Source organism: Dipodomys ordii, unplaced genomic scaffold (assembly GCF_000151885.1).
Source record: "Dipodomys ordii isolate 6190 unplaced genomic scaffold, Dord_2.0 Scaffold212, whole genome shotgun sequence".
Classification (NCBI taxonomy): domain Eukaryota; kingdom Metazoa; phylum Chordata; class Mammalia; order Rodentia; family Heteromyidae; genus Dipodomys; species Dipodomys ordii.
Window position 1 is genome coordinate 228319 of NW_012267428.1, and position 56449 is coordinate 284767.

The 56449-nt window shown below is 39.0% G+C and overlaps 1 protein-coding gene across 1 annotated transcript; it reads right to left on the minus strand.

Annotated features, from left to right (window-relative positions):
• Positions 1–14686: 14686 nt before the first annotated feature.
• On the minus strand, positions 14687–42709 carry Suclg1 (succinate-CoA ligase, alpha subunit). The gene is made up of 9 exons (XM_013035460.1): positions 42589–42709; positions 35600–35703; positions 32859–32975; positions 29203–29415; positions 29030–29087; positions 25522–25605; positions 22656–22807; positions 16327–16515; positions 14687–14921 (listed from the first exon to the last, which is right to left on the minus strand). Exons 1-9 carry the CDS (start codon positions 42683–42685, stop codon positions 14895–14897), a joined length of 1041 nt encoding a protein of 346 aa, XP_012890914.1. The 5' UTR covers positions 42686–42709; the 3' UTR covers positions 14687–14894.
• Positions 42710–56449: the final 13740 nt, after the last annotated feature.

The window sequence follows — 56449 nt, forward strand, 5'->3', positions numbered from 1 at the left end:
GCTTCTCCTCCGCCATCTTGTCGCCTCCCAAAATTCTCTTAATAGAGGCCCAGAAGCACAAAATCAAAGAAAGGTTGGACCAATGGGATTGCATGAAACTGCAGAGTTACTGCAATGCAAAGGACATAGCTAGCAAGATCAACAGAAAGCCCATGGACTGGGAGATCTTTACTAGCCACACAACGGACAAGGGTATCATATTTAAAATACACTTGGAACTCAAAAAACTAAATCCTCCAACAACACATCCTCAAAGAAACATCTGCCTGATTAACAAATGAGCTAAAGACTTAAAGAGAGACTTCTCTGAAGAGGAAATAAGAATGGCCAATAGACACATGAAGAAATGCTCAACTTCTCTAGCCATAAAAGAAATGCAAATCAAGACAACATTGAGATTCCACCTCACCCCAGTTAGAATGGCTATAATCAAGAAATCTAATAGCAACAGATGCTGGAGGGGATGTGGCCAAAAGGGAACCCTATGGCATTGTTGGTGGGAGTGTAAACTTGTTCAACCACTTTGGAAAGCAGTATGGAGGTTCCTCAAAAGTGTTTTACACATAAAGCTCCCTCATGACCCAGCAATCCCACTTTTGGGCATTTACCCAAAGAATCACAAACAAGGTCATACCAAAGCTACCAGCACAACCATGTTTATCGCAACATTATTTACCATAGTTAAGATATGGAATCGGAACCAACCCAGATGCCACTCAGTAGATGAATAGATCAAGAAAATGTGGTGTATGTATATACAATGGAATTCTATGCCTCCATCAGAAAAAATGACATTACTTCTTTTCTTAGGAAATGGAAAGACTTGGAAAAAATCATATTAAGTGAAGTAAGCCAGGCCCAAAGAAACATAGATCACATGGTTTCCCTTGTTTGTAGTGACTGGTACATGTCTAGGACAAGCAGAGTAGGTCAAAAGTATGTACATACGACCATATGAGATAATGTTAAGCAAAATGTACCCCCCAAGACAGGGCACAAGAGGTTTTGGGTTTTTTTTTCTTTCTTGCTAGTGTTTTTGATGTACTTACAATATACTATGTGATTCTTTTGTTTCTTTTGTATGTTCTTCCCCCTTGGTATAACCCCTGTTTTCATTGGATTTGGTTCTGGTGCTCTGCACCTTGTATATATATTTTATAATTTGGGAGGGGAAGGGATAGTGCACAATGCTTAAATGAGGATGCAGGCTGACCCATTGTGACAACGAGATGTATAGGACACTATATTGAAAGTGAACTTTACAATGTCAGGGGAAGGGAGGAGAGGTGTTGGGGGGAGGGAAGTGATGGTAGAGAGAAAATAAAGGAGGAGGTAACAATGCTCACTATGAAATGTACTCACTACCCTACTCATGTAACTGTAACCCCTCTGTACAACATTTTTACAATAAAAAAGACTAATTAATTTAAGTTCTTGAACTGAAGTTATTATTGAACAATAGCTAAGGTCAATATCATAGTGAGTCAAGAACAAAATCAGGAAAGGCTAGTCCAAGGAGCCACTCTTAAACTGGTCTCAATTCCATAATTAACAGAAGAAGAAGGATAATTGAATAGAGATAAAGAGACAGCCCAACGAACCCAAGAGAGACTGAAAAACTCATTTTAGTTTTAGTGTTCAAGTGACCAAGACATACATACACCCTTCAAACTGCAAATCAAAAGGCAGCCTTCCTAACACTTCATACAATTTTATAACACTTTAACTTTCCTGTTCCCTAAAAACATTTGATTCCTCTTACTAGGACATTAGAGATAATAAGTAGATAATCACTGAATGTAAACATCAAAAGATAAATACCAAGTGAAGAGTGAAATTAGAAAAATGTTGGTTTTACAGAATCAGGAGAAATGAGTTCAAATCCTGTCTGGCTCTGCTGGCTTTTCATGCAATTAACAATCTCCATTATCTCCAATGTCTCCATTTTCTTATCTCTAAATGAGAATAATAGCCTCTGCCTCATTTGGCTCCCAACAGGGGAAAAGATATTTAAAGTTAACACTTCTACTGAAATAAAGTCATGGGCCATCCACATATCAAGTATTCAGTAAATGCCTCTGGGCTTGATGTTAATAACCAGGAAAGGTTGGTCCAAGGATGTCACTCTTGAGCTGCTAGAAGTTACTGGTAGAAGTTGCAAAAGGCAATGAGAATGGGTTACTTTTCACCTATTCTTTCATCTAAGAAATACATTTCACTAATGCTTCAGCTATCCCCAAAGACAGAATAATACTAGGAAAATAGTTTTCCAAATGTGATTCCCAAAGAAGCAGCACCAGTATCACCTAGAGGCTTGTTAAAAATGCAAACCAGAACACTGCTGTAATCCTAGCTACTCAGGAGGCTGAGGTCTGAGGATCCTGGTTCAAAGCCAGCCCAGGCAGGAAAGTCCATGAGACTCTTATCTCCAATTTAAAAAAAAACACCAGAAAACCAGAAGTGCCGCTGTGGCTCAAGTGGTAGAGCACTCACCTTGAGCTGAAGAGCTGAGGGACAGCAACCAGGCCTCACAACCAACAACAACCAAAAAAAACCCACAACAATGCAAACCAGCACTAGTGTATTAGTTATCTATTGCCATGTAAAAAATCAGTTTCAGTGGGCATATGACTATTTAAAATGATGTTTATCGAAATGAACTCCAAGAAATGGAAACAAGAGGTTTTGTGTTGTTTTGCTTTTTAGGTTTGTTTTTGGGGGGGGCCTCCTTTGTCACTGTTGTTTTTTTATTTCTGTGTCTTTTGTCTTGTATGTAAGTTTATCTGCTTGGGGAGGGTAAAGAAGCACAGAAATGGAGGGACAGGGGCTGGGAAGGTGGCTCCACGGTAGAGCGCTTGCCTTGCATGCTCGAGGCCCTGGGTTCGATTCTTCAGCACCACATAAGCAAAAAGAAAAGCCGGAAGTGGCGCTGTGGCTCAAGTGGTAGAGCGCTAGCCTTGAACTGAAGAGCTGAGGGACAGCGCCCAGGCCCAGAGTTCAGACCCTACGACTGGACCCAAAAAAAAAAAAGAAAGAAAGAAAAAAGAAATGGAGGGACAAAGAAAAGGGGAACAACTGCAGCAGTGATACTCACTATACACTATGTTGAAAACAGGCTATACAACTTTTGGGGGGGAATGGGAGGGAAAATCTGGCAGAAAAATAAGGGAAGAGGCAATACTATTCAAGAAGAAATGTACTTATTACCTGACTTATGTAACTATAACCCCTCTATATATCACTTTTACAATAAAAATAAGAAATAAATTAATTTTTAAAAATTACTTTCAGAATTTAGTGGCTTCTATTTTTTTTTATATCTTAATCCCTGTGGGTGAGTAATCTAAGGGATGGGATAGAACTAAAATGATCTCAAATTATCTCAAGCTTATCTCAAAGTCCAGTCTGGGGAAAATGTGCTTCCAGGGTCATTGACATAGCCACTGACAGACATATCCAAGCTGGCTTTAGGCCAGGGCTATCAGCTTCTTGATGAGGGCACCTCTCTGTAGAGCAGCTCAGGACAGGCAGCTGGCTTCCTTTAAATAGAGTGGCAGACTTTTCTTTAAAAAAATTATTGTACAGGTGATTACAGAAGGGTTACAGCTACATAAGTCAGATATGGAGTACATTTTCTTTTTAGCAGTGTCATCCCTTTAGTCTTTTCTTAAAAGTATCTCTCAACCACATTTGCCACTTAAGACACAGTCCACATTCAAGGAAAGAGGAGCACACAAAGATTTGAACACTAAGAAATGGGATCATCTGAATCAGAAACTGAGTCATACTGAATCAGAAACTCTACCAGGGGGCCCAGACAGCTATTGTAACAAAGTCTCCAAATGGTTGCCACATGCTACACTCAATCTTAACCAAAAGGCCAAGAAGCAATGCTTGATGGACAATAAAGGGTAAAATCTACTGGTCTACAATAAGCACAAGACTGTGCTTTATAGAAGCTGCCCTTAGAAGTTTTAATTCCATACATCCTCTCCCATCCTCTGTACCCAGAAACCTTCCATCTGCCTCCATGATCTCATTAGGACCCACAGGAGGTGCTGGGGATGGAAACACTAATAAAATGATTATCCCTACAATCTAGCCATGTAGAGTGCTCAGAGAACTTACACGTAATTTTAGCATTGCAACAGGAACTATTTGTTGAGTATTTCCTTTATACCTGGTACTCGGAAGAAGTATTTTACAGAAAGTTTCCATTTATTTTGTTTTTTGATTAATTTACTTTATTGTTATTATAAACGTGAGTACAGAGGGATTGTAATTATGAGTCAGGTAATGAGTACATTTCCGTTTGTATAGTGTCTTCTGTTCCCTCATTCTCTCCCCGTTCCCATTTAATCCTTACAAAACAGTACCATTATTCTCATTAGACAAATGACAATGTTGAGGCTTAGGTTGTTGAGTGGCTTATGCAGAATCATACACATTTTGAAGAAAACCAAGGCCTTCTGATTGCAAATTGAATGAATGTAGGATTCTAACCCTAGACCTAAAGGTCTAAAGCTATAAAAATGGGACTGTTACGATGTTTCCCTCTCAACAATCCTGACACTCCAAATAATCAAGTTTCAAATCACTTTGGCTTCACCAGTTGCAGCCCTCATAAATCCTACCTAGCCAGCTGACAAGAGCAGGAGTACAGGGACTCAAATGAGAAACTCTGGTTCTCATATCTGTTTCCTTTCAGAAGTTTTCCAGGCCACAGAGACTTACTTTATAGGGTTATTTCTTCCACTTCTGTGAAGGGCAAAATATGGATCCTAGAGTAAAAGAAAAATGTTTCTACTGGAGTTGATCATAGAAGAGATTCCTCAAACTCTTCTCCAGAAAAATGTTGCAGCCTAGTGCATGCCTCCGGGGAGGTGCTGTTCAGCCCTGCCTGCACCTTACAATCACCTAGGAGTACTGGAAACATCTCAGCTCTGATGGAACTGTTCCTGCGAATGGTCCAGGCATTGCTGCTCTGATAAAGCTTCCTCAGACAGTCTCCTTTTTTGGTCTGAGTTGAGGATCCCCATTCCAATGTTCCAGACACTCTTCAGATCTTTCATCAAAAGGAATACAAACACAAATTTGCCTTCTCCTCCAACAAGGACAAGCAAGCAGAAACTAGGAACATAATGGGCTCAGAGATTCTTTTCCCAGATCAGCTACTCAAGCAGAAAACAAACCACTCATACCAATTGCAATGGTTTTTGTGTGGTCAATCTCCACACTGGGTGTTCATGTGTTAGATACTTGGTCCTCAATATAACAATGTCAAGATAGGGGCTGGAAAGGTGGCTCAATGGTAGAGTGCTTGCCTTGCATGCATGAGGCCCTGGGTTCGATTCCCCAGCACCACATAAGAAAAAAGAAAAAAGCCAGAAGTGGCGCTGTGGCTCAAGTGGTAAAGCGCTAGCCTTGAGCTGAAGAGCTGAGGGACAGCGCCCAGGACCAGAGTTGAGGCCCCACGACCGGACCAAAAAAAAAAACAATGTCAAGATGGTAGGACTTTTATGAGATGGAATATTATGGAGGATACTACCCTAAGAGGGATTAAGGTCATTTTCATAGGACCTTTAATTAATTCTCTGAGTAAGCCTGATTCCTGAATCCCTTAATGACTGTGATCTTTTTCTTATGCATGTTTTCACCTTTGTGATGTCATGAGGTCTTCAAGGTACTAAGTTGATATAGTAATCAGGCTTTGAAACCTCCAGAAGTATAAGCTTTCTCAGCCTTGAGTATTTCATTATGGTAGGAAAAAAAGAACTTGTATATCAACACAGGCCCTCAGAGTAGAAAGTAGGCAAAAAAAATCACAGAATTTCATTGCATATATTGCATGAATATACAATAACATAAATACCATAAAAAACCATATAGTGAAAATAAAGTCATCACACAACATGATTTTCATTGTGTCTTAGAAGCACCTGTTCATTAATTCATTAAATTGTCAATGTCTTGAGGTACATTGTACAACTACTTAAGGATAATTTTTAAAATTAAGTTCAATGTCCCCACACTATTCCAGGTATTAAATCTACAATGGAAAAGGTAGGTGATAAAATAGAGCCTAACACTCTTTAGGTGAGATAAATTTTTAAACAGAAAATGTGAACAGTTCAACAAAATAAACACCAGGAAGCATGTTTGTGAAAGGTGTGGAGTAAGATCAAGGGGAGGGTCTAAATGAGTGAAGAGAGGAAAGGAGAAGAATGTCACCATAAAATTCAATGCATGTCTTACAGAAAGAAGGCAAGTTAGGGAAGAGGTGGGTTGGGAGGGATGGGAGAGGATGTTGAAAGGAATGACATTGATCGAGATGCATTGTATTCACAAACTGCTTTACTGAATGGCAAATGCTTTGTGCAATTACTTTAAAATAATAAAAGCATATTTTAAAGAAAAGATAACAAAGAGGAAGGAAGGAAGGAAGGAAGGAAGGAAGGAAGGAAGGAAGGAAGGAAGGAAGGAAGAAGGAAGGAAGGAAGGAAGGAAGGAAGGAGGGAGAGAAGGAGGGAGGAGAAAAAAAAGAAAAGAAAATGTGTATGATAACTTCTAGGATAGAAAGGAGTAGGCAACTACTCTGAAAAAGAATTAACAGGGGCAGAGAGAGGTTCAAATAAAGCTAAACCTAAAGAACAGCTAAGAAGGAGCTCCTCAGGCTAATAGTGCATATGTTTTCAGGGGTGGTTAGAATAACACGTAAGGTATCTTGGAGGTAGGAAAGAGGTTGGTGTTATAGAAACTGAAGGAAAGGAAGTGGGCTGCTATGAGTAAGATGAGATAAGGAGAAAGAGAGGGGAGAGCTAAAGGAACCTAGGAAGTACACAGATGAGGTCTTTGAACTGAGGCTTGAAATACATGTCAATCACAAGTCTCATGGAAATCAAAACGGGTGGTTCAAGTTTTCAGGGGCCTGAGAGTTGTAAGGAAAAGAATACAAGATGGACAGTATGAAATTTCCAGGGCACTTTGGAAGAACTTCAGAAAGTCAAGGGCAAACAAATGACTTTGAGGCTTAAGCTGGTTGACTTTGTGATACATTGGCCTAGATTCCTCTATTCCAATCTTGTTTTTCCTTTTGCCTATATGCCCACAGCAATTGCTTCTATGAAGCTGCCTAGTTAAAGTTTACATCTTCTAAACACAGGCCAACTCAGACCAGTGTCCAAAAGAAAGCAATAGTGTAAGGAGTCAGGATTCATTTGATCATTTAACATATACATATATTTGTTAGACTAAGCTAACAAATTGAACATTACAGAACACTTGGTAGGTATGGCATGATCTGAGGGCATGACATCCATTCTATACCAGGTACTCTCTTGGGACACAGCTGCTAGACAGATATGTATACTGGTCTTATACATTGAGCATTTTATATCTCTGCATCATGACTTTTAGTAAGAGAAGGCTTTAGGACTCCTCTGATGGTAAGGCCAATGTTCTGATTATTATACCCCAAAGTATGATCCTATAAAAGCAGGGTTATCTCAAAAGAATTTCTCAGATAGACATCCTTGTAAAGAAAATGAGGGAGCATGATCATTAGTATTCTGCTGCTTTGATGCAACTTTGGTAGAAGATAGATAGATAGATAGATAGATAGATAGATAGATAGATAGATAGATAGATAGATAGATAGATAGATAGATAGATAGACAGATAGATAGATAGATACATACATACATACATACATACATGCATGCATGCATACATACATACATACATACATACATACATACATACATAATCAATGTATACAGTATGTGCCAGGCGTCAAGTCTTCACACTGAGTTTATTCCAGTGTAGTTAAGATGTTTTAGGTATGCTTATCAACTAGTACTTGGCTTGATTTTTTGTAGGTGGGGATGGAGCCTACTGAGGGAAAAAGGAAGGAGCAAGAAATTTTCAGGTGGATGTTTCCAAACCTGATGTTGGCCTTTTCTAGCAGAGAAGACTGAGAACAGAATGTGGTTATGGCAATGAAGGCTGAATTCCCAGAAGCTAATTCTGAGTAATGACTCAGACAAGAGGTGAAAGGTAAGGTCAGTCTTCGTTTTCTAAAACAAAAAAAAAACTTTTGAAGGGTACACAGTCTCAGTAATTGTCATTAGTTACTAGGCAAAAGTAGCATGTAGACTAATGTGAGTTCAGGTTCAAAGTTCAACAGACTGTCCAAGGTTGTCTCTGTATTGAGGATGGACTGATAGAGTTTGTAAGGTTATGTACTCTGGACACATAATTTGGATCAATTAAAATGTGCTGTTTTGCTCCCTTTCTTTTTCCCTGGAGTATAGCAATATCTTAGCTGTTCAGTGACCTCCAAGTTTCTAGATTGGAATAGCATATTGTATTTTTACCAGAGTAGTTTTAATCACCATTGTCCTTGCTGACTGAATTACATTCAATACACCCAGAATTCCTGGTGATTCCTTCCAGTATGAATTAATTTTATGGAATATAAATATCTGGTACAAGACAAATGTCTTTAATAAAATATTCTGTATGATCTTTTAGAGATAATGACAAAATGTTTTGGTATATGACTCTAGGTGACCAGGGACCCTATATCTTTACAGATAAAATAAGGAAATTTGCTTATATTAGGGTCATAAAGAATCTAGAAAAACATACTTTAGAGACATCATCAAAATGAAGAATGCAAAATGATTTTGCTGGGGTTTGACTTTTTATTTCTGAACTTTGTGCATAAAACAATTCCTTTGAGTCATGTAGAGTTGGGTCTAAAATGTACCAATTTCCTTTCATATTTATAGAGCATCAAGCAGGTATAGGCCATGACTCCAGGAGACACATAGAGATACAAAATGCAAGCTGAGCCCTTCAGGACTGAATGATCTGCTTGGATAAGGGTGGATACAGGAAAGATAAATGACAGGACTGGTTGAACACCAAGAGGAACACAGTTTGGGCCATAGAAGATCAAACATCAAGCATTTTCTCAAATAGCACTTGAACAGAGGTTTATGAAGAATGAATGGAAAAGAAGAAGTAAGTATTCAGGTTGAAGTACAGAAGCAACAGACTTCCAAGAAGTTATATTTTAAGTAGGTGGAGCAGTCAAAGTAAATGCATGTGGTTAATTTCATGGCATGGCCAATGATAGCAGCAGTTTGGGATGCTGCTTGAAGATGACTCTCTCAGGAGGGACATTTACCCAAATTCAGCACCTTATCACCCTCAACTAATCTCTGGAAATCTGTCACCTGAAGGTGATTTGCTGAAGGGGGCCACACAACCCTGGATCATTGTTTAAATGTCCCCTGCTGCCTGGAATTTCCACAGCACCGATGTGATTGCATTATAGAATTCTCTCAACCCCTGGTGTCAAATTAAAGTTCTCAAATATTGAGACATCATTAGTTGAGCTTCTAAGAAGATGCCTTCCTTGCTATACGAGAATACTAATGAACTAAAAACTTATTACAGCTAGAACACCCTTATTTGAATAAAAGCTATGAGTTCTGACCTTCACATTGTCAGTTCAATTTCCCCTTGGTTTTCAGCATACCTAACCAGGCTTTTGATCATGAGCAACTTCAAATCTCGGTCCAAATCAGACAGAGCTGACATCAGAGACACCCAGTATTGTAGAGCTTTGGAATGTGGGAGTCAGTACAACTGAGATGCAACTTCAGTTCCTTTTCCAGTGGCCTTTCAATGGTCTGTGGTCAGCTCACCCGTGAGAAAGTTGAGTTCTGAGTCATAAAAGCAAAAGCAAGGTCCTGGCTTCTGCCAAGCCTTCATCTCCTGACCAGACAACACACTGACTATGCATCCTCTCAGAGAAAATCTGTTCCACTTCTACAATAGGTACAGTTCCAACATGCATAGCTCACAGCCACTTTCTGTGGCCCACAAGCTCCCTGAGAATTCTAATTGTCCTAAGCTCCTCCCCTTCACCTCTGAACTACTTCACTGTGACTGGCTCAGGAACCCTGCTGTCCATGCCCCTTGCCAAGCAAGGCACAGGCCTGAGAGCCCGGAGAGGTGACCTTAAATTTCAATTTTGCTGCCAAACTACGTGTGGATTTTAGCCCTCACCTCCTTGAACCTTAGCTGAAACATGAAAGCTTTCCAGATCTGCTCTGTGACAGCCCCTCTGTGTAATCCAGGATACAAGGGACAAAAACCATGGAAACCATGTGTACAGAACTATGTCCTTGGCCAGTGTCTTCCAACAACAGGCCTCAGGTACAAGTCCCAATCTGCCTCTGCACTCTGAGAGAAATATTCTTTGCCGAACCTCAGGAGGTTTATTTTGCAAAGCCACTGAGAACAGCCTGCAGTCAAAGGCTTTAAAACTGCCAGCACCACCAGGACTCCAAGATGCTAAGAGCATGAATCTCAAATTCTCCAAAGCCATTTCATTGGTCCAGCCTCCTAAGCCTGGCCACTCAGCCCCAGGCCCGTCCCTCTTGAGCCCCCAGGATGCTGCTCTGCAGCTACCTTCCCACCACCTTGACTCCCTCGAACAGTCCTACCTTCATTTGTCTCATGGGACACTTGACAAGTAAGCTTACTGCCTTGAAACAGCCCAATGCAAATGCCCTTTTATCTCTCACCACCTCCAAGAAAACATCAAAAATCAATTCCCTGGCACCATACTCTTTAGTACAGGGTATAATGCAAAATGATACCAGGCACTACCCTGAAAACATAAATATTACTCCAAAAATGCCCTGAGCTTACTTCCTGTGGAAATACCAAGTCAAACAGGATGTAGTCCCACTCACAACTCTACTAAATGGCTAAAATTCTAAAGACCAAAATCACTAAATGTTGGCAACTACAGTATTGGCAAAGAAGCCACACAAAAAAAGGCAACATCTGATTCCTTTCATAATAAAGTTAAATGAAACTAAACTGAGTAAGAATATAGATTATCTATGGGAGGGAACAATTGGGTAGAATAGGAAAAACCTTTCTGGGATAATGGAAATATTCTATATTATAAAAAGGGTATGGGGGCTGGGAAGGTGGCTCAGTGGTAGAGCGCTTGCCTTACATGCCTGAGGCCCTGAGTTCGATTCCTCAGCACCACATAAGCAAAAAAAGAAAAAAGCCAGAAGTGGCACTGTGGCTCAAGTGGTAGAGCACTAGCCTTGAGCTGAAGAGCTGAGGGACAGCGCCCAGGCCCAGAGTTCAGGCCCCACGACCAGACCCCCCCCCCAAAAAAAAGGATGTGGGTTCATCTTTTTATCAAATTCATTGATCAAATCCATTAATCAAATGAGAATTCTGCATTTCAACGAATGTAAATTGTACCTCAAGGAACCAACACTAATAAATCACTAATGGTGGTGGACTGTAGGTACAGATTTTACAATAATGGAGACATGTTGGTACTTTTCAAAGGTGGGTCATAGGTACACAGGAGTATACTATACTATCTCATCTATTTGAATGTTTTTGTAGTTTTAAAAATGTACTGGGCCAGTAAGTGCAATGGACATAGTAAAACTAGAATAAAATGTTCTGCCTGGTATTTGAGCAGTTCAGAGGTGATGGTGGTCACGGGAGGCAAATGAGGTAACAGATAATTGGGAAAAGTGGAGCTGTCAAAGATCTTGGGAGATTGTAGCCACAGTACATGGAAAAAGAAGAATGAATGTGAAAGATGGGGAAATGGGAGGGATAAGAAGTTAAAAAGGGCCAGCACAATTATGTTTATTGCAGCATTATTTACTATAGCTAAGATATGGAACCAACCCAGATGCCCTCAGTAGACGAATGGATCAAGAAAATGTGGTATATATACACAATGGAATTCTATGCCTCCATCAGAAAGAATGACATTGCCCCATTTGTTAGGAAATGGAAAGGCTTGGAAAAAATTATGTTAAGTGAAGCCATGCCCAAAGAAACAAAGGTCCCATGGTTTCCCTTATTTGCAATATCTAGTATATGTCTGAGTCAAGCAGAAAAGGTCAGATAAGGTAATGTTAGGGAAATGAACCTAAGATATGTATTCAAATGTTTTTTTCTTTCATGCGATTGTTTCTAACGCATTTATAAGATTATTTCTTTGTTGCTTTGTATGTCCCTCCCCCACAGTATAACCCCTGCTTTCACTGTATTTGATGTGGGTATAATTTGTGGAGGGGAAGGGGAAAAACAAGTCGTTTAAATAGGGATACAGGTGGACCTGTTGCAACAATGAGAAGTACAAGTCCTATGTCAAAAACGAACTTTACAACTTTGGGGGGGGGAGAGAGGGGAGAGGATTGGGTGGGGGGGCAGGGGGAGGATGGGAAGGGATGGGAAGGGGAAACAAAGGAGGAGGCTACAGTGCTTGATAAGAAATGTACTCATTATCTTGCCCATGTAATTGTAACCCCTCTGTACAGTATTTTCACAATAAAAAAATAAAAATAAAGAAGTTAAAAAGGGGCACTTGAGATCTTTGGAGCAGGGGTGAAGAAAGAGATGTTGTTTTGAGAGAATGCTCAAGGAACAAGGCTGATTGCTAAACCAGGTTTAGAAAAACTTGATGTAGAAGTAAATTCTGAAATATTTCTTCCTTTAAGCTCATGCTAGAGTGAAATGCTTATGTCTCTTAAGTTCAGGTTGAAAGCCAACGTTACTGTATTTGGAGGTGGGACCTCTAGGAGGTAATTGTCAAAAGGGAGAGCCCTTACTAAAGGGATTAGTGGCATTGTAAGAGGTAACCATGAGCAAATACAAGATGGCATTTGTAAACCAAGGTTGGGGCCAACCCTACATTACCTTGATCTTGAACTTTCCAGCCTCTAAAACTATGAAAAACAAATGTTTGTTTTCTAAGCCACCGAGTTTGTGGTATTTTGTGGTAGCAGTGTCTCTCATTTGAACTGTGTCCCAATTGCAAAGCCCCAATGAGTTAGACAAAAGCACAATGGCTTGAGTTGGACCTTGAGTTGGAGACGCTAGTTAGAAAGAGATGAAGTGGGGAAAAAAAATAAAAATAAAAAATTTTAATTAAAAAAATAATGAAATGCTGAAACAAGGATACAGGGTGACCCATTGTTAACAATGAGATGTACAAATACTATGTTGAAAATGAACTTTACAACTTTGGCTGGGGGTCGGGGGAGAGGGGGGAAGGATGGTAGAGGAAAAACAAAGGAGGGGTAACAATGCTCAATAGGAAATGTACTCATTACCTTACTCATGTAACTATAGCCCCTCTGTATTTTATCTTTACAATAAAAAAATTTTTTAATAAAAAGAAAGAGATGAAGTGTCTTCCCCCACTGGCCAGTAATATCACAGCAGTTGACAAGTTTCAGGGCTTATGGTATATGCCAAGCCCCATCACAGCCAGCCATGCATATATTCAACACAGGATGTTGGATAAGCATCATTATCCCTGTTTTCAAGAAACAGCTACAGAATCCACAGAACTCAAAGCTGATTGCTGAGTCCCTAAGCCCAACCAGACTCCAAATCCTGACACCTGTTCCTTGTGCCCCTACCAAGTAGCCCAGACAATCACACCGGCCCTCAGAATGTTTCCTCATAAAAAACATTCCCCATACCATTTACTCCTCCCAGTGACATGATGTCTGCCCCTCTCCTCAAATTGAGCACTCCCCTCCCTACCTTTGCAAAACCTATTCCTGTCACCTAGGTACCCATCCTTCCTTTTGCATGGTTGATGCCTTCGCAGCCCTCAAATCCTCACCCCAGCTACAAAGAATCCCCTGCCAGACTTTCTTCAAGAGCTTCTCCCTAGGATTATTTGCACATGTCTGTTTTCTTCAGAGTACTTACACAATTTGAGGATATTTTGTCTCCCTCTGCAGAATAAGTTCCTTTGGACAGGCACTATGGCCTGTCTTAATGTAGTGACAACTAACCATTGGAACTGTTTCTCCTCAGCAAGCTCTCTTTTAAACACAAAGCAGGATGGCTAACAGTAGTCCTATTTTCTTGCAGTAAATACCTGAAAGTTTAAGCTAGAATATAGGCTGTGGAAGGGGAAGGAGATGAAGGAGGGGACAGCCTACAGAGCCTCAGGAAATCATAGCACCAGTGAAGACCCTCCATTTCTCAATGAGGCAAAAGCTTCCCAGTCAGGCAGACACTGAAACACAATTGAGCTATTTGTAATCATCATGATGATGGGGATGGTGGAGAGGATGGGAAAACAGCCAATAAAAACAATTGCTTACTACATGCCAAGGACTGTATATACTTCTAACTCTCTGAACTACGCCCCTCTCCCCCCACACATACACACACACACGAGGTAACTATGATTTAAAGAGACTCACAGTCTTTTGGGGGGGGGAGGGAGGTTCGGTCATGGGGCCTGATCTCTGGCCTGGATGCTGTCTCTCAGCTCTTCAGCTCAAGGCTAGCGCTCTACCACTTGAGCCACAGCACCACTTCTGGCTTTTTTTTTCTTTTTGCTTATGTGGTGCTTATGTGTATGCCTCAGGCATACAAGGCAGGAGCTCTACCGCTGAGCCACCTTCCCAGCCCCGAGACTCACAGTCTTATCAAAGGCAAATGTTATACTCACTTCTGACAGCCTCATTCTGGCAAAAGTTTATTTCGATGTTCTCCACAGAAAGCACACACACACAAATATACACAATCCCTCCATTTCTCTACATTCCTTATCATCTGACACATGGCAATAATAATAAGCCTCCAAAACACATTCAAATCAAATAATAAATTTATTGACCATCTCTGTTAGACAATAGATGAAAATAGCTCAATTTCTAGATCGTTTGGCTTCTCGTTGTACTGAAAGATCAGTGTTGGGCACAGGGGCTGACAATCAGTAGACAACAGAAACAAACTGCTTCTGGTATACAAGTCTATCATTTATTCCACAGTTTTAAGGAACTTTTTTTGTTGTTCTTTCAGATCATCTTCCTCTTTTCAAATTCCTACAGAAACAGAAGTGAGGGAGAAGATGGGATAAAGTGATGAGAGATCCAAAATTATAGTCACAGTCAAAATAATTATCTTTAGAATCTTTTAATCCAAATTATAGAATAAAATGTAGCAGGATGAGGGTACTTGAACACAAAATAACAGCTTTCAAATTTCTCTGTCAGCTCAAATCTAGATATAAAGCTTCAACATTGTTTCCTAAACCCAGAAGCCCAGAGGGAAGATGTAATACTGATGTTTTCACTGGAATATTAGTATCAGGAATTGGTGAGCCTCCCTGTGTCCAGGTCCATGATACCATGGCACATGACAGGTCTTTCAATAAGGCAGTAGAAACAGTCTGCCTATGTTCTCAGAAGATAAAACTAAACATAAACTCAGCGTTTTGCAACAAATGAATACCTTAAACAAAGTCTCGTTGAAGGAAACAATACTGGAAGTTCTATTTCTCCAGACTGTCAGAATCAGAACAGACAAAATGCGTAGAAGCTTGCTGCCACTTACTGGGGCAAAGTGGTAACACACATTGCCATCTGAATGTAAGCAGCTGCTTTCCCCTTTTCCCCTCCTTTCAAATGAAATTCTTCCTCACACCCTTTACTAACCCCCTAGACTTTTTTTGAACACTACAGTCCAGAGTGGCACATTACAAAACACAGAATATGCAAAAATTCACTAAGGCAAGGTGTTCATTGCAAAAAAAGACCACACAAAAATCAGGATTCTGAATTCCCCTCTGAGAAAATTAATTTGTGCATATTTTCAATACATGACTAACCAATTAAGATTAAAAGGAGGAAGACATAGACAGGCTAATAATTACTGAAGAGATTGTAAAAGACAATGGATCATTTAGACTATCTTAAACTACAATATTGTAAGAAAGCAAACTGAAAGCAACCATAGTATCACAACACAGCCTGGGCCAGAAAAACCCAAGGCTGACTCCCTGTCCTTATTTATACCTCTCTCTACTCCAACTACCTCTTCACATACTTTTGTTTGTTGTACTGAGTCTCCAACACCTCCACCTAGAAATAGAAACTTCTTGAGTCATGCCAAGAACTCTATACACAAGCCCTCCATATCCCAAAATGGAGATCATGGAACTTAAGTCCTCCAAAGTGTTTTCTCCTCCTAAACCTAGAAGCTGTAAAGGAGGCTTTAAGTAATATTGATGTATTGCTGGTGTACTTACAGAGCAACTCTATGTTTAAATTAGAAAGCTTTTATTTAGAAAGTCTTTCATTGAGGGCATTAGAACATTAATGAAGTGCTCTAAGATTTACTATGCTATGTACAGAGAATGCATAAAATGAACTCAAGCCCAGAAGCAAAGGCCTGGTTTCCAGGTCTCCACTGTGGCTACCTCAAAAGGGTCTCACTTGTCTTGCTTACCTTGTAGATGGTGGTTCCCAGCTGTGCAGGAGACATGCTGACTACAACTCCCGCTTGCTGAAGGGCAGAGATCTTTGCCTTAGCTCCACCTTTTCCTCCAGCAATGATTGCCCCCGCATGGCCCATTCTTCTGCCAGGAGGAGCAGTTAAACCAGCAATGAAGGACACTACAGGCTTGGCATTTGGGCCCTGGAGAGAAAGTGATATTTTAAACTATCTAAAAAAGAAGCCAGTCAAACCCAAAATCAAAATGAGCTTACTAAGAAAAATAATTGATTGTACTTGTTGGTAATGATAAATTTGAGCTTTCAGGTAAATATTGAAATTTTAGAAAACTTACATTCGACACTGTAAGTTTAACAACTTCTCTGCACCTACGCTCTTCTAGTAAGATTTGTGTGACACTGATAAACAGGTGATATGCTGACATTTAACGATCTACTGTGTCCGCATTAGCAAGATGTTCGTAACTCAATGAACTGGTATTTTTGAACTTACCAAAGCATGTTAAAAAAAAAACTGTGGATGAGATGGCTTTCCCCTGCCCAAATCAATCGCCATTCACTAGCATACTTGGGCATTTGAGGTCTTGTGAGTTATCTATGCTATGTAGATTATAACCAAAGGTTTTCACTGTACTAGAAATTAACACTAAGAAATTCTATAAATCTTCATTATTTCACTTAAAAAGTAAATTTCTAAATGGCATTTTTAAAACATTGTAGTGTGCTGGGCACCAGTGGCTCATGCCTGTAATCCTAGCTACTCAGAAGGCTGAGATCTGAGGATTGCAGTTCAAAGCCAGCCTGGGCAGGAAAGTCTGTGAGACTGTTATCTCCAATAAACCATGAGAAGACTGGAAGTGGCACTGTGGTTCAAATGGTAGAGCGCTAGCCTTGAACTGAAGAGCTGAGGGACAAGTGCCCAGGCTCAGCGTTCAAGCCCCACAACTGAAAAAAAAAAAATTATAGTGAGGGAAGTGGCATTTTATAGCTAATTTTTTCCAATTCTGTTTATCTTAATACATGATGTTTTTATATTTAAAATGTTGCTATGTTTTAGATGAAATATATGAAGAAAATCCAGCCTCATACAGACATTAGTTGGAAAGGGAGAAGCATTTTAACTGCCTTATATTTAACTGTTAACATTCTTCTTTGATACTAAGCAAACCTCTTCACATAGTAATTTCTCAAAGGTTAAAGGCAATGTAGGAATCTGAAGCCTAACAATGAATTTGTCCTTTTTCATTTTAAAATCCATTAATCCTTTTACACTTTGAGTGGCTCTACCAAGAATTTGCAACATTCATTGGTAAGTTTGAAAATACCAGTTTATGTTGTGTTCCAAACATCTTCTAAATGCGACACAGTTGATCATTCAATACAAATGTATCACCTATTTATCAGTATCACACAAATCTCATTAGAAAAGCTTAAATGCATAGAAGTTAAGTTTATGGTGGCAGACAGAAATTTTGCAAAATTTTAATATTCTCTTGAAAGCTGAAATTTATCATTAGCAACAAGTACTATCAGTTGTGTTTTTCTGGTATGAAAACTCACTTTGATCATTTTTGAAAAGAGGTATTCCAAATACACAAGTGTGTCTGCCACTCATTCTCCCAAGTACACTGGTGTTCTGTGGAAGCAGTCGCTTCCAGTCACAGCTCCAGTACAATGGTTTACTCCCAAGCTTACCACAAAATGCTGACTCAAAGGCCAAGATTTAATAAAACTGACCAATTTTATTGCTTCATTAGGAACATCCTTAAGTGAAACTGACTTTGTTTTATCTCAAGTAGCCAGCAGTGAAGGAAAACTGGTACCACGCTGCTACCCTGACTCCTGGGAGGTACTGCATGGTCTAGCATGGCTTGCTCTAGGCTTGGCTCCCACTGCTCATCCCTCTTCTTTATCTTCTGGGAACCCAGACTTCTCTACCTCTGTGCTTTTGCTCACAATATTCTCCATTCCACCTGGATATCTAGAAAGTTATTTCTTAACTCCAAAGACCTGCTTACATCTTGTTAGGGGTCAAACCCAAGGCACTGATCACATATCACATCCTCTATAAACCTTCCTGTTGTCTTCCTCATGCTCTCTATACATGTCCTCAGACCTGATAACTTCTCCAGTGGCCCTACTCTGCCTCTGCCATGTTTCTACTCATATATACATTAAACTGGATGTAAGCCTATTCCAGTGTGTTCTCCCAGGAAACAATGAGCTCCCTGAACACAGGGATTAGTGCTCACCAGTTTCTCTTTGTCCAAAACTTACTACAGTGCCTGTGGTATAGAAAGAAAAGGACTCCATCAAGTCATTTATTCTTAGTGGACAGCTGATCTTGCATTAGTTGTTTCTTTTTTGGAACTAGCATAAATTAGCTATGCAAGGCTATACAACTATAGCCATATAAGCTAGACAACTGTCCTCTCACTCGTGCTCTCTGAAAAAAATGAGAATCTCATATTTGAGTGATATTAATTTCTACTTTATCCCTTTCCTACAATGCCTCCAAAGTTGTGAAGGAAAAGATAATGATATGCTTAGAATGTCAAATAAATTTATATTCTGCCCACTGCCAAAGAAAGATCACTAGAGATTTTTTGTTGTTGTTGTTGGTTTGGGGTCTTGAAATCAGGGCTTGGGCACTACTTTTGACCTTTTTTGCCCAAATGTAGTACTCTACCACTTTGAGCCACATTGCCACTTCTGTCACTACAGATTTTCAAGGTGTAGAAAAACACCTTGGGGAAAGTTAAATCTGCAAAAAGACATGGTATGGTGAGAAAGGTGAAAGTCTGAGAACTAAAAGACCAGTTAGGACAGCATCAGGGTGACCTGAGCCCAAGCCCAGGACTGCTGACTCTGTCTTTCTCCTGTGGTCTGACTGCTCATCTTTCCACAGTGTGATGAAGTCAGCACTGTACTGGAATCTGTCTGACAAGCCCCTGACCTTCCCAAGCCTCACTTTCAAAGAAGGACAAACACATTTTACTCAAAGGCTGGAGATAAAGATTAAGCAACACAATTTTTACAAATAATTAATGTGCTCTTATAATGACAATAGTATCTACAGATAACATCTGATGAGATTGTTCTGTGCCAGGTATTATGTTAAGGGTTTCTGTAACACAAGATCAGAGGTTAAGAATTCAGAGGAGATAGGCACTAGCAGCTCATGTCTATAATTATAGTTACTCAGGAGGCTGAGATCTGAGGATCACAGTTCACAGCCAGCCCAGGCAAGGAAGTCCGTGACACTCTTTTCTTTAACCATCAAAAAGCCAGAAGTGGACTTGTGGCTTAAGTGGTTGAGTGCTAGCCTTGAGCAAAATGCTCAGGGACAGCACCCAGGCCCTGAGTTCAAGCCCCAAGATTAGCACCAAAAATGAGTTAATTCACAGAATATGTTAGAAAAACCCTTGATAACACCTTACTGTTGATCAGCCAAGGGTTGAAGAAGGGAAAGAGAAACAAGAGAAGTTTTGGCTAAAGGTAAAAGAGAATAAATATGGTCAAAATAGATTGCTGGCAATATACAGTTGAAATCTGTTGAAATTGTATTAGTAAGTGATGGAGACTGACTGGAACACACTGTATAAATTCAAGGGACTATCACAATTAAATCCCCTTGTATAGCTAATTAATGTTAATTTCAAAAAACAAGCAACAAGAGTCATTGTTCATTAATTAAGAGTAAATAGACTAATTTATTTATTTTTGTGGTGTTAGGGATCAAACCCAGGACACTGCCCATACTAGGTCAAGTGATCTAGCACTAAGCTACAGACCCTAAAAATTAATGATGAATAGGAATTATACATGTTTAGTATTCCCACCATTCTCTAATATTCAAGGGATTTAGAGTTGGACCTAAGTACATCTTAATATTCACCTTAATGCTTTAGTGTTGTATTACCTAAATCTTTTTTTTTCTTCCTAAATCTTTGTAATTCAAAATAAACCTGTTTTTAATCTAAAATTTAAGCTTTATAACTTTTTTGAATTCAAGAGAACCTAGTAATATTCTCCTCTAATTTCCTAACAAATCCACTAAATTCTTCCATTTGTTGGGCATTAATTGGTGTCTACTGTGCCAGGAGACTGGTCTGGGCACCAAGAATATTTATAGTCCAGACTGCAAGTTAGACATGACTACATCTGCAGAAGGTACAAACACAGGCAAGTGAGAATGCACACTGGCAAATCAATAAGACGTGGATCTGAGAAGATGGTTAAGGTAGTATGTGAGGGACTGGAATACCCTGCTCAATATGGCCTTTAACTCAAAACATAATGGGAAATACTGTCTGTCTTCAAAGGACAAAAACCAGTAACACAGGCTCAGAAAGAAAGATGGGTCTATGGCCTTAAAGAGAAAGAGAGTAGAAGGACACTACTGAGATGGCGAGAGTGGGGTGAGATGAGAACTGAAACCAAAGCAGAGGGAGTAATTACAGATGAGGCTCTGGGTCCAGACAACCACTGAAGTCTCATGGAGACAATTTAGTGAGTGGAAGCAAGATGAGAAATAGAAGTTTCTGTGGTTCCTGCCATGGAAACTATAAAGTATGATGTTGATTACACAAGATAATAATTCACACTTAAGGAATAAACACATGAACAAAGGCCGTGATGGCATGGTGAAGAGGTCCATATCATATAAGACCAGATACTTAGGGCAGAGACAGAAGAACTGCAGTTCAACACCAATTAAAAAAAAAAAAAAAGGAGTGAAACCCTGTGTCAACAAACAAACTGGACAGTGACACAGATGCAAAACCCCCTTATAAAGAGGATCTCAAGCCAAGGCCAGCTCTGGGCAAAAATTCTGAGACTTTATCCAAAAAATAAACCAAAAAGCACTAAAGGAAAAGAAGGTATGTGGCTTAAGTGGAATGCTTGCTTACAAGCATGAGCCCCTGAGTTTAAACCCCAGTACCACAAATTAATGAAAATAAAATGAAACAGTAAATAAAAAATAAAAGGAAGAAGGAAACTAGGAGAAAAAGTAGAGGTACAAACTGGAGACTTCAGAAAAAACAATGTTGGGAGAGTAGGGAAATTTGGCAGCACAAAGAGTTAAAACAGAAGATTTACTGTGTGCCTGGCATCACCACCTTGTTATATGTTACTGTGTCACTGAAGCTTCACAACTCTTACCACTACCCACTACCCGCCGCCCAGGAGGCATGTATCCCTAATGTATCCCTACTTTGCAATGAGGAAAATGAGGCAGCCAAGTTCAGAAGTTCTCAAGGTTATTGAGCTTCTAAGTGGCAGAAGAAGAGACAGCTGAGGGCTAGAAAATTAATGACAGGTAAGGAAAGAAACCAGAAACATCCTACAAACAAGTCTAGGCTTAGGTTCAATCCATCACCACAGGACAAAATCAAGTATAGTTACAACAGCTCTTGAAAGTTCCTTAAAGCATAAGTAATTGAGCACTGCTTGTGCACACCAGCCTGAAGGTGATTATGACTACCCTTCTGACTTCCAGTATTTATTGTGTGGCTGTGGCATTTCATTTATTGGCTTCCCAATTCCTTTTCACAAGCATGAAGAAAAAGTACATCCACGGCTTTCCTGGCCTTCTAAAGACTTTTTTTTTTAACTCCCTTGTTGATACCAGAGGGAATCTGGGAAGTCATCTGCATGCTTTTCCCAAATGCTTGCACACAATAGTGGCCACAGCAGTCACTGAATAAGGCTGGATGGCTACAAACTGTTTCAGGCAGGTAGGCTGCAAGCTGCTTCAGGCATTACTTTACTTCCTCTCCCCTCCACCTCCCACTTCACCCCAGGAAAGCTTACTCCCTTCTGCTATTAGGGCACAACATTACACTCGTTCCCACATCTAACTGTAAGGCAGAGGCAGCAAGAAAGCGCTCCCACAAAACATGTGGAGTATAGCTTTTCAACCTGCTAATGTATGAAGACTGAATGGCCAGAAAAGGGTATAAAGGCTAGGATGTTTAGAAAGCCAGCCTTGGGAAAGACAAAGAACACTATGCCAGACAACCTGGAAATAACATCAGCCACAGGTGTAAATGCACAGCCACTGCTCAAGTAGGGCTTCAGGAGTCCCAAGAGTATCTGATAAATGGATCCTTCATTCACTACCACTGTGAGGTAATGCCCCAGGTGCAGGGTTCAGAGTAGAGAAACAGACAACAGGCTCTGAGAACAGGAGAGGATAACCAACTCAGAAAAAGTCTTTAACTGTTCAGTACAGAAGGCCCAATTCAAAAATTAGAAATCAGTTCTAGGCATCTGGTATTAATCAAGAGCAAGGAGTTACTTTCCCAAAGGCACACTTACTGAGTTATTCTTCTTCAGATACTCTGCAGCACTTTCTTCTGCAGCCCCACCAATTTCACCAATCAGTATGATGCCGTGTGTGTCTGGGTCATTCAGAAAGACCTCAAGGCAGTCGATAAAATCTGTTCCATTAAAAGGATCACCTCCAATGCCTGAGAAAGTGGAAGAACAACAACGTATGTTGAAAATTCAAAGATGAATCATGGAATTTAGGTCAGAAGATATTTTTCTAAATGTTTTTCTATGTGGTCTGCCCTTTCTTCCTAAGCTTTTTAACATATCACTCCTGTATTTAACATTTCAAAATGTTACCATACATTTGTCACTATATAAAATAATCTACTTTTCTCCTTATCACAGTATGAATGTAAATGGTAGTTGGTTCCTGACTGGATAAAAACAATCCTCTTTTTCTTATAGCTCCTTTGCACAAGCTTCTTCCTCCCATAAACTTATTCCTGATTAACTCTTTAGAAATGACCACTTTAAGAAAATGTTTGTATTGTAAGTTAATAGTACCCTAAAGAAAACAATTCGACATTTAGCAAATTTCTTTGTAAAAAGAAACAACCTCATAAAGCATGTTAAAAAGAAACCATTTACAAATTTTAAGATACAAATCTAGGCATGGTGACACACTCCAGGAATCTCAGCTATTCAGGAGGCAAACAGAGGAAGCCCAGGAGCACCCCCTCCCCTCCATTTCAACTAACAAGCTGGATGTGATTATGCAAACCTGTAATACCAGCTGCTACACAAGCAGCCTAGGTCTAAGGCTGGCCAAGTGCAAAAACACATTATACACTACCTGAAAAATAACTAAAGCAAAAGTGCTGCCTGTATGGCTTAAGTGGTATACAGCCAGCACTCATTACTATGAGTGCAAACTTCATTATTGCCAAAAACAAATAATAGAAGATATGTGTCAGTAAGTGACAGGGGAGCAGGTATCCTGGCCCTCTTGCTTCAGATATAGTGATAAGGAATCTGCACAAAGGGACAGGGCTGACATAATACTAAAGAACGTTCCCTACAGACTGGCTGAAATTTTCTTTATTTTTAATTTCAAATTTGAAGGCAAGTCTGATCTCTTACTTTTCAATGCATCCGCAGAAAATGAAGTTGAAGAAGAGAAACAGTGCCAACCAAGGATCAAAGTCTGTGCTCTATTCAATACATATTAAACCTGCCTAACCTCTTGGTAAGTGGGCATTACTATTCTCCATCTACAAATCAAAAACTGAAGCAGGGGAAAATGGAATCAGCAAATCTGCTTCTTCCTTTGTCCATCCCACTAAACTGTCCTATGTATGCCTAAATTATGCTGCACAAGTAAACAGGCTCAATTAATGTTTCTGGCACAAAATTTATGGGTTTTCAGTATTTTCAAAACATTCCAAGGCTATATTCTATAAACTTTTGTTGTTAAAAATGTTATTTTTTTTCCAGGTACGAATGGCTATTTGGGAAAGGATCTTGGCTTGAGACCTGACCAGTTCTCAAGATCCCTTGTCAAGGAACAGCTGGGAGCAGTAGTGCATCACTGTCATCCCAACTACATGAGAAGCTGAGACTAGGAAGATTAAGGTTTTAAGCTAGCCTGGGCAAAAAAGTTTGTGAGACCCCAACTAAACTGGAAAAGCTGGACAGAGTAGCATGTGCCTATCATACAATATATACAGGAAGTATAAACAGAGGATTATAATGCAAGCTAGTCAATGCAAAAAACAAAATCTCATCTCAAGAATAACCAGAGCAAAAAGGGCTGAAAGCCTGGTTCAAGTGGCAAACTGCCAACCTGACAAATGCTGACTCCTAAATTCATACCTCAGTACCACCAAAAAGGAAAAAGAAATTCTATAATTTTAGGATTTAAAGAAATACTTGTAAAATACTTCTATTTTATAAATGTACCTAATTTAGAAATGTGTCTAACTTTTTTGGAGGGGGAAGAAGAAAAATTATTTCGAACTGTAACAAGTTGTAGGAAACTTTATTTTTTATTCACTCATTCATGCATTCATTCATTTTGCCAGTACTGGCATTTGAACTTAAAGCTTCACTCTTACTCAACTGGCATTCTGCCACTTGAACCACTTCCAGCCTGGCTTTTTACTGGTTACTTTGGAGCCAGAAGGCTATACGGACTTTTTCTGCCCAGACTGGCTTCAACTTGTGATTCTCCAGATTTCAGATTCCTAAATGGCTAGGATTACAGGCAAGAGCCCAGCTCCAAACTCAACTTGGAAGATTTACTTCTTAAAGTAAAAAGCAACATGGTATAGAAGCAAGAGAATTCCTAGGGAACTTAGCTTTCCTCACCCTTGATTTTGTGCTCAAAACAAAACAAGTTGTCAGTTCAGAAGTACCTAAAAGTGTTGCCTTAAAAATGAGACAATGAGAGTCTTTAACTCTCATTTCCCACAAAGGGAACAAGAAATGTTTCCCATTTTTCTTTTTTTCCTACTTTAACTTTGTTATACTTATATAAAATTAAAAAAAGAAAGTTAATGGCAAAGAATTCAGTAATTATGTAACACATTAACATAATGTCGGGAATAACAAAAGACCTAATATAAGGAAGTTCTTCATAGCAAGCAAAACAAGCAACGTTTTCAGGCACAAAGGCTGTCCAGCCACACATCCCTTAATGTTTGGTCTCAACCTAAAAATCAAATCTTCGACCATGAATCTAGAAAAAATATAGGACTTCACACATAAACATAATAAATTCAAGACCACACAATTTTTTAATAAAATGGTATCAAAACCTTTTACAAATAACTAAATCAATGTAATAACTATTATACTCCTTCAATAAAGATATTATACTCCAATTAAAGAGTTTTAGAAAAAAATCCCTCACCAATACATAAAGATTGTCCCAATCCAACTTGTGTTGTTTGGTGTACAGCTTCGTAAGTCAAGGTACCCGATCTGGACACAATGCCTTAAAAAGAGAATTCAAAGTATTAAGTTGTGTTCATATGACAGATGATGGTAAACTAAATTATAAAAATTTGCCATAATGAGTACATACAAGGTAAACATTTTTAACTAAAGCAAGAGTTTAAGATAGGTAAAGAAAAAAGTAATTAAGGTTATTTTATGAATATACAAGAAATGCAGGAAAACTCTATATTCCCTCTTCTTTATGGAGGGGACAATATCAATACGAATTTGGTAGATACAATCCTGCTTAAAGTGGACTGACTTTAGTACTCAATCACAAGCCATCAACTACAGAATTACTCAGCAATGCTATCTACCTTCTTCATAGTTACATTTCCAAGAACTGCCAAACAACAAACAGTCTTTAAAATCACTGAAAGAAGAGTGGGAAAGAAGAAAAGTCAATGTCCTGCTGGATTCGTCAAATATTCTACCTAATTCCTTTTATATCACGACTCTGTGGTAAATATCTGATTTTCACATCTGGAAAAGGCATGAAAAGGGAAAGGAGAAACAGGTGGAATGGCAGCTAGATATCTTGTCTTATAGTTCACCATGACTGAGAGGAGCTTCTGGAAAGGTAATCTATCCCATGTCGCAATCTATGCAATACATTTGAACAAAGGATACATATTGGGAGACCATACATGGTAGTACATGCCTATAATCCAAGCTACTCCAAGATTGTAGTTTGAGGCTAGCCTGGACAAAAAGTTATCAAGACCCTGCCTCAAGCAAGCCAGGTACAATACACACCTGTAATTACACTACGTGGGAGGTAGAGACAGGAGAATTATGGTCTAAGGAAAAAACACACAACCTTATCTGGAAAATAATGAAAGCAAAAATAGATAGAGGAATGACTCAAGTGATAGAGTGCTTGCCTAGCAAACACCAAGTACTGAATTAAAAACACTGGTACTACTCCCATAAACAAAAATACATAATCCTAATTTGACATGGTTAAGAAGTACAAATAAATTATTTCAGCAGGTAGATTAAATAAAACATATTAAATAAAAACACTTGAAAAATAAAGCACCTAACCCTATCACTAACCCTAACTCTGCCCAGAGCCCTACAGAAAAACCTAACTCTAACCCAACCTCTGCTTCCTCCCTATCCATAACACCACACTTAACTCTAACCACAGTAATACCTCTAATCCTAACCCTACCTGATATCCCTACTTTTAACCCTATCCTACCTCTAATCCTAACTCTAACCCTAAACTTTATGCTACCCTTAATCCTAAGTCTTTCCCTAACCTTAAACCTAACCTTACACCAAGTCTTATCCCAACACTTAAACCCCAACCCTACCCCCTCCCTAACCCTATCACCAATCCTACCCCTTAAACCTATCCATCCCCCTCTCCTAACATCATTCACACAGCAAAGGTCATTGACATCTTCCCACAAGATTATGTACTCTGAAATATGAAATGACTTAGTCAACACTAATTTACCACTAGCTGTAACTCTATACTCACCCTATCCCTACCTCAACTCTAATCTTAACCCTAAGCCTAAACACATACACACAAATAATAATAAAAGCAAAATATGGAAGTAATACTTCACAAAAGAAAGTATATGATCTACAAACACATGATAAAGTGCTCTACATCATTAACCATCAAAGACACTCAAATTAAAATGAAATGAGGTACTACTTAACTCCTAATAAAATGATGAAATTTTAAAAGTTTAAAAACTAAGTGTTTGTAGAGGTGTGGAGCTGGAACTCTCATACATTGATGGTGAAGATGCAAAGTGACAGTCACTTCAAATAACTATTAGGCATTTCTTTAAAAAGTTTAATAGCTGGGTGTGGTGGTGTATGCCTGAAATCCCAACTAACCAGAGGTAGAAATGATTGAGATTTTAAAGCCAAACTGAGCAAAAAAGTTAGCCAGACCTTATTTAACCAACAAGCCAGGCATGATGGTACAGATCTGTTATCTCAGCAATGTAGAAGACCTAGGTGGATGGATAACAAACTCTAGCCCTGTGCAAAAATGCAAGAAGCTATTAAATAATTCTAATAATAACTAAAGCACTTGGGCACCAGTGGCTCACACTCATAATCCTAGCTACTCAAGGGGCTGATCTTTGAAGATTGCTGTTTGGAGCCAGCCTAGACAGACATATCCAAAAGATTCTTTTGTCCCATTAACCAGCAAAATGGTGGAACTGTGTAATCCTAGCTACTCAGGATTCTGGTTTAAAGCCAGCCAAGCCAGAGAAGGACTGTCCATGAAACCCTTATTTCCTATTAACCACCAAAAAAAGCTGGAGGTGGACCTGTGGCTCAAGTGGGAAAGTACTAACCCTGAGCCCAAAAGTTGAGGGACAGCACCCAGGTCCTGAATTCAAGCCCCAGGACTAGAGCACATGCGCAAGCATATGCATGCATACACACACACACACACACACACACAATCACACACACACACACAGAGTTGGAACTGGAGGCCTTTCTTTCTCAGGCCCTGAGCAAAAAGGCCACGTGAGAGTATGAAGCCCTGAGTTCAAATCCCAATAACAAAACTAAACTAAGCTAAAACTAAAGCCAAAAAGAACTAGGGTCTTCATTGGAGGGGAGGACTGGGGGGAGACTAAAAGGAAGGGGATGGATGAATACAAAGAGGAACAGTGGGCAAATAGCCATAATACTCAATGTACAACACTTCAAAATGGAACTTGGAAATTGAGGAGATGGATAAGGATGGGACAAATGGGCGTGGTGAAGCTGACCCAGATGTATCATACACATAAGTGAAAACATTAAACTGAAACCCTTCTGAACAACAATTTAAAGATAACAAAAGGAGAAAAAAAATAGGACTGGTGCAGTAGCTCGAGTGATACCAGAGTCTGCTTAACAAACACAAGGCCCCAAGTTCAGATCCCAGTACTGCCAAAAAAAAAAAAAAAAAAATGTTGACCATATTCATATACTAGCAATTCCATTCCTGGTATTTTGTCCAAGAGAAATAAAAATGTGCCCATTACAAAGTCTATACATAGATGTTCATCTAAACCTTGTTTTTAAGAAATAACCCAATATGAGAAAATGAAAAAAGGAACTGTAATAAAGCTGTAGAATAGACTACTACTCAGCAATAACATAATAAAATGACTGTTACAGGCAATCATGAATGCTGAGCAAGAAACATGTCTTTATGCAGGCCCTTCCTGGCCTCCCCCAAACCCAGTCTTCATTGGTTCTCTAGCATTGCAATTGCTTCTCAAATATACCCATTATATTTGAGATATAGAACTGATTCCCTCTAAAACTTTCCTGGTAAATTCTACTAAAATTAAAATAAATTTGATTTGCATAGTCATAAATTCTCTTTGTGAATCTGAAGTTTGGGAGAATTTTTAAATCTGGAAGAAAGTAACAAACTTGCTCACCAATTCTTCCTTTCTTATGAATATGGCCAGGCATGATGCCAATTTTGCATTCTCCAGGCTGAAAGAAAAATGATAAACTCCTAAGTCACATACACAAACATATTGGGACAGACTCAGAGCTACTGCACTTTGCAAAAGGCTAAATCTGGCATCTTTTTACTTTGTGAACTCACATTGATGACTCCAGGGCAGTTTGGGCCAATCAGCCTCGTCTTTCCCTGGCGTGTCAGTTTGTACTTGACCCGCACCATGTCCTGCTGTGGGATACCTTCAGTAATGCACACCACCAATGGCATTTCTGCCTCAATAGCTTCATCAATGGCGGCAGCAGCAAAAGGAGGAGGGACATAAATGACAGACGCTGTGGCACCTGTCTGCTCTTTGGCCTGAAAAATTAACCATAAAGCACTTTGTTTGGTTAAGTCATAAACATTGTAAAATAAATTCAATACCATGATTTCAGTAATGTGTAGGGGAAAGGGACATCACAGGAGACATAAGAGGTCTTCATTCTTCCCACTGTCTAGCTCACCAGTCACCAGCCAGTTCTCTACATCAGTTGATTGCACTATAAGTTGAAAAGTTCTGTGACATCTCATTTCCTCAAATAACAGCACATTAGTAACCCTGAAGCACTGCCTCTGTACCTCCTACAAGACCTAATGAGCCTTCAAGTGCTTATAGCTTAGCTCTCAAACATCTTCTTAAAAATATATACCATTTCGCAAATAGCACCAAGAGACTTTGCTCATCTTTCCTCTTCTCTTTATTTCAAGACAGTATCTTTGTTCATCCAGGATATTCATGAATTCACAGTGTAATAACCAGCAGGGCCCACCTGCCTCAGTCTCCTCAGTGCTGGGATTTCAGATCTGCTTCATCACATCTGACAAAATGGAGTTTTCTTATCTGATTTTTCTTACTTTGAATGCATATTCATTAGAAATGAACAAATCAAGAAAAGAGGCACATGCCTGAGTGACCTTAAAATAAGAATGTTTTAATGCTCTCACCTTTACAACACAAAGCAGTTGGAGAGCATCAACTTAACCACTGCTCTCTCTGTGAACCTGAGCTTGGTCTAAACACTTGGCCTTTACACATGCGCTACGTCTATCAACATAAATACATCTTTCTACCCATTTCTCTGCGTGGTCATGTCTCTTCTAAGATAATGGATAGAGTACTGTGATCTCTGACCTTCCAAGAGCAGTAACATCCATTCTGTAACACCCTGAAAATCTTCCCTGAATGATTTCCACATTCTGAGAGATTGACAACTCTCTCCACTACATTTCTAATACAAGACTCAGTTAAGGCTTCACCACAGTCCTAAATCTAAATATCCCCATTTTACAAATCAAGATGTCAAGACACACTAAATAATTGCACAAGGTCACCCAGCTGGGACTTCAGTATACATGATTCCAAAATGTTCACTCATTTCCATTACAGCACATTCCCTCCCCATAGATTAAGATATGAAAATATTCTAGAAGGCTGTGCCATGGAATTTTACAGTTGATATAAATACTGAGCTCAGAATATACAGGTACAAGAAAAAGGGACAAAAATAAAAGACTATCTTTGAAAATCTGAATTTACAGCCCACATTCTCAGATGCTGAGGACTACCTCTACTATAATGCCATCTTGACAATGACAGATGAGCAAAGGAAAAGGATACAGACAGATGATCCACAAATGATGTTGAGGTCAGAAATAATTTTTCAAAAACTGTTCACAATGATGATAGGAAAGTACGAACAAAAGAAACAAATTGAGGTTGGTCCTGGGCATGCAACATTTTATTGAAAAATATATCTTGTAGTTTTCACCTCGTAAGGCTACAAACACTGCCAGAAGCTATACCGTGACAAGCACTATGTGCTGAGAAGTCATACTGAATGAAAGGGATCATTCCTACTCATCCAAAAAGTTCTTGTGTAAGAACTGAATAAGTAAGAAAGAAACAGAACATATCAAAGAACTTACAAAATATTCAAATGCCATAGCTATCTGTACCACTATAAATAATAAATGAATCACTTATAAAAAGAAAAGTCAACCACTTATGACAAAAGTCTACCTAGAGGGATTCTACAAAAAAAAATCTATATTTTCAGATCATAAAGGGATGTATAATAGAGTTCAAATAGTGGGAAAAAACTTTTAAAAATAATGGAAAAATATAAAACCTATGATCGGTAACCTTTTTTTTTTCCTTTTTGGATCACAATTGCATATAGCATACTTTAAGTTTAAAATAAAAAACTAAACTTGAAGGACATTTAGCTTTTTTTCCTGCCTTTTAGGATTAAGAATACAAATTAACCTCAATTATGGTATAGTTCAAAACAGATTAGGTCTGTAAGTTTATTCGTTAAAAATATTAATACTTTAATATATATCTTTAAAAAATAAAAGTTTAAAAACTAATTAAATATACCTTTAAAGTATGCTTAAGAAATTGAGAATGGCATTCACTAGACACTATGATGAAAATGAACTATGCAATTTGTGAGTGGGGTGGGAGGGAAAAACTGGGCGAGAGTGAAGGAAGGGGTGTCCAAAAAGAAATGCACTCATTACCTGTCTTATCTAACTGTAACCCTTCTATACATCACCTTCACAGTAACAATAAAAGTGTTTTGTTTAATTTAAAATAAAATCTATCTTTAAAATATGCTTAAGATGGGAGAGCTAAATACAGGATTTCTCAATATAGTGACCATGAGTACGGAGCTTATTCCCTATTTTTATTAAATAACCTGAAAAGCTGCACTATTGGTTCTTTAAATTGTGTGTGTGTGTGGTTTTTGTTTTTTGGTTGTTTTTTTTTTTTTTTTGGGGGGGGGGGTTTGGGAAGGGTGTCAGTCCTGGAGCTTGAACTCAGGGTCTGAGAGCTGTTCCTGAGTTTTTTTACTGAAGGCTAGCACTCTACCACTTGAGCCACAACTCCACTTTTTTGTTTGGGTGGTTAATTGGAGATAAGAGTTTTATGGACTTTTCTGCCCAGTCTGTCTTTGAAACACAATTCTCAAATCTCAGCCTCCCAAGTAGCCAGGATTACAGGCCAAGCCACCAGTGTCCAGCTAAAAATGTTATTTTATGTAAATCCTAGAGAAGGAAAAAAATATACACTGAGCTTAAATTAGCTTTACAAATATAGAGGCAAACCTAAGACACGGAATTTTACTTTACTTACCTTACAGCATCTGAATTTTACAATCAGTACATATTAGTTTTATAAATTAAAGACCCAAAATTTGGTTTTTAAATGCTGATGATTTCAAGAACAGCAGCACTCATTTTGTGATTATATTCTAAGAAATCAGCAATTTGAAGAAAGTAGATCCAGGGACTGGTCAAGTTGACTCTGTAATTTAGCTTGCATAAAATTGCACCACTCATCACCTGCATATAGTATTGTCCTTGGCTAGAAAACAAGGCTGATAAGAACATCTGGCCCTTAGAGCTGTGCTCAAGCCTGTGCATGAAGCACCTAGCATAGCACCTACCCTCATCCATACTCAAAGTACGTGTGAGGTGTAGGTACTGGCAACTGTACTTCTGGCATAGTAGTCGCCATTCTGGGTGGAAGGTAAGCCAGCTAGATGCCAGGCCATAGTGCTTCTTCCCTTAATAGATGAGTCCTATCTGCCAATAAAAATGGCACAGTAGTTCTTACCACAATTCAAATTTCTCTAGGTTACTGTATTCAAAACCTAAATGACCCTCCCAAAAGGGATATAATTAAGATCTGTACCCAAAGAATGCTTGCTCTTCCCCTCCTTCTCTGATGGTCAAATCCAGGTGCCATTAATTACCTCCTTCACAGTATTAAAGACTGGCAAGCCCAGATGCATCTTGCCTCCCTTCCCTGGAGTGGTTCCTCCAACGAGTTTGGTACCATATTCCAACGCCTGCTGGCTATGAAAAGTGCCCTAAGGAATAAAAAGCACTTGTTAAAAAAGTTATACAATCTACAATGACCTAAAAATGCTAAGACAATTATTTAGGGAACTTGGCCCTAAGCATGCTAAGTGACTAGTTTAAGAAACAAAGTTAGAAAGAACTACAGGTCTGTTCTCTTAAAATGATGCTTTTCAAAGACTTGTTGGTCTGCAAAGATAAAATAAAAGGAAAGAGGGAGGGGAAAAAAGGAGGAAGGGAAGGAATAGAAGATCTGAAAAATCTAATTTAAAAAAGAAAAAATATTTGTAAACAGTAATGTAGTACTGCTGTAACTTTTGCTGTCCTTTACAAAAGTACTAATCAGCATTACACGAGAAATTAAAAGCAAATACCCAAACCAATATTTCATTCCAGACTTTGACAAGCATTACTATAGACTACACTGTCAAGTAAATTCAAATGAACCACATTTTTAATCCCAATGTGGAGCTAAACAGGAGTAGCATTTATTTCTGTTATTTTTCTAATTATCAGCCAGCACATAGTTAAGAATAATTTTAATAGCTTACAAAAGCTACGAAAAGAAATAACTAATTGGAAATTGCTGGAATCATCTACTCAAAAATACAAACATTCTTCATTCATAATGTAGAAAAATGTATGCATTATGGAAAAAAAAGATATAAGCAGCAGTGTCTTGAAGAGGTTAAGTTCTAAATTTCACACCTTAACTTATAATAAGGGAATTTTAGTCAAATCTAACTGAGGCATTTAAGGCTCTCAATTACTTAAAAAGTAAAACAAAAAAAGTGAGTGCAAAACAATTTAGTTGCAGTAACTAAAAGACCACTAACTTTGAAATCACCCTTTAATTGAAGTATTTAAGCAAATATTTCACCCAATGATTCCAAATAGTACATACACTAAGGGACAATGATTCTTATGAAAAAGTCATAAAATTTTATAGGACCATATGAAGCTTAGCAAATAGAAAACTTGTTGAAAACAAAACCCTGCCTATATACAATTCCATAGCACACATGTAAGACACACATTACATAAATAAAAAATAGTTGTTTTCAAATGAGACACAAAGACCTCCTTCTGTTCACTGAGAACCATATCTTACAACTTTTAAAAATTGTGTTAATCAAGAATTTGATCATATGCTAAGAATATTAATATATATTAATGAGTTGAATATAATTTAAATTGGAAAGGAGGTGGTAGAATACTTTCAATATTAGAGGAGCATCTACTTTTATTAGAATGTGTACATGCCAAAATATCTTCATGTAGAAATATTATAAAATGCCTGCCAAATTAGGTAGCACCATTAAGATCAAGGGTTTGTAAAAAATGGTCAGTAATCTGTCCTATCATCTGATAGTGTAAATTAGGTTTTGCTGAAACACAACTCTGCCTATATAGAAGTCCATAGTACAAATGCTGTACAATACACATCATATAAATTAAATTTGTTTTTAAATGAGACACACAGATCTCAGACATAAATTCGAAAAACAAAGAAAAAAAAGGCCCTGCTCTACTCTCTAGAATCTCCTCTTTATTGAGTACCACAATCTTACAGCATTTTTTGAATTAAGGAAAAAATGCTGAAATTTTATGTTTATGTCTCAGAAAGAGAACCAAGGTGCACATATTTTTCATCTGCAAGAATACTGCCAACAAAAGGAATTCTTAATGAGTATAATAATCAGAAAAAAGAAAAGGGAAGGATTATGTTTCATTTTACTGCATAGATATATTTATACTGATGCAAAATCTGAAGTGAATGAGTTCCAATTAAAATAAGGCAAGTCTGTCTTTTGATCTGTCTATTTGTCCCAGGGAGTATGAGATGGGAAAGAGAAGTTCCCAATGCTGGTTCCTCTACCCATTTCAATTCCCATGAGCCTCTCTGGTTCTGTGCATACTGGATGTGGATTCAATAGTTAACAATGAGTATTCTTTTGTATGAGATTTAGATGTAAATAATATCTTTCATCTATTGCTCAAAGAAACAGTGATCTGTCCCAACATTCAAGGAAAGCCACTAGTGTTGTGCTTGCTAAAAGACTGAACATGGGACTGGGAACTTGGCTCAGTGGTAGAGTGTTTGCCTCACCATGCATGAGGCCCCGGGTTCTATTCCTCAGCACCACATAAGCAGAAAAAAAAAAGCCAGAATTGCCCTGTGGCTCAAGTGGTAGAGTGCTAGCCTTGAGCTGAAGAGCTGAGGGACAGCGGCCAGGCCCAGAGTTCAGGCCCCACAACCAACACAAAAAAAAAAAAAGACTGAGCATGGATCTCAAACACAGTACACTCCTATGCATTTTCAAGGTAAGTTTAAAGACAATTTTCATTTCACAGACTAACTCTAGCACCATCTAACCTCTTCTTGAGAGGCAGTACCACTACTGTACAGCATATTTTCCTGTATCAATAATGTATTACTACCTTAGTGATATTAAGAGTAGAAAATAAGCCAGGTGCCAGTAGTTCACACTCAAGAGACTGAGATCTGAGATCTCACAGTTCAAATCTAGCCCATACAGGAAAGTCCATGAGACTCTTAGCTCTGATTAAGCACTATGTATGTGTGTGTATATATATATAGTCTACGTTTAAACAAAAATCTAAATATACATACCTGCTTACCAGTGAAACCCTGACAAATAACCTTTGTATTTTTATCAACATGGAGATATTTCCGGGAAGTTGTATAGGAACAATGCCGAATTCCATTCTGTTGCACTATGAGGAAAGAAAATATGACACATAATTTTCCAAACTTTTAACCATGAATTCAACTTGACAACAAAAAATATCCTCTAGTACAAGAGCTATACTGTGATAATGGCAAATTTAAATGAGACACACAGACCACAAAATTAATTAGAAATACAAAAAGATCTCTGCTCTCTCCTCCAATATTTTCTCTATTGAGACTCCTAACTTGCAGCTTTTTCTACACTAAAAAAGAAAGCTGAAGTTATGATTTTCAGTCTTCAGAAAGGAAATGGGTTCAAAACTGAATGGCTCAAATTAAGCCCAGGGCACTGAAAATTTAGTATAATCTCTACTAATAATATATACAAAATTGCCAAAGGCGTTTCCCAGTTGACCAAACTTTTTAAAGCCTAGTACCTGTAAACAGGTGAGCAAAGAGACCTACATTGTCAGGGATAAGAGTAAGATCTACCTGCAACTAACTCCTCACAGTGATTTAAATATAGTCCAAAATTACTTAGTTGACTCATTTTGGTATAACTCATATCAATAAGAAATAGGGAAAATAAAGTGTCTAGGAAAATAGATGACAGAAGGAAACCTTGCGGGAAAAAATACCTATTTTTAACAACCTACTTGATGGAAAATGAGAAATTTGGAAGTTACAAAAACCAACTGCCTATTTCAAAAATCAATAGGAAAAAAACTAAAATTATAGGCTACCTTCTGGACCTCCCCTAGTAAGTCACCAACCTACCTTCTCTATGGCCCATCCCTAGACACACAACTAATGACAAATGGCAAATCAACACATAATGAGAAGTTGAACTCACCAGTAATGAGAAAGTGAGCATTCTAAATTAAGACTGAACAAGCAAGAAGGCCTGAATGGGCCACCATGAATACCCTGATGGTGAGGACTATAGCTGCTACAACCTAGGCCACCTCCAGAGGATGTGCTGTTATCATTTCTTTTCAAGTTCTCAGAAACTGGCCAGCCTAACTTGGTACTGTATCCCAGGAGCAAATGAGAATGGTGTCTCAGAAATCAAACAGGCCTGGGCTGTTTGCTCTGTCATGTGACGTACTGCATGTCTTTTGATCTCCCTTAGCCTTAGTTTTCCCATCTGTAAATGGAATAAACAGCTGCCCACAAGGAGACTGTGGTGTTAATATGAGATGATGACTGTAGATTAGTTATCGAAGTGCCTGGTACATCTCCCAAATCCTACTTGCGCACAAAGGGAAATCTTTTGCTAAAAAGAGAAACCATATAATTCATATTTTAAAATCAAGTCCAATCAAAAAGCTATATATGTCCTCATGAACAAATACACTGATAAATTTTCAATGTGAGACATGTGTAAAGGCCTCATTATAAAGCACGTAAAAAATACCTAAGGCATAAGTGATATATTACTAACAGCTATCATTATTGATGTAGAATGAACAGACCAAACTGCTTTGAGATGCTCATGGTAGCAGGCTATCTACTAGGTCATAGGGATTCCTGAAGTCTAAACTGGATAGACTTAGACCCTATACACATGAAGCTCTCTGTAAGAGAACTACACATGAAACAGAGAAACACAAAACTAACAACGTACAAACTAGCTAGACAATCATGGATCATACATGCAATCCTAGCTACTCAAGAGGATAAGATCTGGAGGAGCTGTGGTTCAAAGCCAGCCTGAACAGAAAATCCCATTTACAAAATAACCAGCAAAGCTGGGCTGGAGACATGACTTAAGTAGTAGAGAGCCAGCTGAGCAATCAAGCAAAGCAAGTGGGAGGCCCCCTCAGTATTACAGGGAAAAGGAGTACAATTATACATCAACTAATGAATTTAACAAGTTTATACTTATTAACTATATTAGTCAATTTTTGTTGTTAGCATCGAATACCTATGGCTATCTAATTAGGAATAAAAATGGGTTGCCTGGGCACTGTCCCTCAGCTCTTCAGCTCAAGGCTAGCGCTCTACCACTTGAGCCACAGTGCCACTTCCAGCTTTTTTCTTTTTGCTTATGTGGTGCTGAGGAATCGAACCCAGAGCCTCATGCATGCAAGGCAAGTGCTCTACCACTGAGCCACGTTCCCAGCCCATGGGTTGTTTTTTCTTTTCTTCTGTTTTGGAGATACAGGGGATTGAACTCAGGGCTTCACATTTGCTACATAAGGGCTCTACCACTTGAGTAACATCCCCAGTACAAGTAAAGCTTTATTTGGTCCATAGTTTGAGGAGCTGAAAGCCTCAGATTGGACAGTCTCATCTGTTTAACTTCTGATAAGAGCCCCTTTGGCTGCACTGTGGCCTGGCAGAGAGGCAGGAAGGGAAATAAGGACCAAGTGCATGGGTGGCCTTGCTTTATAGCAATCCACTCTAATAAGAACTCACTCCTAAAGATCAACATTAATTTCTTCTAAGGATTATACCCCTACCTAATGCCTCCCACTCTTAAAAATTCCATCACTTTTACTGGGGGAAAGTAAAAGAACGGGTGATGTCCAAAAACAAATATACTCATTACCTGACGTATACAATGGTAATTCCTCTGTACAACATCTTACTAATAATAAAATTATATATTTTTAAAATCTGACCATATTTTTAATATTACCAGCACTGAGATCAAGTATCCAAGATATGAATTTTTTATTTTGTGCCAGTACTAGAGCCTGAACTCACAGCCTTGTGCTCTTGCTTGGCTTTTCTGTCTAGGGCTGGCACTCTACAACTTGAGCTATGCCAGCAATTCCCAGTTTTTTTACTCATCAATTAGAGATTAGAGCTTTGTCTAACATCCTCCCTCTTCCCCCCTGCCCCCCTGCTAACTTCCAACTAAAATCCTCAAGATTTCAGCCTCCTAAGTAGCTAGAGTCTTAGATGCACGCCACCAGTGCCCAGCAGGACATGAACTCTTGAGAGACACTCAAATATATCCAAATCACAGCATTAACCATATGTATGATGTGTATGTAATACAAAGGCTATTGTGGTCCCCATATATAGGACCTCACAAATACAATACAATAGCCTACCTAGAAGAGTTATTAAAAATCCTAAATGCCAGACTCCAGTGGCTCACACCTGTAATCCTAGCTACTCAGGAAGCTGAGATCTGAGGATCAAAGCCAGCCCAGGCAGGAAAAGTCCATGAGACTCTTACAATTAACCACCAAAAACTGGAAGTGGCACTGTGGCTCAAGTTGTAGATCACTCTCCTTGAGCTGAAGAGCTCAGGGACAATGCCCAGGCCCAGAGTTCAAGCCCCATGACTGCCAAAAAAAAAAAAAAAAATCCCAAACAACCTGCTACTCAAAAGCAAAGTTCTATGTACACTTAATATTGACATATATAATCACTTAATATTGATTTAGTTGGTTCTAAGTAACATAGTTCAACAAATCTAAATCACCAATGGTTCTTAAGAAATACTAGTAAGTACTAGTAAGAAAGAAAAATATTTTCTAAAATATATCAATTATAAGACATTCTAATTTTAGAAATGTTATGCCAAGCAATATAGTACATGCCAATAACCCCAGCTACATAGGAAGTATAGATTCAAAGATCATTTTCCAGGAAAAAAGTATGAGAGCTTATCTGAAAAATAAGAACAAAAAAGCACTGAAGGCGTAGAACATTTGCTTGAATTCAAAAGAAGGAAGGGAGGGAGGGAGGGAGGGAGGGAGGGAGGGAGGAAAGGAAGAAGGGAGGAAGGGAGGAGAGGAAGGGAGGGAGGGGAAAGAAAAGGAAAAATATACTTTAAAAAGTAGTCTTTGGCAAGGGGTGGGGAGGGAGTGTAGTCGTGGAGGTGGGAAAGCAGAGATAGTAGGGGTAAAACAAAGGAGAAGGCAACAATGCTTGCTCAATTAATTGTAATCCTTCTGTACGGTATTTTCACAATAAAAAACTTATTTTAAAAAAAAAAGTAGCCTAGCCAGGTGCTAGTGGCTCATGTCTGTAATCCAAGCTGCTCAGAAGGCTGAGATCTGAGAACTGTAGTTCAAAGCAGGCTGGGCCGAAAAATCCATGAGATTCCAATTAACCATCAGAAAACGGTAAGTGGTGCTGTGGCTTGAAAAGGTAGAGCATTAGCCTTGAGTAAAAGAGCTCAGGGACAGCACCCAGGCCCAGAGTTCAAGCCCCACAACTGACAAAAAGGAAAAAGAAAAGTAGTAAATAGTCTAAGACAGTAAAATGACTTCCTTTGCTGAAATGTAATTACTTTCTTATATTTAAGATAAATTAGTATGAATATTTTTATTTTTTAAAAAACAAGTTTGAAGTTTAAAATCAAATCACTTTGGTATATTTGAATCCATTCTACTTTGTATTTGTGAAACAAAATGGCAATAAATTCTAGAATCAATTTGTGATGCAAACAATAGCTCCTAGAATCAGAAAAATCACTGTGATCTTTTCCAAATGTTTTCTTACTTCAATAAACAGGCAATGAAAAAGGCAAGTGGCACCTTTAAGAAAGGTGGTCATCTTCTCAACAAACCACTGAGACTGCCAAACAAAAACAAAAAGCCAAACCTCAAAAAAGAAGCACAAATATATATTATATATTTTTAAAAAAAGAAGTACAAGCTGTCATGAAGTAAGTACACATTAATGGAAAGCATACTGTCAGAAGACCTGGGTTCCAGGTGTAGGATCAATTGGACCAAAAGATGCACTTTCTGGCATTAAGTACCATAATTCCTAGGTTCAAAATTATTTGCTGTTATTCCCTTTTACTCTAACAAACTGGATTTATTACAAACTTCTGATTTATGTTTCAAAAGACCTTCCACTGATTGCTTTAGGTTTCTTTTTAAAACTTCACTATTTCAACCTCAAAAATCCTTACAAAATTCTTAAATATTCTCATGGGAGAAATATTTTTCATTATCCATTTTATTTTTCCTTCTTATTTCAATTGGTCTGTTCTACTTTCGTGAGATGAGAAACTGGGGGTCTGGAGGTGGAAGGCAGTGCATGAGTTTCTAAACATTCTAAATCAGCCTCTGGAAGGTCTGGAAAGGCTCTGGAAGGCATCTATTAGTGTTTACTTTTTTTTAACTCAAATCAATATTGCAACACTTTTTAAAGTTTGCAAGGTGATGTGGCTGTTTTCCTAGGAGGGAAAGTGGAGTTAGAAATGTGGCATGCAAAGGAGGAGTTAAAGGTTTTGCAAACTTAACAGCCTTTTTACACATTAAATATTACCATCTGAAACCCAGTTCTAATATGGGAAATGTTCTGGTTTGACTCTTAGCCCTCTCAGATTCTTATTAACATGTTAATCACATCACTTAGATACTTGAAAACTAATCAGGTAGCCTCTTTAAGGCCACCAGCCCCTTAAGGGGTCCATAAAAAAATTTGAATCCTTTGGGAAAAGATGTTAAGTTTTGCTGAGAGTAAGTTAAGGAACTGCACCTTTCAAAATCTTCTTTTCTTCTCCAGAGTCTATTAAGACAGTAGAGTTATAGGCAGCTAGAATCTTTGAGAATCTTGGTCCAGCGAGACCACAGGAAAGAGGAAAGTGCACAGGTGGGCAACCCTTCCCTGTGCTTCCCAACCTCAGCTTAGCTGCTCATCTGTATCTTAACCCACATCCTATTCAGATGAAGGAAGGCTCATACTCAGTACTACCTCATTCCTGGTGCTCATACTCTACTGATGAGATTAATAACTGATTAATCCTCCTTTCTCATCCACCCCTCCTTCACCTAAAACAACCTCACTCGTCCTTTAAATTATAAAAAAAAAAATCCAAATAAACACAACCCTTTCCTATTGGCAAAATCACTGGCCAGACCTTTGTCTTCAAATGGTTTTGGTAACTAAATGTAGCTTTTCAGTGCACTCTGGTCACTACACACTTTTAGAAAGTAGCCTTCTCAAGAAAAGAACTGTCTCATCCAATATTTAATACAAGCAGAGCTTGAAGCAAAGTGGAAACAAAGAAGGGGGAATGAACCTTACTTGAATGCCTCTGCTATATGAGAAATAAACCAATTAGTATATTCTGTACAATGGGCACAGTTCATCCTGTACATCATTTCAAAGATGCATATGTTTTCACTTAACATCTTTTAAATCTTACCCACCAATCATGTGTCACAATTTTAATTAACAGTCATTTTCACTGCGGGTGGAAGGCCAAATATAGGTGCACCTTCCATGTGATGTTACCCCAGATTCATTAAAACAGTGTTATTTCGCGTGTGATTTGAAACTTTAGTTGAGAAATCAAGACTAGGGTAAAAGAACTACCAAGCTTTCAAACCCTGACGTGACTAATTCCAAAGTTTTCTCTATAAGTTACCGAACAAAGACAGAGACTTCGAACACAGCAAGGATGTTTCCAAGAGTCAGCATTGCTCAAAAACTAGTAAAATGAGGTCCTCGTGGAGATAGTACGAATAATCTGGTTAAAGTCCCAGCCAAGCAAACCTAGGTTTCCCGGTAGGAGTCTACAGAGCCACACTAACCCGAGATGGACAAACTGCCTTGGCGGGTGGCCCTACAATCCGAACAGACGGACGGACCCTCTCTGTTCAAGGAGACCCCTGCTCCTCTCCCACGCTGCGTTCAGCCCAGGCCTCTCCACCCCTGGCTCCACAGAAGGGCCCGTCTAGCTGCCAACCCCATCCCACTGCAGTCAGGTCTGGGGGGCCCCCGGCACCCCAGTCCCAGCTCAGGCACCCCGCGATGCCACCCACCAGCGGCCCGCGAATCCAGCCCAACCCTCTCCGTCCTTGGAGGGGTCCCACTGGGGTCAGGGTCCCGCGGACCCCCCGCCCCCGGCGAGGCTCCGCCCCGGCCGCGGCCTGGACCAGGACTTTGGGCCTTGCAGGCCCCGGAACCCGCGGAGACCATGAAGACAGACTCCCCGGCCGACTCACACAGAAAAGTGCGGCACAGGAGGCGGGCAGCGACCAAGCCGCTGCTGCCGGAGACCATGGTCGCGGTGGCAGCTGCAACCGCAAAGGCTGCGGTCATTCCCCCAATGACACTCGTAAGCCCCCCCCCGGGGGCCTGAGCGAGGCCGGGGCGCGAGGAGAGGGTGGCCACAGCAGTCGCCTGAACGAATTGGCCTCCGCAGAGCCTCGTCACCGAACACCGTAGGGTCGCAGGTGGAGAAGAAAAAGAATAAACCAATCTGACGAGCAGAGAATAACTCGGTTCTTCTCAGAAATGGGGGTTTTGTTCGTCTTAATGATGAGAGCAGCTTCAGGGAACCCCTGTGGAAGGCTGGTCGGAGCGTGGCATTGTGGGAAATGTAGTTTATGATCCAACTTGACCGCTTCAGTGGAAGCTCGAGGAAAAGGAAGTGAGAGGGTAGCGGGTCAAGTCCGGGGGGGGGGGGGGGGGGGAGGCTAGGGTGTGCAATCGGAGGGAGTATAACAAAGCGAGGTGAACAGCACTGCCGTGTCCTCGGCCAGTGTTCTCCCCCTGCATTTTCTTTATCTGGCATAGGGAATAATACTTCTCATGACCATCGTCCTGAAGACCAGGTAGCTTTTGCTTAAGCTCCCAGCAGTGGCCCAGCAAGGGAAGGAGGACCTAACGCTCCCTTACTAACACTTCTTTTGGTTAAACAAAGGAAGTCGGCCTTGACTAGTACTTAAGTGTATAGGTACCTCTTCCCTACAGGTCTTAAGAACTTAAAACCGAGGTCAAATGTGACTTTTGAACTTTGTTTGGGTTCACTTCTTCTGTAAGGGCTTTAAAAAGGACTTCAAAGTCCAAACGTCAGGGGGTAAAGAAGAGAAGAAGAGATCATCTGCTTCCTTGTCAAATACTTTGTTCTAGAGATTTCTTATTATCATCAACAAAATTATAATCCTGATTTACTAAGACAGTCATTATAATTCGTATCAAGCAATGTGGTGGGTAAATGAGATCCATTTCCCACGGAGATTGCTCAATATTTCCTCTATGACCTAGATTTATTAGCCGCATGCTGGATATAACTGTAAACAAACTCCTCCCTCATTTAGTAGACCCTATCCTTTCAATAGAATTAAATATCAGAGATTTCCAAATATGTTTGGTATGAAGACATATTTTAAGTAGTAAAATTCTTCCTAAGCCTTCATTTGGTAATGATAGCACATTTCATGTCACATAATACAAATACATAATGCAAAAAATAATAATAATTACACTAAGAATATAATGAATTTGAATTTCCATAAAGACAATGATTTTAGCTTGGTTTCTGTAATGTATTCCTAGCATCTACCACAGTGTTTGTCATGAAAGAGAGAGAGAGAATGCAAGAGAGAGCTCATTATGTGTTGAACTGAATTAGTATGTAAAAGAAATAGTAGTATGTACATTATTGAACGTGTGATGAGCATCAATTCTTCCCTCCCTTATAATTGTATCGCACCTCAATTCTATAGCTCATGAGGTACAATTGCACTATACAGAACTATACTACTCTTTGTATTTAGACTGAGTTTTGAAATCAGTCAGGTTTGGGTTCAAATTCTGACTCATCTACTGGGTTTCAGGTTCCCTATCTCAGTTTAGTGTAAGCTATTTATGCATTTAGTGCATTTAAAAAACTCTTGGTACATTGTAAACACTGGATAAATGGTACTATTTAAGATAGATTTTTTTTCACATAGCAAGATATGTTTGTTTGTTTCTTAGTTTTGTTTGTGCAGGTACTGGGCCTAGGTGCTGTCCCTGAACTTTTTTGCTGAAGGCTAGTACTCTACTACTTGAGCCAAAGCTCCACTTTTGGCTTTTTAGTGGTGAACTAGAGGTAAGAATCTATGGACTTTCCTGCCTAGGCTGTCCTTGAATCTCCATTCCTAGATCTGTCTCCTGAGTAGCTGGGATTATAGGTGTGAGCTACTGGTACCCAGCAGGATGAAGTTTTAAAGGTTTACACTGATATAAATAGCCAAATATATAATAGTACATTTAACTCAGAGGTGTGCCTAAAACTAAAACTGTGGCCAACAGGTGATAACAACGTCCACTTTCTAAGGAAATCAGTTTAAGAGCTCCCTCTTTCCAGAGTTTAATAAGAAATGGCCAAACTTGTCCTTAGGTTTTAACAATGACAGCCTACCCACCAGAGATCATTGATGAGAAGACTGTTGTTCTGCATCTTCAGCTTAATGTTTTCCTTCGTTCTTTATCCGGCCTACTTGATGGGAGAGAGTTCCTTGCCAAAAGAAGACTGGCACTAAATTCCAGACTAAACCCCTACAAAGCTGCTCATGAGCCTGCCTCAGAATGCTTGGGGAAAATTGAATTTAGAAAGCAGATCTAGAGGTAGAAAGTTATGTGTATCCCCTTTCCTTACAAATTCTGAAGGCAAGAGGCTGGCTAGACCAGCTTTCATTGACAGGTAGAGGACATATAATATTCCTGGAAGTGAAGGGAAATCCAGGAAAAATTTAAAAAGCTAGGCTTCTCCCTAAGAAGATCATCTAGGGCAAGGAATCCTGTCATAAATATATGTACTTACAAGAAATTTACCAAAGAATGCATGACTCACATCAGATATTGTGTCAAATTCTTTTTACAAGGAAGTAGAAGAAGAGCTTATGAAAAATCCAAGAAGTGTCCACAAAGATCCAGCATTCCAGAAAGTATAGAGCAACAGAATAGAGTAAATATCATCATCTCAGAGATTTTATTGAAATAACACCCTCTTAGAGAAGACAAGAAGAAGGGGTCGAGTAGAGGAGTGACAGGAAGAATAAAAAAGCAGACCTTGACATTTTCTAGCCTCAGGGTATATAGTTACAGGGAAAAGAAGAGGAGCTTTAAATTGGTATAAAGTTGACTTTTTTTTTATTACATCAGATAAACCAAAAAAAGACCAAATACTAGAAAGGACAATAGCCTTGTGAGATTTTTTTCCCAGGATTTTTGGCTCTTTATGTTTATTTCACTATCAGCTAAAATTCTGTTTGAAGTCTGTTTTCTCATTTTCCTCCTTTTTTCTCTTTCTTTTCTTTCTTTTTTTTTTGGCAGTACTAGGATTTGAACTCAGAAATTCACACTTGCTAGGTAGATGCTCAACCACTTGAACATGTCCCTAGCTCTTTTTTGTGTTAGTTATATTTTGAATAGGTTCTTACATTTTTGCCCAGGACTGGCCTGTGTCTCCCAGTAGTAGCTGGAATTACCACACCCAAACAAGACCACTTTACTCTGACTAGAGTTTTATCAGAATCTCTGGAGTAATGTCAGGATTAAGTGTATATTTTTGAAAGAACATTTGGTCTTCTGGATTATTAGCATTGCCTGATAGATGTACCTTTTCATCTGACCTTCCCTTGAAGGTCAGAGCATCACTGTACCATCCCTTGCTCAGGCTTGTAAAGCCCCTTTTGGTCTGGCTCTACCTCACTACCTCTAGGCTCTTCTCAGGCATCTTAGAAACTTTCAGCCTCCCTGAGCCATACAATCATCCCTGCTTGCCCAGATATATCATTTAGCCACATCATGAACACCCCAAACCAGTCTTAGTGGTTCTCTTGACTACTTAACTCCCTTCATCTTCCCCTATGCTCTATTGGCTGTCTAGGCCCTAGCCTAAGCACCTTTATCTGTTTTTAGAGACAATAACTCACAGTTTTGTCCAAGTTTATTATTTCTTGTGCACCACTTTCTGAATTACACATTCCTTTCCTGGATCAATAGAATGAGAATGCCAATAGACTTGGGGTGGGGCAGGAGCCTGCAGGCACAGAGGTGCAAATGTTAATGATAAGAAAATTCAAAGCGGGGCTGGGAAGGTGGCTCAGTGGTAGAGCGCTTGCCTTGCATGCATGAGACCCTGGGTTCGATTCCTCAGCAAAAAGAAAAAAGCCGGAAGTGGCGCTGTGGCTCAAGTGGCAGAGTGCTAGCCTTGAGCTGAAGAGCTGAGGGACAGTGCCCAAGCCCAGAGTTCAGGCCCCACAAACGGACCCCCCCCCAAAAAAGAAAGAAAATTCAAAGAACAGAAGTCAGTATGGAAAAGGAAAGCACTTATTAATATTACAAAGTATGTTTCTGCTATTATGTCTGTGTGTGCTAAGTTTTGTAAGTATTCATCCAAGTATTCTGCCACCAAGAAGTTGAACAAAAAGAATCATCTCTAGATCTTTCTGCAAATGAGTGATACAAGCACACTTGAGAAACCTACTGTAGCCAAGGGAGGCTGATGAACTGGCCTGAACCCTTAGGCCCTACTTGTATATTACTAATCACTTCATTAAAAAATTGATAGACCAGGGAGCTTGTTCCCTTATTATCAAAGATGATATGACCTAAACCCATACAAAACTTCAGCATTTGGAAAATGAAAAAAAGATGAGTCAGAAATATTGAAGATTATTTTCATCTGAAGCACAACCTCAAAGAGAGACAGAATAAATTACAGCGAGATTCTAAAAACTCACCAGATAATACACTGGCTGATTTGAGAGAGACAAACTCTTTCCCTCTGCTTGACAAAGACCCCTACCTTGATTGTCTTTCTTTAAAAATGATAAGGAACTTTCTGAAGCTTATGGTGACCTCTTCAATGCCAATAGTAGTTTATTGAAAGACATATCTGAGTGAGAGGTTTTGACTGTGTTGGACCTTAAAGTAATAATAAAGAGCCTTGACTTCTCCTCTAGAAGAAATAGATTCCAAATATAATTTCTCATCCTCATATTTGAGCTTGATCCAGCTTTGCTTGCCCTCCCCTGGGAAGTAAACTAAATATCTTAAGCAAGAGAACCCTGGAGGCCAAGTATGTTGAAGGGTAGGAAATAGAGAAAGATAGGCCAGGATTGATCTAGCTGTCACAGGTACAATGATGGTCTTGAACGAAGCATTTAAAATTGTCCAGAGTTGGGCCAAGATGACTGGGCTCCTACACCTGCATATGGACCATTAACAAATGTGAATGTTACCAGGAAGAGACATGATCTATGTTCTAGAAATGCCTAAAAGTGAGCAGACAGCTGAAGACTATCTCCCAGTCATTCTTCCAGTAGGAAAGAGCACCTGGGTGCACATAAAAGAACATAGCAGATATTCCTTCCAGAAGGAAGTCTGATGAAAAGTCCTTCCTCAATAAAACATAAAGAAGAAATTTGTCTTGAATATGCTTTCTTTTACCATTCAATGACTTCTCTTTCCTCTGAAGATGAATCCTTTTCTCTCAATAGTTAATGTTAGGCCAGGTGTCAGTGGCTCATGTCTGTAATCCTAGCTACTCAGGAGGCTGAGATCTAAGGATCGTGGTGCAAAGCCAGCCCCGGGCAGGAAACTTATCTCCAATAAAGCACTCCAAAAACTGGAAGTGGTGCTGTGGCTCAAGTAGTAGAGCACTTGCCTTGAGCTGAAGAGCTTAGGGACAGTGCCCAGGCCCAGAGTTCAAGCCCCACAACCGACAAAAAAAAAAAAGTTAATGTCATAGTGCCCACCACTGGGGCAGCCATCATACTACCTCTAAGAACTTCTGTAAACTTGTGCCCTATTTCTCAGAGAAATCCTGGTTCATAGGGATTAAATATACCAAGGATTTTGGTTTAGTTTAAATTTTTGGTCTAAATTTAAATTTATTCCCTCCAAAACTATGTTTCCATTTTAACAAAGATTGATAGTATCTCCATACAAATCAATGATTCATGTTCAAAATTCTAGGAAGATACCAGAAGACAGCATGAATTCTTGAGTCCTTAGAATATAGATGAAGATATTGTGACTTACTCTGTAGCCTCAAGAAAGGGGAAACAAATGGGGAGGGATGTAAAAGAGTTCAATGAGGCAGTATTAAAAAGAAAAATAAGCTTTAGAAAGGAGATGAGAGCATTCTTGGGAAGCTGAGAAAGAACTCCAGGATGGAAAAGAAGGACTCCTGTTCCTAAAGAACAAAAGATGCCACAGAAAACATCTCTAAAGGATACCAAGTTGTGGAGGTTCTGGCTCAGGCTACATCACTCATCTTGTTCAGTATTTTTATGGCTTAGATTATGAAAGCTGCTTTTCTCATTGTGGTATTGAGAGTGTTGGGCTTTGCCAAATGTTTATTACTTAACAGAAATTGATGCGTCTTCTTAGACTCAAAAGAAAGCATACCCTTTCACTGTCATTTTTGGAACATTGTCAGATAACCTCACCAAAGAGTTATTTCATATGATAAATCTGTTTGGTTTGGTTTCATAGTTAATACATGTTACCATTTGGATCTAGAATGGTCACTAAAATTCCATGTGTTAAAGCCTTCAGCTTGATGCTATCTGAACCTTTAAGAGATAGACCTATGGAAAGAAAGAGAGAGAATGACAAAAGTGAGACTCCAAAACAAGTCAGGTAAACTCAAGCCCTAGATACACACACACAAAGTGCCAGTCATTGTGTTATATACCCATAATTCCAGCTATGTAGGAGGCAGAGGTAGAAGAAACAGCCCAAGGCTAGACAAGACAAAATCATGCGACTTTATATGAAAATGAATTTTCAAAAGCAAAAAGACTGGGGACATGGCTCAAGTAGAAAAGTTCTTGCCTCTAGGCAAGTTAAAAGCCCTGAGTTCAATCTCCAGTACCATGGGGGGAAAACATACACTTTTGAAGAAAACATTACCCCCATCCCTTCTCTTTCTTTTGCTTTCTTCCAAAGCTACTGACATGACATGACATGCTGTCACAGGCTGAAAACAACAAAAACAATAAATAATAGACTAAAACCTGTTTCCTTTATAAGTTGATTATTTCAACTTACAATTTATTACAGTAACAGAAAACTGATTGATATAATACAAAGTAATATGTTTATAATAAATTTTACAGATAATTTCTACTTTCTAATATATCCTTTTCAGTGTCTTCCAAGTTTTTTCAAGGTTGAATGCACTATTTCTATAACTAGAAAGGGTAGTTGATAATTTTGTCTTTTGATAGAGGGCTCAGACATCGAGATGCTCTATAATTTACTAATTTTTGTCTAGTAGGGATGCAATCTATTTCTATCCATCAGAAAAATATAAAAAAATATGCCTCTCTTATTCTGCAGATTGGTCTAGAAGGCATTTCCCACTTTTATACCTCACCTGGATTTCTAAATGCTCACTTTCTTCACTTGCACAATAGGAATAACAATTATATGTATATCTGGGTTGTTATGTAAATTGAATGAAATAATCATGTGAAATGAATGTGGCTGAAAGATGGCAAATTTATGACAAATTAAGACTACATTCCTACTTTCTAGGAAGGCATTTTGTCACTGAGCTAAATCCTCAAACTAGAAAACCCTTTCTGGTCTAACTTGTGTAGATGAAGAGAAATGGTAAAGTAAGGAACCTACCCTAAGACCTAAACAAGAAAGCCAGCAATGTGAATGAAAAATTCAGCAAGGAAATTGAGATTCTGAGGAAACAATGGAAAGGAAAAATTCAATCAGTAAAACTAATCACATTAAAAAACCACCAACAGAAGAGATCAGAAACAAGAAATAATGTGGGAGACTAAAGTTAATAACAAGTAAATATTACACTGAAAGAGCAGTAGACAAAAAATAAATAAATAAGGAAACATGCATGACCACAGTTTAAAGAGCTCTTGGACATCAATATGCCAACCTAACAAGAATACAAAGAGCTGAGAAAAAAACTAAAGGCAGAGAAAATCTATTCAGTGATATTATGAAGGAAATTTCCTAAATCTTGAGAAAGATATGAACATCCAACTATAGGAAGAATTTAGAACCAAAAATAGTTTTGACCAGAAAAGAATTTCATCATGCAAAATTATACATAGGATACCAATATTAGAATACAAAGGAAGTATGTTGAAAGCTACAACAACAAAATACCATCAAAGCTGCAAAGGCCAATACATCAGAAGTACTTTTTTTTCAGAAGTACTTTTGACCTCTCAGAAAATGCCTTCCAAACTAGGAAAGCAATAAATGCTCTATCCCAAACTCTAAAAGAATACAACTGTCAGCGGGGCACCAGTGGCTCATGCCTGTAATCCTAGCTACTCAGGGGGCTGAGATCTAAGGATCATGGTTCAAAGCCAGCCCAGGCAGGAAAGTCCCTGAGACTCTTATCTCCAATAACCACTCAGAAAACTGGAAATGGTACTGTGGTTCAAATGGTAGAGCACTAGCCTTGAGCTGAAAAGCTGAGGGACAGCACGCAGGCCCAGAGTTCAAGCCCCACAACCAAAAAAAAATACAACTGTCAACTATATACAGCAAATTAAAATTTATGGAAAAACAAGTATAAGCTAAAGCACTTCATTACCAATAAAACCAGCATTGCAGAAGGTACTTAAAGAAATACCTCAGGCACAAAAAGAAGAAAGTCATGAAAATGAGAACTCAGGAAAGATTTCACAAACAAACATCATCATACTGGCATAAAACAGACACAAGAGACCATTATAATAGAGTAGAAGACTTAAGTTAGGTGCTGATGTCTTATGTCTATAATTCTACCTGATCAAAAGGCTGAAATTAGGATTTCAGATTGAGGCCAGCTAGGGCATAAACTTTGTGAGATATTTTCTCACCAAATAGCAGGGAGCAATGTCATTCCTGTTATTCCAGTGACAGGATGGGCTGAGATTGGGAAGACCAGGGTTCTAGGCCAGTTTGCATTAAAAAGATGCCAAGATTCCATCTCAATGGAAAAGATAACCTTGGCAATGCTTATTCCAGCTATCACAGGAAGTATAATATAGGAAGATCAAAAAAATGTGCACCTGGGCAAAAGCAAGACCAATTCAAAATAACTAGAGCAATAAAAGGGCAGGAAGAATGACCAGTAGTAGAGCACCTGCCTAGCAAGTAATAGGCCAGAGTTCAAGCCTCAATGCCATGAAAATGATTGATATATAGATAGATAGAATAGGTGACAAGCCACATAGCTAGATTTTTCTAATCTTCTATAAAGATGTGAAAAAACATACATTCAAGAAAAGATAGACTCTCAACAATAAGAATCAAAGAGGTTCTTCAGTAAATAGTGGTGGCAAAACTGGGTATCAACATATAGAAGAACTCTAGATCCTTATCCTGTACAAAAATCAATTTAAAATAGATCAATGATCAGAAACTTTGAAACTACTACTGGAAAATTACTACTGTTTTCTAGCAGTAGTAGTTATAGGTAATGACTTTCTGAATGAAATCGAAATACCTTAGAGAATAAGAACAAGAATTGGTGTGTGGTATTGTATCAAATTAAAAGCCTTCCACACATCAAAAGAAACAATTATCAGAATGAAGAAGTAGCCTCAGTAGTGCCTAAGTACCTGAAAAGGGCTTAATATCTATAAGATATAAATAACTCAAAAATTAAATACTAAAAGGAATGATGATTCAAATAAGTGTGCAGATGAATTGAGCAGTTTTCAAAAGAAGTAAAAATGCCTAATAAATACACAATCTGTAACACCCTAGGTCATAAAGAAAATGTAAATCAAAACTACATCTCACCCCAGATAAAATGATTACCATCAAAGGAACAATAAACACTGGTAAGCATGCAGTTCCTACTGTTGGTAGAAATGTATATTAGTCTAGCCACCATAGAAATCAGTAGGTAGGTCTTAAAAAAAAAAAAAGATCCACCACTCCTGGCCATGTATCTGAAGGAATACAAGTCAGTATACAATGGATAACTGCACAGCCATGTTTATAGCATCACTAATTATAATAGCCAAACTGTGTAACCAGCTACTACCTATGCTATGTCATAGCTGGAGACTTCTTTTGCTGAAGACAAGGGAAGCAACTCCACTACACACACATTTTCATTGATTTAGCTTGGGATGGGATTTCTCCTGTATGGCTTTTACTGTATATAAATAATAGATCAAGATATCAACTCCTAGGGTCATTCTTAAAAATAAAAAAGGAGAGGAGGTGGGCACAGCTGACATTGGCTTGGCTTGGTGGGATTAAGTTTCCAGGTCACACATGAAAGTCAGTGTGCATCTGTCCCATCGTGGCTGTGGATGTGAGTGCGAGTGAAAGCTACCCCAGCTCCTGGCCCTCCCATGACCTAGTCTGTCCGGGACAGCCTCAGGGAGCCCAGGTCCAGAAGAAGATGGCAGAGGAGAAGCTGAGGGCTAAACAGATTTTGCATAGAAACCAGTTTTAGTGTTCCAGTGAAAAGTCCAAAGCTAGAGAGTCACACCAAGTGTCCCAACATAGTACAGAGAGTTTGGCCAGAGAAGAAATATCCAGGCAGTTTGGTCAAGGAGACAGATTTGAGCCTTGCCTGTGTCCATGGCTGTGGTGGCTGCTCCTGAGGCTGCCATGTCAACAGAGAGAGCCCAGGACAAAGGAGATAGAGGCAGTGTTAGAGAGGATTGTATGCACCTCCAGCAAGAACTGACAAGGAGCAGAAATCTTCATCCTGCTGTGACGGACAGTCACAGACCGTGGACAGCCCACAAACCAAGGGAAAGGTGTGAGTACCCCCAAGACATCCTTGCTCCTTCTCATGGAGCAGTGGAGGGAAGATAGCCCCTCGCCTTCCCCACCAAGATGGAGAAGAACTCCATCTTTATAGTGACAAAGACCCAGCCAGAGAAGCTAGCACATAACTCAAGCCTTGGAAGAAGACAATAGGAGCCATTCAACAGGTCAAAGCAACCTGACATGAGGGGCTCAGCTACACCCAGGGGAAAGTTACCCTTTCCAGGAAGAGGATGACTTTCTTTACTGGGTAAACAGAGCCAGAGGCTGCCCCTCCCCACTGCAGCCTAGGCAGCAGACCCAGTGGCAGGAGGGGTAAAAGAAACAATTGAAATTCAGTAAACATAAATCCTGGGAATGGCTCCAGACTGGATTCTGAGTGTCTCAGGAGCTAGCCCCTCAGGGAAAAGCTACTGATTGCTGACAAGCCTCAGCCGTATCTACAACCTAGCTCCATCAGAGCAACTCCAAACTAGAGGAAACAGCCATCTCAGTCTTTTGTGATATTCAAAGCAGATCTCCCTCCCACTGAACTACCTGGGAGGAGAGACATAAAGTCCCTGGTAAGGCAGAGCTTTCTGTCTGCTCAAACAAACTGATTTAAGAAACCAATCAAGCCACAGGAAAACTGAACACCACAAGCAAACCAGAGACTCCACCATGAGACTGCTTATGGACACAGGGGAGGCACAAGATACCCCCCTAAAAAAACTGAGAAACTTTTTTCTACCTAATTTTTAAATTTTTTAAAAAATGTTTTCTTTTTTTTTCTTCATTTTTATTTTAAGTATATGTGTGGGTTTTTTAAAAATTCTTTTTACTCTGCCCTTTTGGTCTTTTTGGGTTTTATTTTGCATGACTTAATTGTGCTTCTGTTCATCCCCAGATATATACCCATCTTCGATTATTGGCCTTTATACTTCATTGCGTGCATACTCAATTCACAAACTCTCAGACTTAACTCCTTATAAAATTTTTAAGTGTTTCATTTTTAAATTTTTTATGTTTTTTATTTTTCCTTTTTTCTTTGTCTCTCTCCTCCTTTCCTTCTATCTTTTTCCTCTCTGAATTTAGGTCTTGGTTAAATTCCCTCTCTCCTTTTCCCTCCCCACATTCCTCTAATCTTATTTTCTCCCCACAATTCTCCCTAAACCAATTAATTTGTGGTCTGCTGACTCCTTCTTTGACTTTCTTTAACCATTGATCCACAGTAGTTTGTTGTTGAACTAGATTGTATATGTATGAGTATCTGTACTCATTTTGACTGCATTAAACAACCAGTGAAACTACAGGTTTCTGGTTGATGCTTATCTTACAGTAGTATTCTAGCACAGAATTGGTTTTGCTTTCATACCCAAGCTGGAGAAACACAAGAAAAAAGCAAGTCCAGGTATTTCAACTCTCACTCATGATAATCAGGCAACAGAGCAGTTAATGAATAATCCAGAGGAGAGTTCCCAAAATGCTCTACAAAAACTACTGGTAAACATGCTGAATGAAAAGATTGAAAGCCTGCAGAGGTTTCTGTGTGAGTGTGATAGTGAAACACGTGAGCATGATGAGGCTAACCAAAGATTACTACAGGAATTTCATGAGCATGAGGAAGCTAATCAAAGATTAATATAGGAATCAGGTGAGTGGGATGAGAATAAGCAAAGATTAATAGAGGCATTCATAGAATTCACAAACAGAAAGCTAGAGGAATCCATTGAGGTCACAAAGGGAATGCTGAATGAAGCCCAAAAGAAGGAAAGGGAGTCCAGTGAAACTATAACCAATCAACTAAGGGATTTGAGAACAAACGCTGAAAAACAAATTAAGGAGGTAAAGAAGTCCATACAAGATCTAAAACAAAGCTCCAACAAAGAATTTAAAGCCATCAAATCTGACCAATTAGAAGGAAAGGAAATAAAAGCAAAGTAGAAAGTCTTGACAGTAGGTTAGACCATGCAGAAGATTGAATCTCTGGGATTGAAGACAGCCTAGACATTATAGAAAAAGAGCAGACAAGTATTCAAGACAAATCCAATAAATATGATAGATCTGTTCAATATTTAGAAGATACCATCAGAAGGCTTAATTTAAGGTTAATGGGTGTAGAGGAGGTCCTAGATACAGAAGTTAAAGGTCTAGCAAATGTATTTAACAAGATACTAGCAGAGAACTTCCCAAACATGCAAAAAGGCCCATTCAGTTACAAGAAGCCTTTATAACCCCAAATAGACCAGACCAGACCAGGACATCCCACTGTCACATTATAATCCACACAGGATCAATTCAGACCAAGGAAAGAATCTTTAAAGCTGTCAACTGTCAGAGAGAAAAGATTAATCACCTATAAATGGAAACCAATCTGAAAAACTTCAGATTTCAGAGTAGAAAATGAAAGCAAGAAGAGCCTGGGATGATGTATGCCACACTCTAAAGACAGCTATCAACCAAGAATACTATACACAGCTAAACCCTCCACAACAGAAGGTCAAATATAAACCTTCCACAGCAAAGAAAAAGTGAAACAATGTGTCTCCACCAAACCAGCCCTACAAAAGACACTTAAAGTTGTCCTACACATAGAAAACCAACAAGAGCATGATTACGGCTGAACAACACACTGTTGAAGCACCAGTGGGTCATGGAACAGATTAGAAAAGAAATTCAAATGCTCATGATATTCAACAAAAATGAACACACAAATGACTAGCTCCTCTAGGACACAGCAAAGGCAGTACGCAGAGGCAAGTTTATAGCTCTAAGTTCCTACATCAACAAATTGGAAAGATCTGAAACCAACAATTTAATGAGGCACCTAAAGCTCCTTGAAAATAGCAGCAAACTAAACCCCAATCAAGTAGATGGGGAAAAAATAATTAAAATTATATCAGATTTAAATGAATTAGAGTCCAAAAATCACAGAAAGAATCAATAAAGCAAAGAGTTGGTTCTTCGAAAAAATTAATAAAATTGACAGACCCTTAGCAAATCTTATCAGGAAAAAAGAGAACACACCCACATAAACAAACTCAAAAGAAGACAATGGAAATATAACTACAGAAACAGCCAAGATTCATAACATTATAAGGGAATAGTTCTCAAAACTTTATGCTAATAAGTTTGAGAATCTGAAAGATAAGGACAAATTTCTAGCAAATATTGACATGCCCAAACTTAACCAAGATGATTTAAAACAACAGACCCATATCAAGCATCGAAATAGAAGCAGCAATAAAAGACCTCCCACCCAAGAAAAGCCCAGGACTGGATAGATTTACAGCTGAATTCTACAAGGCCTTCAAAGCAGAACTCACACCAATACTTCTCCAT

Coding starts and splice junctions, on each gene's coding strand:
- Suclg1 (XM_013035460.1), bottom strand. CDS start 42,685: ATGACCGCAGCCTTTGCGGTTGCAGCTGCCACCGCGACCATGGTCTCC. Junction 29,416..32,858: donor TCTTTAATACTGTGAAGGAG/GTAATTAATGGC, acceptor TTAATTTTTCAG/GCCAAAGAGCAGACAGGTGC. Junction 14,922..16,326: donor TGGGAACCACCATCTACAAG/GTAAGCAAGACA, acceptor CTGTTTCTGTAG/GAATTTGAAAAGAGGAAGAT.